The sequence below is a fragment of the Magnolia sinica genome, chromosome 8 (assembly GCF_029962835.1).
Source record: "Magnolia sinica isolate HGM2019 chromosome 8, MsV1, whole genome shotgun sequence".
Lineage (NCBI taxonomy): Eukaryota > Viridiplantae > Streptophyta > Magnoliopsida > Magnoliales > Magnoliaceae > Magnolia > Magnolia sinica.
The window spans coordinates 48,654,576-48,726,664 of record NC_080580.1 but is presented as its reverse complement, the minus strand read 5'-3'; the positions used below and the strand labels follow the sequence as shown (position 1 = coordinate 48,726,664).

The following is a 72,089-nucleotide window of genomic DNA, read 5'->3' as shown; positions in this document are numbered from 1 at the left end:
AATCGGGTTACTTGACGAACTCGACTAGCACGAGCGCACGTTGAGTTGAGCGACATAGAGTGCGCAAACACTCCACGTAGCCAAACCACTGTTGACAACTCTAATACGACTCGGGTTCGTCTAATACATCCTACGTGGCGAAAGCAACCTCAGCCACGACCATGAAGCAGATTACCGATTTCCTGGACTAATGCATAGTCCCAAACACATTACACTACAACAGATATATGAATTGTATGTAGAACAGTAAAGGAAACAACAACTCAAACCATGGTACATAAGCACTTGAGGAATATCAACTTAACATAATTGTAAGCATAAGTAATGCTTGAATTTAAATAACATGGAATGTAACTTGCATAAAGGAAATCATGCACATCAATAGGAATGTTGAGAATCACTTCTCAACGCCCGCAATTAGTGTAATAAGTTACACTTTAGCTCATTCAGGCATTTCTACAAACACTTAGTATACATGATACAACATACATGACGTATGTTGAAAAACAAGCATTTGGACAATTCCTTTTACCAAGGAGTCGTCACACATACATCTAACATACATACATGGCAAATAATCATGGCAAACACAGGTGCATATTTTATACGTATACGGTACTTTATACATACACATAGAATACACAAATCTCAATATAACACATGCATATCAGGAAGGCAACGTAAACACAACATTTGGCATGTGAAATCTCATCCATAACAAGAATAAATTATTAACTGGCATTAAAAGCCTTGAAAACCATAACCTATACACTTAAAGTCCGCACCTTAAGCAAGGAAAGAACACCGAACTGATTTCAGACGAGTTGTCTTCGTCAACGGCGCTAGAATACCCTAAAACAAGGATAGAAATGAGATACAACAGCACCAAGACTAATCTAAGCTCTAACACAAATTAGGGTTAGGTTAACTTACCCCAAGATGAACTCAAAATCGTCAGAATAACGATTCAAAGTGAAGGTTCAAGGATGTAGAAGAATAGGAAAGAATCCAAGATGATTCACCAACTTATCTCTCACTTTCTCTCTCTTTTCCACTCTCTTTCCAAGCTAGGGTTAGAGAAAATTCGTATGGAAAAGAGAGCTAGGGTTTAAGGACTATAAATAGGCCTATTATTGATGAAAATAACCCTAGGGCCAAGGTATACTTAGGGTATAACCAAAACCTGACTCTCGCGATCCAACGAAGCACTTCTGGTGGGCCTATAACCACGAAAGGTCGGACTTAAGCTCATTGACCATGGATCTAGGTCAAGCTAAGTTTTCGTACTGACCGGCTCTTCAGATCAGCCGTGGCGGACCACACATAATTCAACGGTCACAGAATCTCGATCAGGTCCACAAGCACAAGGATATGCCTGGGCCACCTTCCCTGATCAGAGGGTAAAATTGGGTCAGAATCCAACGGTCAGATAGTTTAAAATCGTCGCGTAAGCGACACTACTCAGATTTCATAAAAGCTTATTAAATATCCAACCGTTCTCACACTCTTCACTCCGAACTCAAACAAATCAACCTAGAACATCACATGGACTTGATTTTCAAGGTGATGGTCAAGCCCAACATGGTGACAGCAACAGCCTAAGATCATCGCTAACGGACTTTCGATGCGCGGTCCAGGTCCAATCCAGATATTCCAAAAATTCCCCAGAACAACTGGATTTAACGATGGATCCCAGATTTCAGAGTAACATAGCGCTAACTAATCTACAAGTTTTGAGCCATGCAGATACAATTTAAAGTGACTGATGCGAATTTCACAAGCAATCGAGTATAGCGCTAATTACCCCAAAAACAACTACTTAAGGAAAGATTAGCACAAAATTTCCATGGTCGTTACAATCTACCCCCCTTAAAGAAAATTTCGTCCTCGAAATTCATACCTTCATATAATCCTCAAGGATCAGAGGGTAGGTCTTCCTGACCTCAGCTTCAGATTCCCAAGTAGCCTCTTCCACACCATGATGTGTCCATAGCACCTTCACAAGAGGGATAACCTTGCTACGCAATACCTGCTCCTTCCTGTTGAGAATACGCGTCGGTCGCAGTACATAAGTGACATCCTCACTCAACTGCACTTGCTCCCAATTGATAATATGCGAAGGATCAGGAACGTACTTCTTCAGCATAGAAACATGAAATACGTTATGCACGCCCGCAAGAGGTGTGGGCAAAGCAAGGCGGTATGCTACCGCTCCCACTCGATCCAGAACTTGAAATGGACCAATAAATCTCGGCGTCAGCTTCCCCTTCTTACCGAACCGTAAATCTCCCTTCATAGGAGAGACCTTCAGAAAAACATGGTCTCCAACCTCAAACTCAAGCGGTCGACGCCTCGTATCAACATAACTCTTCTCGCTCTCAGAAGTCGACATCGAATGATGTCAACCTTCTCTGAAGTCACCCGCACCAACTCCGGCCAAGCAAACTACGCTCACCAATTTCGTCCAAAGAATGTGGTGCTCGCACCGGCGACCATACAACGCCTCATAGGGAGCCATGCCGATACTATTGAAACTATTATTATACGCGAACTCGGCATGAAGACAATCATCCCAACTGTCTTTGAAATCCAAAACACAAACTCGCAACATATCTTCCAGGACTTGATTCACGCGCTCCGTCTACCCATCTGTTTGCGGATGAAACGCAGTGCTGAACTTCAGTTTCACACCCATCGCTTCCTGGATACGAGTCCAGAAGATAGATGTAAAACGCGTGTCTCTATCAGACACAATCTCTAGGGGAACTCCATGCAGACGCACTATCTCCTTGATATACAACCTAGCCAACTCGTCTGCAGAGTAAGTGACTCTGATCGGTAAGAAATGCGCCGACTTCGTTAATCGATCGACGATCACCCAAATAGAATCAAATCCCTTTCTCGTCCTCGACAACCCAGAAATAAAATCCATTTTCGGATCCCGGCACCCATTCACCAGGTTCCGATCCTGGGATATTACAAGGAGGATTTCAAATCATCAGTCTGATTCATAATGAGCATAACAAAAGCATAACCCACAAATAATAACCACAAGAACACCACCACAAAATCCACTATGATCAAAAACTTTTGAGTACAATGCGACTGAAAGGGAAAATACAGTGTAACAAGAGAAACAAAACTCCAGAAGCTCGGCTGCACGCTCCAACTATAGTGAGACTATGGCTGCGACTGCGTCCTGGCGTCACCTGCACGCATCAATCGTGCATAAGCTTATAGAAAGCTTAGAGGGTGGTGTAAGTATGTGTGCAATATAAGCGTGCTCAAATGCAAGGTCAAAGTAATGCGGAATCATGGTGATGAACACATGAATGCAATCAGCCATACCAAGGCTATGCGGTGCAAGATATGAATGCTATCGGCCATAACACAGCCATGCGATGTGAGATGCAACTCAAGCATGCCAAACCTCATCATATATCAGTACAGTTCTCATTCTGGATAATCACCGGAGTTCAATACACTCCAAATGGCACTATCGCTTTTCTAGTCGCACAGTCCAAGTGAGCGTAAGAAACCTCACTATCCGCCTGGCCAATAGTCTGCCAATACCTATCCGGCACGTCGATAGCGGACCCATTCGCGAGCTGGTCAAACTCAGCCTAGTATTGCCCCCTACCCTCGGGCGAGTAAGGCCACACTCCTTTCCAACCGACCACGACACAGTGGGAGACGCGGCCTCCTGGTATTCGGCCCTCGTGCGCTCACATATCCACTCGGTCTCGACGTTGGAGTCATCCTCTGGTACCATCGGGTTTAGGGATTTTCACCCAGGGACATCTATGGCGCCCGTATGCTAGAACCAAACATTTTCGGTATCCAACCCAGCCATCCACGATGTGTCTGTGAAGGCTATGGCCCTGATGTCGCTAGGGCATATAGTAACTACAATCACACAAATGCAAGTGCATGAATCATACTATCAGTCATGCAACAGTCCTGTGTGTACCATGCATTTATATGGGGCAACTCCGCCTATTAAGGAGCCCATAGACAGTCCACCCGAAGGCATATGATATGATCGGTCACTCCTCACATCAGGCATACATATGATGCGGATGATCATGAATCATGGATCTATACTAAACATGTATAAAGAGATGAGCTCTGTGCATAACGGAGATGGGCCTAGATGGCCTACTTACCACAAGTATGGGCCTATCAGTGCGCCTTAGGGAGAGTTATAATGCGGACATTTAACCAACATTATCCATTCAATGTGGACGTCAAACCAGCATTGCTCCCAAGGCGTGGCCCGTTACAAAATCAATACATATACCATGGTGGAATTACACCATATTGGGCCTTATGTATGTTCTATTGGGCCTTGACCCGTGGGCCTCCAGTACATCAAATGGGCCTCATAATATGGGCCTAATATAAATCAAGGTAGGCCTCAACAAAGACCACCAATACATGAAGATGGGCCTCCACCATGGACCTTAAATTATTTCCAAAACAGTTGGACAGTTGGATGAAACACATACATTATAATGGAGCCCACACTAATAGAGGGTGTGGTTTACAATACTTACATAAGTGGGGCCCACCAAAATGCTCATTTTCCACCCAGCCTAAGGCCCAATATAATGTTTATTTTCCACCCAACTTAAGGCCCAACATAATGTTTAATTTCCACCTAACTATTCATAGGGTCATGTGGACCAGGGTAGAGCCCACTGTAGTTTTTATTTATCATCCAATCTATCCATAAGGTCACGTGGGCCTGGATAGGGCCCACTAATATTTATTTTTCATACAAAATGGGCCCACTGTAATGTTTCGTGTGGACCAGGGGCCCACTGAAATGTTTATTTGTGCCCAACCCGTTCACAGGGCCATGCAGCTAGGGAGGGGCCCACTGTAATGTTTGTTTGCCAACCAACCTACGTGGGTAGAGAGCCCACCGTGATGTTCGTTTGACGTCCAACCTGTTTATAAGGTCGCCAGGACCTAGGGTGGATGTGGGGCCCACCGAAATGTGGTTCACAAATCCAGCCCATTCATTGAGTGAGTCCCACCTGACTGACGGTCCATACCAAGTTTCAGTGACATCCAAAACTTAGGTAGGCCCCACCAAGTGATTTTATATGTTTTGGCATGTCTTCACATGATTTTAAATGGTATGTACCACATGAGTTCTGTATAAGGCTGATTTTTGGGATGGACGGCTAGTCCGTGGGGACCCATCAAATGCACGGTCTGGATGGTCGAAAGGCATCAAGGTGGGGCCCACAACTGGGGCCGTGAGCCCAGCCCATCCGTCCGTCGTCAGGCGCAGGCAGCGCCTGTGGCGCTCTGACAGCAGTAGCAGCGCCGCTGCATGCTACTTCTTCCTCTTTTTTTTTGAAAAAAATGATTTTCTGTGGTTTTCCACAGACGGGGCCCACATCAGCCAGATCCACACCATTCATTGGCCCCTATGGCTCGATACAAATCTATCGAGACCAATATCGAATAGTTTTCTGATGTACAGCAGCATCGGGGTGTATTTCAATGGTAGGTAACTGGTTTGCTATGCTATGGCCCACCATAAGTTCAGATTGAGATCATTTTTCGGCTCAACGCCTAAAATGATCTGGGGAACGAAATGGACGGCTTGGATTATGCATATACATCAAGGTGGGGCCTGCATGAGAGGCCCACCACTTCATTCCCCCTTTTTTTTTAAGTACACACCCATGCCAGTACAGGGCTCGCCCGTCCAGCGTCCAGTGACACTGGACGATGTGGATAAACACATGTCTTGTGGTGGGTCCCACATGGACGTGGCCCACCAAATATATACATATTATATATATATTATATTATATATATAATACATATTATGTTATATATTATATATATATATATATATATATTATACAAAATATAACATATATATATATAAAGCATTGGATCCATCCAAACCGTGGATGGTGTGGATCATCACCTGTAATAGAGTGGGCCACACCGTCTGATGTAGATGGACGGGGTAGATGTAACACATATTGGTGGGATCCACACCATTACAAAGAAAGAGAGAAAGAGAGAGATAGAGAGAGACATACGGTGAGATAAAGGAACCCCGCCACTATGGGCCCTCTTGATTAAATCACATACATCCAAATGGGTCCCACCAACAAGTGGGCCCTAAAATTTAAAAAAATGGCAAATCACCCACCTTATCTTCCTTCTTCTTGGTCCCTTAGACTCCAATGATCCTTAGTTTCAACTTTGATGGAGGTTGATGGACTTTTGATGGTGGGGATGAGAGATGAGAGGGTGGACCACACTTGGGAGGGAGAGAAGGGTTGGACGTGTGGGGGTTGAGTTACTTGGGAGAGATTTATTTTTTTTTTTGGAGAAATGAGGGAGAGAGAGAGAGGGGATATGGATGGGTGAGGTGTGATGGGGGATGGGTTGGGTTGAAATCTTGTAAAGGTGGTATGGTTATGGTTGAAATTTGGAAAAAGAGGAGTGGTGAAGTGGAAAGAGGGTAGACTTTTGAAAAAGGAGGAGATGGGTTGTTGTACTTGAGGTAAGGCTTGCATTAATGGTTGATTGATGGGACTAATTGTAGAGATTCCCTCGAAATCCGCAACGCGCGGTGTTTCTTCGGAATAAACGCAGATCGGCATCTTCTTGTCTGGGTATCGGTTCGATGCGCAAGTCACGGCATTGGAACCGCGGCGACGATGCGATTGCTATGATGCAACTTTCGGATCAAGCCGATGTCAGTGCGTGGGACCTGGCTTAAGATCGTGCGCAAACACCGGATACGGTGCGAAGGTTGCCGGAATTTGACCGGAAGAACCGTGGAAGCCAACGGAATAGTACGGACTAGGACACGGGTCTTACATCGTTAATCGGTCGACGATCACCCAAATAGAGTCATATCCCTTCCTCGTCCTCGGCAACCTAGAAATAAAATCCATAGAGATGAAATCCCACTTCCATTCAGCTATGGGCATGGGCTGCAGCAACCCAGGAGGTCGGCGATGCTCTACCTTGACCTGCTGGCACGTGAGACAACGAGAAACAAATTCAGCAATCAAGACCTTCATATTGTCCCACCAATAACTTCTCCTCATATCCTGATACATCTTCGTGCTACATGGATGCATCGCAAGTTTAGAACTATGGGCTAACTCGAGAACCTCCCGTCTCAAGTCAGAGATGTCAGGAACACATAACCGGCCACGAAAACGTAGGCCCCCATCAGAACTAACACTCCAATCGGAGTTCTCATCTGTACCAACCCGCTGCCTCATCTTCACCAAAAGCTCATCATCTGCCTGAGCTGCAACGATCCTCTCGTCGATAAGGGGCTGTACACGAATGTGTGCGATAACCTCATACGGCTCAACCACCGTAAGCTTCTGCTCAAAATCGCGCACGAACTCCAACATATCTCACTCTGCTATCATCAGCGGAGCCCAAACTCAATAGCCTTCTTGCGACTCAACGCATCTGCCACAAGGTTCGCCTTGCCCGGATGGTAAGAAACATCGAACTTGAAGTCCTTTAATGTTTCCATCCATCGGCGCTGCCTCATATTCAAATCACGCTGCGTGAAAATATACTTAAGGCTCTTGTGGTCGCAAAAGAGCTCGAACTCCTCACCATAGAGGTAATGTCTCCAAAGCTTTAATGCGAATATGACAACTGCTAATTCCAGGTCGTGCGTAGGGTAATTCTCTTCGTGTTTCCTCAACTGAGGTGAAGCATAAGCAATCACCCTGTCCTTCTGCATAAGGACACAACCCAGGCCAACGTGAGAGGCGTCAGTATATATAATATACTTAACCCCTTGCTCTGGCAATACTAGCACAGGGGCAGACGTCAACTTGTCCTTCAGCTCCTGAAAAGCTAACTCCGCCTGCTCATTCCAAGCAAACTTCAAATCTTTCCGTGTCAACTGCGACAACGGTCTGGCAATCTTCGAGAAGTCTTGAATAAAGTGTCGATAATAGCCTGCAAGACCCAGAAAACTCCTTACCTCAGTAACCGAACCAGGCTGCTTCTAGTCCTGTACTGCAGCTACCTTGGCAAGATCGACGGCTATTCTTTCCTTGGACACCACATGTCCTAGGAACTTGACTTCCTCTTTTCAGAAATCACACTTCTTGAACTACGCGAAAAGCTGATGCTTCCTAAGAGTATCCAAAACCGCTCTTAAGTGCTCCTCGTGCTCTGCCCGACTCGTTGAATATATTAAAATGTCATCGATAAAAACAATGACGAATCGGAACAGGAATGGCCGAAACACCCTGTTCATCAGATCCATGAACACGGCCAGTGCGTTCGTCAAACCGAACGACATCACAAGGAACTCATAATGACCGAAGCTAGTCCTGAAAGCGGTCTTCTGCATGTCCCCATCCTTGACGCGCAACTGATGATACCCTTACTGCAGATCAACCTTTGAAAAGTACCGTGCCCCCTTCAACTGATCAAACAGATCATCAATCCTGGGCAAAGGGTACTTATTCTTCACAGTTACCAAATTCAGCCTGCGATAATCAATACACAATCGCAAGGAACCATCATTCTTCTTCACAAACAGAACAGGTGCTCCCCAAGGAGACACACTAGGCCGAATAAAATTCAAGTCCAGCAAGCCATCTATCTGCTTCCTCAACTCCTCCATTTCACTCGGAGGCATACGATAGGTGGGTAAAGATATGGGCGCCGCACCAGGCATAAGATCGATAGCAAAATCAATCTCACGCTGAGGAGGTAATCTAGGAATCGACTCAAACACATCTTCAAATTCCCGAACTACCGGTGTGCTAACTAACGCCGATTCAGCCGAACTCTCTAACAGAGAAGAATAATAATCAATACGAAGAGGGTAACTAACCTGAACTGGGAAAGTAACAGTCTTGCCCTCAGGTCCGTGGATCGTCATTGATCTAGCTTCACAATCAATCTCGGCCCGCATCCTCGTGAGCCAATCCATACCCATAATAACATCGTAGTGATAAAGCGGTGCAACTAACAAATCAACACGGATCGATCCACTTCCCAGATCGACCAAACAATCCATACAACGCTTGCCCAAAGCAGAGGAAATCCCCGTAGCGGTAGTAAGTGTCACTCCTTGCATAGGAATAGATCTCAAACCCAAACGCCTAACTGCCGCATAAGATATAAGAGAAGTAGTGGACCCTGTATCCACCAACACAGAAACGGAAATACCTTCAATGTGCGCTGTCACCTCGAAGGACCTCGGCACTAAGTCAGACATAGGCGCTTCAGCTGAAAGCGCATGAACTCGAGCCTACTGCTGACGATTCGGCGGAGGAACCATGGGCCACTGAGGTGGCCTGAAGCTAGGAATTGCAAGTCTGAAGGATGGATAAGCTAGCACTGATCGAAGAGGTGGAGGAGAGATCACCTGAGGCATCGGACGGCTAATCCTCTGCGGTGGAGTAAATCCACTAGCTCGCATACGGGAGAAGCAAAAACCGTCCAAGTGCCCTGTCTTCCCACAATAGGAACATCGAAGATCAGCTCTCATCTGCTGAGCGGGCGGCGCTGAACGCCTCGGAGGAGAATCTGCTAGCGGCCTCTTGTCGAGGAAAGGTGCACCCTGAAAGTCCAGTCGCGGCCTAGGAACCATCGGTGCTCGCATACGGGACGCTCTATCCCCGTCCTGCTCTGCTCGCAAGGACATGCTCACCAGCTCCGCATAAGAAGAAATGCTAGCACAGCAAATCTTCGATCGGATCTCAGGTCTCAATCCCTCAGAGAAACGCCGCATCCTCATCGGCTGATCACCCAGGATCAAAGGAACATACCGCCCCAACTCAGTAAACCGGTTCTCATACTCCGTCACTGACAACCCTCCCTGGCGGAGGCGAAGGAACTCACTCTCCTTCTCATATCTGTACGTAACCGGGAAATACTTCTCGTGGAAGCGTGCCTCAAATGCCTGCCACGAGCACACAAAATCCTCCTCGACAGTGCGAAGAACACCGTCCCACCACAGACTGGACTCCTTCTCAAACATAAAGGAGGCAAGCTCAACCTGCTCAACCTCAGAGCAGTGCAGCGGTCTCAGCATCTTAGAGATGCGGTCTATCCAATACTCGGCCTCCTCGGGTTTATGAGAACCCGTAAAAGTAGGAGGTCGCAAGCACTGGAATCACTCGAAAGTGCCACTGGCACTGGCGCTCCCAGATGGAGGCATAAGTGAAACAGGTGGAGTCGCCCCCACTGACTGAGCAAAGATGCCAGCCATGGAAGAGAGGAACTGTAACGACCTTGGAATTTTTGTGCTAATCTTTCCTTAAGTAGTTGTTTTTGGGGTAATTAGCGCTTTACTTGATTGCTTGTGAAATTCGCATCAATCACTTTAAATTGTATCTGCATGGCTCTAAACGTGTAGATTAGTGAGCGCTACGTTACTCTGAAATCTGGGATCCATCGCTAAATCCAGTTGTTCTGGGATTTTTTTGGAAGATCTGGATCGGACCTAGATCGCGCGTCGAAAGTCCGATGGCGATGATCTTAGGCTGTTGCGGTCACTGAGTTGGGCTTGGTCTTCACCTCGAAAATCAAGTCGATCTGATGTTCTGGGTCGATTTGGTTGAGCTCGGAGTGAAGAGTGTGAGAACGGTTGGAATTTATTAAGCTTTTTATGAAATCTGAGTCGCTTTTGCGACGATTTTAAGCTATCTCACCGTTGGATTTGACCCAATTTCACCCTCCGATCGGGATGGTTGGCCCAGGCATATCCTAGTGCTTGTGGACCTGATCGAGATTCCGTGACCGTTGAATTGAGTATGGTCCGCCACGGCTGATCTGAAGAGCCGGTCGGTACGAAAACTCAGCCTGACCTAGATCCATGGTCAGTGAGCTTAAGTCCGACCTTTCGTGGTTATAGGCTCACCAGAAGTGCTTCGTTGGATCGAGAAAGGCGTACTTTGGTTATAACCTAAGTATACCTTGACCCTGGGGTTATTTCCATCATTTTAAGGCCTATATATAGTCCTTAAACCCTAGCTCTCATTTCCATACGAATTTTCTCTAACCCTAGCTTGGAAAGAGAGTGGAAAAGAGAGAGTTAGTGAGAGAGATTGGTTGGTGAATCATCTTGATTCTTCCTTGTTCTTCTTCACCTTTGAATCTTCACTTTGAATCGTTCCCTTAGCGATTTTGAGTTCTTTTGGGGTAAGTTAACCTAACCCTAACCTGTGTTAGAGCTTAGATTAGACTTGGTGTTGTTGTATCTCATTTCTATCCTTATTTTAGGGTATTCTAGCGCCGTTGACGAAGACAACTCGTCTAAATCAGTTCGGCGGTTCTTTCTTTGCTTAAGGTGCGGACTTTAAGTGTATAGGTTATGGTTTTCAAGGCTTTCAATCCCAGTTAGTGATTTATTCTTGTTATGGATGAGATTTCACATGTCAAATGTTATGTTTACATTGCTTTCCTGATATGCATGTGCTATATTGAGATTTGTGTATTCTAAGTGTATTTATAAAGTACCGTATACGTATAAAATACGCACTTGTGCTTGCCATGATTATTGGTCATGTATGTATGCTAGATGCATGTATGACAACTCCTTGGTAAAGGGAATTGTCTAAGTGCATGTATTCCAACATACGTCATGTATGTTATTCCTTGTATGCTAAGTGTTTGTAGAAATGCACGAATGACCTAAGTGTAACTGATTACACTAAGTGCAGGTGTTGAGAAGTGGTTCTCAATACTTCTATGGATGCGCATGATTTCCTTTATGCATTTACATTCCAAGTTATTTAAATTCAAGCATTCCTATGCTTACATTTATGTTAAGTTGATATTCTTCAGATGTGTATGCACCATGATTTGAGTGGTTGTTCCATTACTGTTTTACATTCCATATAAATATCTGTAGTAGTGTAGGATATTTGGGACTATGCCTTAGTCCAGGAGATCGGTAATTGACCCTATATTCGTGGTCGAGATTACTTTCGCCACGTAGGACGTATTAGACGACCCCGAGCCGTATTAGAGTTGGCGGCAGTGGTTTGGCCACGCGGAGTGTTTGCGCACTCTATGTCGTTCAATTCAACGTGCGCTCGTGCTAGTCGAGTTCGTCAAGTAACCCGATTGTCCGATGTATGTTAACCATGTATGGACGCTACTGCTTGAATCTAGGGTACCGAACTTACCAGTGAAATCCTAATAACCATGGTACCTGATCCGCTAAGACTCATGAGCCGGACATGGTGGTATGGGACACCGTGGTCGAGCTGTCGGCCTACGCTGGGGTGACGAGCCTCCCCGTAGTGACCAGTGAGCAACTTAATCTCGTGAGCCGATTATGGTGGTATGGGACACTATATTCGTGCTGTCGGCCTACATTGATTGGTGACGAGCCCTTTGTAGTGACCTCGAGCATACCTGGATACCGCAAGGAGGTGACGAGCCGATCTGTGGTAGTAAGGGCATGAAAGGCGTGCATTGATTGGTGACGAGCCCTTTGCTACGACCTCAACTATATGACCGTATGAGATATCTAGGATTGACGACCCTAGTATGGATCACTGTTTGGATGGTGATATGAGGAAGGTATCTTAGCTTCACAATCCTGTTGTGTGAAACGGACTAATAACAACTTGGTAATCATATCCATGCACCGCATTTGCATGTGCTTTGTAGATGTGGCGCACTTTGAGGCGATGTCATGCGTAACGTAAGATGAAGACGCTGAGGGTGTACGCGTGAGGGCACGCATCATACCGCATTCATACTTGCATTAATAAGAGTACTTAGGATTTATTTAATTGTCCTGCTTTATCATTACTGTTTGATTGAACTGATAACATGTTAACCAGTACAGTGCCTTATTGTTCCACCGAGTTGATCACTCACTCCCACGTTTCGGCGGTGTTACACACCCACCGGACTCTGTCTTAGGCCCTGAAATGCAAATGATGATGCGACGCCCGAGGCAGAGCAGGAGCTGGATGACGACGAGGCCGCCTTCTCCTATATTTTCTGACGGGTTCTAGCGAGCCTCGGTCTATTGCGCGGGATCTATGGGATTACTATTTTGGGAACTGAAATGATGTAACTTGTACTTATAATTTTGATGAATAACACTTTTACACGATCTGGTTGTATATGTAATTCAAGGGCTTACACTTGTACACATATTTTACTATAAGTCTTCCGCTTGCTTTATTCACTTACCCCTGAATCATATCTGCGTTTTGGCTTAATCTATCCCATGTTTATGTGCTAATACATTCAACATACAGCATTCATTAATTATGTTGCATAAGTGATGTTTTGGAACTCGGGAGCTGAGTTATGCTCGACCCCCGAATTTCAGGGCGTTACAAGTTGGTATCAGAGCATGATCTGGATTAAACCGGACCTGGGTTATGGTCACACACCGCACGTTGTCGCCACTATAGTGTAATTGGGTGCGGGTCTATCATCGCTTTGTGTTTGTGCTCCGTAGTTTCTATCGGCGAAAGTTTCTTGAAAACCGTTGCCGAGATCGAGTCTGTACTCTTACCTGATCACACACAGCGACCCGAAATCTTTCCTAGACCCTCTATTAATGAGTGTAGATGGTCTATCTTCCCATTATTCATTTTTAAACCTTCCAGAAATCGCCGGTTGAACCAGATTTCTGTCAGAATGACCCGATAGGCTTCAAACTACACAAGGGGCCAATCGGGGCATTTTCTGTGGGACCCAGGGGGGGACCACATCATTTGGACCAAGGAGGACCAGGAGGACCTCGCCAAATCGGTGAGGCATCGCCGATATGTCCAGAGACCGGCGATGCCATCGCCGGTCGGCGGGCCAGGCGGGCCGGGCCGACGCGGGCCGATCGTCCCTAGGCTCAATGTGGCCCACCCCTCCACGGTTTTCATTTTAAAACCCTTCCTTTCATCTATTTCCTTCACAACACCCACCTCCAAGCTTTCCTTTTCTTCCAAAACCTCTCCAAACTCTCTCAAATCTCTCCCAAATCTTCATCTTCCTTCCATTTTCGTGCAAACCCATCACTCCATTCTCAAATCTTCCATTCCATTGCTGATTTCTCCATCTTTCCCTCTCATTTGAGCCCTTTCATTCCCTTTTTGGCTCATAGTTGTGTGGAAGCTTCACCATCTTCCTATTTCTCTCTTTCTCTCATTTCTCATGGCCCTCTTTGAGATTGTGACGGCCATCTTTTCCTTTTCTTCCCTTCTTTCCTTGATGGGGAAGAAGAGAGCGCCCGTGGATGAAGCCGGGCCGAGCCGCCCAACCCGTGCACGGAGGCCGAGAGGTGCCGCCGCTAGCACGTCCGCCACGCGCGAGTTCCAGACGAAGCGGGACCTCGATCCTCGAGCTCCTGTCAGTAGGACCTTGTTGGCGAAATTGTCGCATGGAGTCTATGAGGGGCGTAGAGTCCTTTTTGAGGCTCATGTTGATCCGTGGCTCTTTGGAGAGTTCTTTTTGTTGGAGCGCCTAGAAGGGGCCGGTTGGGGTCCCTTGTTCGAAGGCGAGTATCGCGCGAATGCTAGCACTGTTCGGGCCTTCTATGCCAACATTCTGGAGCCTTCGCTGGATCCTCTGCAGTTCAAGATTCCCTGTGGTAGCGGTCGAGTTGGAATTGTCAATGTTGCTTTGATATCCCGACTCTTGAAGGTGCCACTTGGGGAAGTGCATGCCAGCGAGAAGAATGTGGACAGTGTGCGCGAGAGGGATCGTCGCACCCGATCCTTGTGTGGTCGTCTGGTCGAATGGCAGCAGAATAGGAGTCTTCTGGCTTCTTTCATGACGGACGACTTCCGTTTGCTTCACCACATCTTTACGTTCAATGTATATCCAAGGTGGAGCAACCGCAACGAGTGTACGCGCCTGATGGTAGATTTTCTATATCAGGTGGGGCAGGATGCGAAGTTGTGTGTGCCAACGTACGTCCTGCGTCAGATTATTCTCATCGCTCGTTCGAGTAGACGGACCGAGTCTCTTCCCTTTGGCCGCCTCATTTGCAAGATCGCACATGAGTTTGGCTATAGGCTTGGAGCTGAGAAGCCGGTTCCTGTTCGTTATATCAACTTGAGGACCCTTAAGCTGATGGAGGTTGGTTCTGGTCGGCTTGCCTCTGAGGGTGAGGCCGGGTCTGAGAGTGGTGATGATGAGAGTTATGCTGAAGGTGGTGCGGAGTCTGAGGAAGAAGCAGAGCAAGACGAGGAAGAGATTGAGGCACAGGATTCGAGTGATCGCTCTCCTGTGGTGTCAGAGCAGGGCGCAGAGCAGGTTGCCAGAGATGCCCGTCTTACACGGCTTGAAGAAGGGCAAGCTGCTTTACGCCAGGAGATGGTTGATCTTCGAGGCTTGGTTAAGCACAAGTTTAAGAAGATGTCCCGGACTTTGAAGTCTATCCTGTGTTGCTTGCAGGATAAGGGTGCTCCGCCTCCATCTCCTGACTCCGACGAGTAGCATCGTCGTGGCCGTCTTTGCTTTGTTTGTGTTTTTCTTTCTGTGTGTAGCCGTTGTTGGCTTGTAGTTGGTGTTGTTGTAGTGTTGTAGCTGTTAGTGGTTGTAGTAGTTGTGGTTGTTTGAAGTGTTAGATGTTGTTGTTTTCATGCTTTCCTAGTCGTGATTCATGTATTTTGTTGCACTACTTGTATTGCGACGATTTTGGTTAATGGAATGCATGTTGTTTGTTTTTGGAGTTGTGCTGTTGTGTTGTTGTTGTGTGGATGGATTATGTGACTTAGAATTTGAGGTTGCATCCTTTGATTTAATGTAGGGATGCCTCCTAAGGGTTCGAAGACTTCGGCCGTCTCTCTTTAGTCGCTTGTCGGGGTTCCTCCCTTGAGCGATAGCGAGTCAGATCCACAGGCGGGTCCATCTCGTGTTGGTGTTGGGTCGACACCTATGGCTCCTCCATCACACCCTCGGTTCCCGAGCCGAGCCATGCACCTTCTTCCGCTCCACTGTTGATAGGTTTGAGCAGATGATGTTGTTGATGCGGCAGCAATTTGCAGCGGCGGCAGCAGCAGCAGCAGGAGTTCCTCTCCTCCATGGCCGGCATCTTTGCTCAGTCGGTAGGGGCGACTCCACTGTTTCACCTATGCCTCCATCCGAGAGCGCCAGTGCGAGCGACAGTACCAGCGGCACATTCGAGCGATTCCAGCGCTTGCGACCTCCTACTTTTGCGGGTTCTCATCGAGGAGGCCGAGTATTGGATTGACCGCATCTCTAAGATGCCGAGGCCGTTGCACTGCTCTGAGGTCGAGCAGGTTGAGCTTGCCACCTTCATGTTTGAGAAGGAGGCCGGTTTGTGGTGGGACAGTGTGCTTCGCCTGTCGAGGAGGACTTCGTGTGGTCGTGGCGGGCGTTTGAGGCGCGCTTCCACGAGAAGTATTTCCGGTTACGGACCGACATGAGAAGGAGAGTGAGTTCCTTCGCCTCCGCCAGGAGGGTTGTCGGTTACGGAGTATGAGAACCGGTTTCTTGAGTTGGGGCGGTATGTTCCTTTGATCTGGGTGATCGGCCGATGAGGATGCGGCGTTTTTCGAGGGGTGCGACACGAGATCCGATCGAAGATTTCTTGTGCGCATTTCTTCATATGCGGAGCTAGTGAGCATGTCCTTGCGAGCAGAGCAGACGGAGATAGAGCGTCCCGCATGCGAGCACCGATGCCTCCTAGGCCGAGACCGGATTTCCAAGGTGCACCTTTCCTTGGCAAGAGGCCGCGTGTTGATTCTCCTCCGAGGCGTTCGGCGCCGCCCGCTCAGCAGATGAGAGCTGATCTGAGATGTTCTTATTGTGGGAAGGTTGGGCACTTGGACCGTTTCGCTTTTCCCGTATGCGAGCGGTGGTTTTACTCCACCGCAGGGTTAGCCGTCCGATGCCTCCGGTTATTTCTCCTCCTCCCCTTCGATCGGCGCCACTCATCCATCCTTCGACTGCAGTTCTGGTTTCGTGCCACCTCGGCCCATGGTTCCTCCGCCGAATCGTCGGCAGCAGCTCGTGTTCATGCGCTTTCAGCAGGAGCGCCATGTCTGACTTGGTGCCGAGGTCTTTTGAGGTGACAGCGCATATTGAAGGTATTCCCTTTTTGTGTTAGTGGATACAGGTCCACTACTTCTCTTATTTCTTATGCGGCTTAGGCGTTTGGGTTTGAGATCTGTTCCTATGCATGGAGTGACGCTTACTACCGCTACGGGGATGTCCTCTGCCTTGGGCAAGCGTTGTATGGATTGTTTGGTCGATCTGGGAAGTGGATCGATCCGTGTTGATTTGCTAGTCGCACCGCTTTATCACTACGATGTTATTATGGGTATGGATTGGCTCACGAGGATGCGAGCGGAGATTGATTGTGAAGCGAGATCAGTGACGATCCATGGACCTGAGGGCGAGACTGTTACTTTCCCAGTTCAGGTCAGTTACCCTATTCGTATTGATTTTTATTCTTCTCTGTTGGAGAGTTCGGCTGAGTCGGCGTTGGTTAGTACGCCGGTAGTTCAGGAGTTTGAAGATGTGTTTGAGTCGATTCCTGGATTACCTCCTCAGCGTGAGATTGATTTTGCTATCGATCTTATGCCTGGTGCGGCGCCCATTTCTTTACCCACCTATCGGATGCCTCCGAGTGAAATGGAGGAGTTGAGGAAGCAGATAGATGGTTTGCTGGAATTGGGTTTTATTCGGCCCAGTGTGTCTCCTTGGGGAGCACCTGTTTTGTTTGTGAAGAAGAAGGATGGTTCCTTGCGATTGTGTATTGATTATCGCAGGTTGAATTTGGTAACTGTGAAGAATAAGTACCCCTTGCCCAGGATTGATGATCTGTTTGATCAGTTGAAGGGGGCACGGTACTTCTCGAAGGTTGATCTGCAGTCAGGGTATCATCAGTTGCGCGTCAAGGATGGGGACGTGCAGAAGACCGCTTTCAGGACCAGCTTCGGTCATTATGAGTTCCTTGTGATGTCGTTCGGTCTGACGAACGCACCGGCCGTGTTCATGGATCTGATGAACAGGGTGTTTCGGCCATTCCTGTTTCGATTCGTCATTGTATTTATTGATGACATTTTGATTTATTCGACGAGCCGGGCAGAGCACGAGGAGCACTTAAGAGCGGTTTTGGGTACTCTTAGGGAGCATCAGCTTTTCGCACAGTTCAAGAAGTGTGATTTCTGGAAAGAGGAAGTCAAGTTCCTGGGACATGTGGTGTCCAAGGAAGGTATAGCCGTCGACCTTGCCAAGGTAGCTGCAGTGCAGGCCCGGTTCAGTTACTGAGGTGAGGAGTTTTCTTGGCCTTGCAGGATATTATCGACGCTTTATTCGGGACTTCTCGAAGATAGACCGTTGTCGCAGATGACACGGAAGGATTTGAAGTTTGCTTGGAGTGAGCGGGCGGAGTTTGCAGGAGGTGAAGGACAAGTTGACGTCTGCCCCTGTGCTAGTATTGCCAGAGCAAGGGGTTAAGTATATTATATATACTGACGCCTCTCGCGTTGGTCTGGGTTGTGTCCTTATGCAGAAAGACAGGGTGATTGCTTATGCTTCACGTCAGTTGAGGAAACACGAAGAGAATTACCATACGCACGACTTGGAATTGGCAGCTGTCATCTTCGCATTAAAGCTTTGGAGACATTACCTCTATGGTGAGGAGTTCGAGCTCTTTTGCGACCACAAGAGCCTTAAGTATATTTTCACGCAGCGCGATTTGAATATGAGGCAGCGCAGGTGGATGGAAACATTGAAGGACTTCAAGTTCGATGTTTCTTACCATCCTGGTAAGGCGAACCTTGTGGCAGATGCGTTGAGTCGCAAGAAGGCTATTGAGTTTGTGGCTTCGCTGATGATAGCAGAGTGGGATATGTTGGAGTTCGTACGTGATTTTGAGCAGAAGCTTACAGTGGTTGAGCCGTATGAGGTTATCGCACATATTCGTGTACAGCCCGTTATCGACGAGAGGATCGTTGCAGCTCAGGCAGATGATGAGCTTTTGGTGAAGATGAGGCGGCGGGTTGGTACAGATGAGAACTCTGACTGGAGTGTTAGTTCTGATGGGGGCCTACGTTTTCGTGGCCGGTTATGTGTTCCTGACATCCCTGACTTGAGACGTGAGGTTCTCGAGTTAGCCCATAGTTCTAAGCTTGCGATGCATCCAGGTAGCACGAAGATGTATCAAGATATGAAGAGGTCTTATTGGTGGGACAATATGAAGGTCCAGATTGCTGAATTTGTTTCTCGTTGTCTCACGTGCCGGCAGGTCAAGGCAGAGCATCGCCGACCTCTGGGTTGCCCATGCCCATAGCCGAATGGAAGTGGGATTTCATCTCTATGGATTTTATTTCGGGTTACTAACGAGAAAGGGATTTGACTCTATTTGGGTGATCGTCGATCGATTAACGAAGTCGGCGCATTTCTTACCGATCGAGTCACTTACTCTGCAGACGAGTTGGCTAGGTTGTATATCAAGGAGATAGTGCGTGTGCATGAGTTCCCCTGGAGATTGTGTCCGATAGAGACACGCGTTTTACATCTATCTTCTGGACTCGTATCCAGGAAGCAATGGGTGTGAAACTGAAGTTCAGCACTGCGTTTCATCCGCAAACAGATGGGCAGACGGAGCGCGTGAATCAAGTCCTGGAAGATATGTTGCGAGCTTGTGTTTTGGATTTCAAAGACAGTTGGGATGTGTCTTCAGGATGCAGAGTTCGCGTATAATAATAGTTTCCGCGAGTATCGGCATGGCTCCCTTCGAGGCGTTGTATGGTCGCCGTGCGAGCACCACATTGTTGGGCGTAAATTGGTGAGCGTAGTTTGCTTGGCCCGAAGTTGGTGCAGTGACTTCAGATAAGGTTGACATCATTCGACGTCGACTTCTAGCAGCACAGAGCAGAGAAGAGTTATGCCGATACGAGGCGTCGACCGCTTGAGTTCGTAGTGGGAGATCATGTTTTTCAAGGTCTCTCCTATGAAGGGAGTTCTGCGGTTCGGTAAGAAGGGGAAGCTGACGCCGAGATTTATTGGTCCATTTCAAGTTCTGGATCGAGTGGGAGCGGTAGCATACCGCCTTGCTTTGCCCACACCTCTTGCGGGCGTGCATAGCGTATTTCATGTTTCTATGCTGAAGAAGTACGTTCCTGATCCTTCGCATATTATCAGTTGGGAGCAAGTGCAGTTAAGTGAGGATGCCACTTATGTACTGCAACCGACGCGTATTCTGGATAGAAAGGAGCAGGTGCTGCGTAGCAAGGTTATCCCTCTCGTGAAGGTGCTATGGACGCATCATGGCGTAGAAGAGGCTACTTGGGAATCTGAAGCTGAGGTCAAGAAGACCTACCCTCTGATCCTCGAGGATTATACGAAGGTATGAATTTCGAGGACGAAATTTTCTTTAAGGGGGGTAGATTGTAACGACCTTGGATTTTTTTGTGCTTATCTTTCCTTAAGTAGTTGTTTTTGGGGTAATTAGCGCTTTACTTGATTGCTTGTGAAATTCGCATCAATCACTTTAAATTGTATCTGCATGGCTCTAAACGTGTAGATTAGTGAGCGCTACGTTACTCGAAATTTGGGATCCATCGCTAAATCCAGCTGTTGGGGAATTTTGGAAGATCTGGATCGGACTGACCGCGCTTGAAAGTCCGATGGCGATGATCTTAGGCATTGCGGTCACCGAGTTGGGCTTGGTCTTCACCTCGAAAATCAAGTCGATCCGATGTTCGGGTCGATTTGGTTGAGCTCGGAGTGAAGAGTGTGAGAACGGTTGGAATTTATTAAGCTTTTATGAAATTGAGTCGTGCGCTTGCGCGACGATTTTAAGCTATCTCACCGTTGGATTTGACCCAATTTCACCCTCCGATCAGGATGTGGCCCATGCATATCCTAGTGCTTGTGGACTGATCGAGATTCCGTGACCATTGAATTGAGTGTGGTCCGCCACTACTGATCTGAAGAGCGTACGAAAACTCAGGCTGACCTAGATCCATGGTCGGTGAGCTTAAGTCCGACCTTTCGTGGTTATAGGCCCACCAAGTGCTTCGTTGGATCGAGAAAGGCGTACTTTGGTTATAACCTAAGTATACCTTGACCCTGGGGTTATTTCCATCATTTTAAGGCCTATATATAGTCCTTAAACCCTAGCTCTCATTTCCATACGAATTTTCTCTAACCCTAGCTTGGAAAGAGAGTGGAAAAGAGAGAGTTAGTGAGAGAGATTGGTTGGTGAATCGTCTTGTTTCTTCCTTATTCTTCTTCACCTTTGAATCTTCACTTTGAATCGTTCCCTTAGCGATTTTGAGTTCTTTTGGGGTAAGTTAACCTAACCCTAACCCGTGTTAGAGCTTAGATTAGACAAGGTGTTCTTGTATCTCAAATCTATACTAATTAAAGGGTATACTAGCTCCATTGACAAATACAACTCGTCTAAATCATTTCGGCGGTTCTTTCTTTGCTTAAGGTGCGGACTTTAAGTGTATAGGTTATGGTTTTCAAGGCTTTCAATCCCAGTTAGTGATTTATTCTTGTTATGGATGAGATTTCACATGTCAAATGTTATGTTTACATTGCTTTCCTGATATGCATGTGCTATATTGAGATTTGTGTATTCTAAGTGTATTTATAAAGTACCGTATACGTATAAAATACGCACTTGTGCTTGCCATGATTATTGGTCATGTATGTATGCTAGATGCATGTATGACAACTCCTTGGTAAAGGGAATTGTCTAAGTGCATGTATTCCAACATACGTCATGTATGTTATTCCTTGTATGCTTTGTGTTTGTAGAAATGCATGAATGACCTAAGTGTAACTGATTACACTAAATGCAGGCGTTGAGAAGTGGTTCTCAATACTTCTATGGATGCGCATGATTTCCTTTATGCATTTACATTCCAAGTTATTTAAATTCAAGCATTCCTATGCTTACATTTATGTTAAGTTGATATTCTTCAGATGTGTATGCACCATGATTTGAGTGGTTGTTCCATTACTGTTTTACATTCCATATAAATATCTGTAGTAGTGTAGGATATTTGGGACTATGCCTTAGTGCAGGAGATCGGTAATTGACCCTATATTCGTGGTCGAGATTACTTTCGCCACGTAGGACGTATTAGACGACCCCGAGCCGTATTAGAGTTGGCGGCAGTGGTTTGGCCACGCGGAGTGTTTGCGCACTCTATGTCGTTCAATTCAACGTGCGCTCGTGCTAGTCGAGTTCGTCAAGTAACCCGATTGTCCGATGTATGTTAACCATGTATGGACGCTACTGCTTGAATCTAGAGTACCGAACTTACCAGTGAAATCCTAATAACCATGGTACCTGATTCGCTAAGACTCATGAGCCGGACATGGTGGTATGGGACACCGTGGTCGAGCTGTCGGCCTACGCTGGGGTGACGAGCCTCCCCGTAGTGACCAAAGTGAGCAACTTAATCTCGTGAGCCGATTATGGTGGTATGGGACACTATATTCGTCTTTGTCGGCCTACATTGATTGGTGACGAGCCCTTTGTAGTGACCTCGAGCATACCGGATACCGCAAGGAGGTGACGAGCCGATCTGTGGTAGTAAGGGCATGAAAGGCGTGCATTGATTGGTGACGAGCCCTTTGCTACGACCTCAACTATATGACCGTATGAGATATCTAGGATTGACGACCCTAGTATGGATCACTGTTTGGATGGTGATATGAGGAAGGTATCTTAGCTTCACAATCCTGTTGTGTGAAACGGACTAATAACAACTTGGTAATCATATCCATGCACCGCATTTGCATGTGCTTTGTAGATGTGGCGCACTTTGAGGCGATGTCATGCGTAACGTAAGATGAAGACGCTGAGGGTGTACGCGTGAGGGCACGCATCATACCGCATTCATACTTGAATAAAAAAGATTACTTAGGATTTATTAAATTGTCCCGCTTTATCATTACCTGTTTGATTGAATCGATAACATGTTAACCAGTGCCTTATTGTTCCACTGAGTTGATCACTCACTCCCACGTTTCTGGGGCGGTGTTACACACCCACCAGACTCTGTCTTAGGCCCTGATGTTGCAGATGTGGATGCGACGTCTGAGGCAGAGCGGGAGCTGGATGACGACGAGGCTGCCTTCTCCTTTATGCAGTTTTCAGACGGGTTCTAGCGAGCCTCGGTCTGTTGCGCGGGATCTATGGGATTACTATTTTGGGAACTGAAATGATGTAACTTGTACTTATAATTTTGATGAATAACACTTTTACACGATCTGGTTGTATATGTAATTCAGGGGCTTACACTTGTACACATATTTTACTATAAGTCTTCCGCTTGCTTTATTCACTTACCCCTGAATCATATCTGCGTTTTGGCTTAATCTATCCCATGTTTATGTGCTAATACAGTCAACATACATCATTCATTAATTATGTTGCATAAGTGATGTTTTGGAACTCGGGAGCTGAGTTATGCTCGACCCCCGAATTTCAGGGCGTTACAGGAACTCCTGCTGCTGTTGCTGAATCTGCTGCTGCTGCATCAACAGCATCATCTGCTCAAACCTATCAATAGGTGAAGCAGACGAAGGTGCACGGCTCGGCTCAGGAACCGAGGGTGTGACTGGAGGAGCCATAGGTGTCGACCCAACACCGGCACGAGATGGACCCGCCTGTGGATCTGACTAGCTATCGCTCAAGGGAGGAACCCCAGCAAGCGACTCAATCAAAGAGAGACGGGCCGAAGACTTCGAACCCTTATGAGGCATCCCTACATTCAACAGAGGATGCAACCTGTCAGATTCTACATCACATAATCCATCCACACAGCAACACAGCACAACTCCAAAGGCAAATAACATGCATTCCATTAATCAAAATCATCGCAATACAAGTAGTGCAGCAATACATGAATCACGACTAGGAAAGCATGAAAACAACAACATCTAACACTTCAAACAACCACAACAACTACAAACAACCACAAACAACTCCAACTACAAAGCCAACAACGGCTACACATAGAAAGAAAATAATAAACAAAGCAAAGGACGGCCACAACGATGCTACTCGTCGGAATCAGGAGATAGAGGCGGGGCACCCTTATCCTACAAGCAACACAGGATAGACTTCAGAGTTCAAGTCACCTTCTTAAACTTATGTTTAACAAGGCCTCGAAGATCAACAATATCCTGGCGTAAAACAGCCTGCCCTTCTTCAAGCCGTGTAAGACGGGCATCTCTGGCAGTCTGCTCTGCGCTATGCTCTGGCGCCACAGGAGGAGAGCTATCACTCGAATCCTGTGCCTCATCCTCTTCCTCGTCCTGCTCTGTTTCTTCCTCAATCTCCGCACCACCTTCAGCATAACTCTCTTCACCACCGCTCTCAGACTCAGCCTCACTCTCTTAGGCATGTCGACCAGAACCGATCTCCATCTACTTAAGAGTCCTCAGATTGATATGATGAAAAGGAACCGGCTTCTCAGCTCCAAGCCTATAGCCAAACTCATGAGCAAGCTTGTAAATGAGGCGGCTAAATGGAAGCGACTCGGTCCTCCTACTCGAACGAACGATGAGAATAATCTGGCGCAGGACATACGTCGGCACACACAACTTCGCTTCCTGCCCCACCTGATATAGGAAATCCACCATCAGGCGCGTACACTCGCTGCGGTTGCTCCACCTTGGATATACATTGAACGTAAAGATGTGGTGAAGCAAACGGAAGTTGTCCGTCATGTAGGTAGCCAAAAGACTCCTATTTGGCTGCCATTCAACCAGACGACCACACAAGGATCGGGTGCGACGATCCCTCTCGCGCACACTGTTCACATTCTTCTCGCTGGCATGCACTTCACCAAGTGGCACTTTCAGGAGTTGGGATATCAAGGCAACATTGACAATACCCACTCGACTGCTACCACAAGGAATCTTGAACTGCACAGGCTCCAGCGAAGGATCAAGAATATTTGCATAAAAGGCTCGAACAGTGCTAGCATTCGCGCGATACTCGCCTTCGAACAAGGGACCCCAACCAGCCCATTCTAGGCGCTCCAACAACATAAACTCACCAAAGAGCCGCGGATCAACATGAGCCTCAAAAAGGACTCTACGGCCTTCATAGATTCCATGCGACAACTCCGCCAACAAAGTTCTACCAATGAGAGCTCGAGGATCGAGGTCTCACTTGGTCTGGAATTCACAAGTGGCGGACGTGCTCGCGGCGGCTCCTCTCAGCCTGCGTGCACGGGTTGGACGACTCGACCCGACTTCATCCACGGGCACTCTCTTCTTCCCCATCAAGGAAAGAAGGGAAGAAATGAAAAAGATGGCCGTCATAATCTCAAAGAGGGCCATGAGAAATGAGAGAAAGAGAGAAATAGGAAGATGGTGAAGCTTCCACACACCTAATAGCCAAAAAGGGGAAGTAGGAGCTCAAATGAAAAGGAAAGAAAGAGAAATCAGCAATGGGAATGAAGGTTTTGAGATGGGGTGATGGGTTTGCACGAAAAATGGAAGAAGAAGAAGATTTGGGAGAGATTTGGAAGGATTTGGAGAAGGTTTTCAAGAAAGGGAGAGCTTGGGAGGGGAGCTTGTGAAGGAAGTAGATGAAAGAAAGGGTTTTAAGGTGAAAACCGTGGAGGGGTGGGCCACACAAGGCCTAGGATTCATCGGCCCATGCCGGCCCGGCTCGCTAATCGGCGAGCCCTCGCCGAACCGGTGATGGCATCGCCGGTCTCTGGACTGACCGGCGATGCCTCACCGTTTGGGCGAGGTCCTCCTGGTCCCCCAAGGTCACAAATATGTGGTTCCCCCCTGGGCCCCACAGGAAATGCCCCGATCGCCCCCTTGCATGATTTGATGCCTATCGGGCCATTCTGGCAGAAATCTGATTCAAATAAAGATTTTTTGAAGGTTTAAGGGTTAAAAAAAGGAAAATAGACCATCTATACCCATTAATAGATGGTCTAGGAAAGGTTTCGGGTCGCTGTGTGTGAGTAGGAGAGAGCACAGACTCGATCTTGGCGAAGGTTTTCAGGAAACTTTCGCCGATAGAAGCTACGGAGCACAAACACAAAATCTACGATAGACCCACACCCAAATACACTAAAGTGGCGACAACGTGCGGTGTGTGACCATAACCCAGGTCCGATTTAATCCAGATCATGCTCTGATACCAACTTGTAACGCCCTGAAATTCGGGGATCGAGCATAACTTAGCTCCCGAGTTCCAAAACATCACTTATGCAACATGTTTAATGATGGATGTATGTTGACTGTATTAGTGCATAAAACATAGAATAGATTAAGCCAAAGCACAGATATAATTCAGGGATAAGTGAATAAAGCAAGCGGAAGACTTATAGAAAAATATGTGTATAAGTGTAAATCCCTGAAGTACATATACAAATCGGGTCGTATGAAAGTGTTACTTATCAAAATTATAAGTATCAAGTTACATCATTTAAAATCCCAAAAATAATCCTAGCATCCCACGCATCAGACCAAGGCTCGCTAGAACCCGTCTGAAAACTGCATATAAGATAAAGCAGCCTCATCATCATCCATCTCCCGCTCTGCCTCAGAAGTCGCATCAACATCTGCAACATCAGAACCTAAGACAGAGTCTGGTGGGTGTTTAACACTGCCCCAGAACGTGGGAGTGAGTGATCAACTCAGTGGAACAATAAGGCACTGGTTAACATGTTACCAGTTCAATCAAACAATAATGATAAAACAGAATAATTAAATGAATCCTAAGTACTCTTGTTAATGCAGAGATGTATACAAAATGATGCGTGCCCTCACGCGTACACCCTCAGCGTCTTCATCTTACGTTACGCATGACACCACCTCAAAGTGCGCCACATCTACAAAGCACATGCAAATGCGGTGCATGGATATGATTACCGAGTTGTTATTAGTCCATTTCATACAGCAGGATTGGGAAGCTAAGATACCTTCCTCATGTCACCATCCAAACAGTGATCCATTCTAGGGTCGTCAATCCTAGTCGTCTCATACGATCATATGGTTTCAAGTTGTAGCAAAGGGCTCATCACCAATCAATGCATGCCTTTCATACCTTTGCTACTACACTAAGGCTCATCACCTCAATGCGGCATCCAGGCATGCTCGAGGTCACTACAAAGGGCTCGTCACCAATCAATGTAGGCCGACAGCACGAATATAGTGTCCCATACCACCATAATCGGCTCACGAGTTTAGTTGCTCACTGATCACTACGGGGAGGCTCATCACCCTAGCGTAGGCCGACAGCTCGACCACGATATCCCATACCACCATGTCCGGTTCATGAGTCTTAGCGGATCAAGGTACCATGGTTATTAGGATTTCACTGGTAAGTTCGGTACCCTAGATTCAAGCAATAGCATCCATACATAGTGAACATACAACGGACAATCGGGTTACTTGACGAACTCGACTAGCACGAGCGCACGTTGAGTTGAGCAACATAGAGTGCGCAAACACTCCGCGTGGCCAAACCACTGCCGACAACTCTAATACGACTCGGGTTCGTCTAATACGTCCTACGTGGCGAAAGCAACCTCAGCCACGACCATGAAGCAGATTACCGATTTCCTGGACTAATGCATAGTCCCAAACACATTACACCACAACAGATATATGAATTGTATGTAGAACAGTAAAGGAAACAACAACTCAAACCATGGTACATAAGCACTTGAGGAATATCAACTTAACATAATTGTAAGCATAAGTAATGCTTGAATTTAAATAACATGGAATGTAACTTGCATAAAGGAAATCATGCACATCAATAGGAGTGTTGAGAATCACTTCCCAACGCCCGCAATTAGTGTAATAAGTTACACTTTAGATCATTCAGGCATTTCTACAAACACTTAGAATACATGATACAACATACATGACGTATGTTGAAAAACAAGCATTTGGACAATTCCTTTTACCAAGGAGTCGTCACACATACATCTAACATACATACACGGCAAATAATCATGGCAAACACAGGTGCATATTTTATACGTATACGGTACTTTATACATACACATAGAATACATAAATCTCAATATAACACATGCATATCAGGAAGGCAACGTAAACACAACATTTGGCTTGTGAAATCTCATCCATAACAAGAATAAATCATTAATTGGCATTGAAAGCCTTGAAAACCATAACCTATACACTTAAAGTCCGCACCTTAAGCAAGGAAAGAACACCGAACTGATTTCAGACGAGTTGTCTTCATCAACGGTGCTAGAATACCCTAAAACAAGGATAAAAATGAGATACAACAACACCAAGACTAATCTAAGCTCTAACACAGATTAGGGTTAGGTTAACTTACCCCAAGATGAACTCAGAATCGTCAGAATAACGATTCAAAGTGAAGGTTTAAGGATGTAGAAGAATAGGAAAGAATCCAAGATGATAAACCAACTTATCTCTCACTTTCTCTCTCTTTTCCACTCTCTTTCCAAGCTAGGGTTAGAGAAAATTCGTATGGAAAAGAGAGCTAGGGTTTAAGGACTATAAATAGGCTTATTATTGATGAAAATAACCCTAGGGCCAAGGTATACTTAGGGTATAACCAAAACCTGACTCTCGCGATCCAACGAAGCACTTCTGGTGGGCTTATAACCATGAAAGGTCGGACTTAAGCTCATTGACCATGGATCTAGGTCAGGCTGAGTTTTCATACTGACTGGCTCTTCAGATCAGCCGTGGCAGACCACACACAATTCAACGGTCACAGAATCTCGATCAGGTCCACAAGCACAAGGATATGCCCGGGCCACCTTCCCTGATCAGAGGGTAAAATTGGATCAGAATCCAACGGTCAGATAGCTTAAAATCGTCGCGCAAGTGACACGACTCAGATTTCATAAAAGCTTATTAAATATCCAACCGTTCTCACACTCTTCACTCCGAACTCAAACAAATCGACCTAGAACATCACATGGACTTGATTTTCGAGGTGATGGTCAAGCCCAACATGGTGACCGCAACAGCCTAAGATCATCGCTAGCGGACTTTCGACGTGCGGTTCATGTCCAATCAAGATCTTCTAAAAATTCTCTAGAACAACTGGATTTAGCGATGGATCTTAGATTTCAGAGTAACATAGCGCTAACTAATCTACAAGTTTTGAGCCATGCAGATACAATTTAAAGTGACTGATGTGAATTTCACAAGCAATCGAGTATAGCGCTAATTACCCCAAAAACAACTACTTAAGGAAAGATTAGCACAAAATTTCCAAGGTCGTTACAGTCACTCTCTCCACTTTTTTATGTAGTGGGGTCTACTCGAGCTTTGGATCTGAATCATTCTTTTGTTCATGCCCTAAAATGGTCTCTCCAAATAGATGGATAGTGTGGATACAAAACATAGATCATGGTGGGACCCACGGAACTTGGTGACGTCACTTCAGTGGCAAGTCTGGCTACTCAACCTGTCAGTAGCGAATCCATGCCATACTAAGCTGCACCCACATACATGCGGCATGTTAGCGTTCATCCACTGCGGAATGGGTTTCGTATCAAGTACGTGTCAAGCGCGGACGCAGTTTCCCTACGATGTGGATTGCGTACTATCCCCGCTCGTCCCTAGCTCGGAACGGGCAATTCTATGGGCGGGTCCACCATGATGTATCTATACATCCAAACTGTCTATCCTTTTTCTCAGATTATTTTAAGGCATCAAAACAAAAATGAGGCAGATCCAACGATCAAGAGGACCACACCAAATAATAAGCTTGGTTGCATTAAAATTCACAAAGTAATAAATGTCAGTTGCATTAAATGTAAGAGTCATCTGTGGTGTGTTCCATTTGATCGTTGGATCTGCCTCATTTTTGTTTTGATGCTTTAAAATAATCTGAGAAAAGGGATAGACAGTTTGGATGTACAGATACATCACGGTGGGCCCACCCACAAAACTGCCCGTTCCGAGCTAGGGACGAGCGGGGGTAGTACGCAATCCTCATCCGTTTCCCTAGTGATGCTGCTACCAACGGAAGTGGATTGGCTACTCCCTCGCCACTAGCCCGATGGCTGGTGGTCAGTGCTCTGTGGGCCCTACCATGATGTATGTGTTTCATCCATTTTGTTCATCCATATTTATAAATCATTTTAGGGCTTGATCCCAAAAATGAGAGGGATATAAATCTCAGGTGGACCACAACATAGGAAAACAATAGTGATTAGATATCCACCATTAAAATCCTCCAAAGGCCCATTGTATTGTTTATTTGAAATCCAATATGTTGATTAGGTCATACAGACCCAAATGAAGGAAAAAAACAAATATCAGCTTGATCCAAAACTTTTATGGTCCCAAAAAGGTTTTTAATGGTCGAAGCTCATTCAACACTGTTTCCTATAATGTGATCCACTTGGGATTAGGATATACCTTATTTTTGGTCTCATACCATAAAATGATCGTGGAAAAATATATGGACAGCATGGATGAAACACATACATCATGGTTGGGCTCATAGAGCACCGACCATCAGCCCTTGTCTGTCTGGTGGCAAGGGGAGTACACAATCCCTTTCCGCTACCAACCAGGTGGTTAGTGGCCAGTGATACGTGGATTCACCGTTCTGTATATGTTTTATCCCCACGGTACATTCATTTTGAAAGATAATTTTAAAGCATAATTCCGGGAACGACGCATATTTAAAATTTAGGGCTTGGTTCTAAAAATGAGGTAGATCTAAATCTCAGGTGGACCATATCATGAGAAAACAGTAGTGATCCCTGTTAAAAACCTCCTAAGCCCACTGTAATAGTTATTTGACATCTAACCTGTTAATTAGATCATATGTACTGGGATGAAAGCTAAAAATAAAAATAAAAAATCAGCAGGAAGTTTTCACCGATGAGTTTTCAACCAACCCCCTGTGGCGCACGAGATTTAGATCAATCTTATTTTTCAGCTCATACCTCAAAATGATATGGAAGGATGGGTCTCATTTTTCGGTTCATACCGTAAAATGACCTGGAATAATGGGTGGATGGCATATATGAAACACATACATGATCGCGAGGCCCCACGGAGCACAGACCACTGGCTGTTGGCTAGGGGCAGGTTCAATAGCCAATCCATTTCCGTCAAGTGCGTGCACCGCGCTTCACCTCTTCAACCTCTCCTCGGGCGAATCGCGACTGAATATCTGAAAACAAAGTCAGGAATCACGACGGAGGAAACGAGGGGCCCGTTCGTACGATTTCAGCCGGTAACCGAAACGGCAACCGGTTAGGGGTAGGAATTCGAGAATCTGTGATTACTGGGTGTCGACTGGACAATTACCGGATCTGAGTACGCGCTCTTCACTCTTCTCTCAGGTCATGTGCCCCCCCGCCCACACGCACCCCTCTTTTTAGTAGACTTGCCTGGAGCAACTCTCTCTCTCTCTCTCTCACAGCATAAGGATCGGCAGCTGACCAAAGGCGAAATCCCATCCGTCCATCCATGTATGCGAAGGACGAAGGAAATCAGGATATCTTCTCCTCTTCACAGAGAGATGTTACCTACAGGTTATTGCTCCATCCTCTCTCTCTCTCTCTCTATTTTATTTGGTGTGTTTTGTTTTGTCTTGAAAAAGGGGATTTCATCAGTTTTAGATGGAAAGCCTGCCCTAACTTTTCTTCTTCCCATCCATTACATACCCACCCCCCCCCCCCCCCCCCCCCCCCCAGTCTCTGTACCGAAGATGAATTTGTTGGGAGGAATTGCAGAATACGCTTCCACGGCTTTGCTTGTTGGACTTCCGTTTTTTTAATTATTATAAATGTTTGGTAATCCAGACCTCTCATCTGTGGGGTCGCCATGGATGGATAATTCCCCACCCCCAACACAGATTGATTTGTGGCTTTCAAATAAACGGTTAAGTAGGTAAATACATCAACGGTCCCCATCCCGCTAAGGATATTCCAATCTGGGAAATTTTTGGGATGTGGTCTACCCACCAAATAGTCTGATATGGAGGAAGAATGCATGGGCTTCACTTGTCTAGTGCTGTGCAAAAGCCTCTTTCCATCTCTGTTGCTGTTGTTTTTGTTGTTGATCCTGTTGTTGCTGCTGCTGTTACTGTTGTTGTTGTTGTTGTGGTTGCAATTTCCTTTTCAAGCTGATTGATGGAATTATAATCCTTTAACTGTTATTCAATGAGATTTCATCTTGCTGGGAGGTCAAGGATCATAGTGGATTCAGAATTAACTATTCAATTCTTCCATTGAATGCACAATTCCAACGAGAGTTAGGACACTAGTTTGGGTTAGCCACCATCTGCTAAATTGTGCCAACCAATGTTGTTAAATGGGATCGCATATTCGCATAATGCGAATTCCCATATGCATATCGCATATGCTGTCATGGCATATGTGATTGCAGTGCATATGCGATTGCGTATGCTAAATGTGCGAGGATATGCAATCGCATACAGCACATGCGATCATATCTGCCAACCGTTGGCACATTATTATTATTATTATTATTATTATTTGCAAAAAAAAAAAAAAAACTTTAGTAAGTAGTGTAACTTGTAACGGTAAGTTGTGTGACTATATTGTTGAATGTAATTTAGTGTTAGTGTAACGAAGTTGTAACTTATTGTGGTGTAACTTAGTGTTAGTGTAACTAAGTTGTAACTTGTAAGTAGTGTTAGTGTTATAGTGTATAAATAATAAACATTAGGATGTAACTTTAAAATTGTATTTGTACAATAAATAGCTTATTGATTGTTTTATTACTTAACTATGTTGTTGAATGTTGAATTTGATGTACTTCATTCATTTTTCTCACAAGTCACAAATTAATTTTATAAATGTAAAATTATTATATTGGTTATCTATTAACTCAGGGAAGTTTTTCCTTAAAGTTCTTATATTTTTCTACATTTTAAAATTTTAAAAATATGCCACCGCATATGCGATTGCGCGATTGCATGTGCGCACAGGCATATGTGATCGCACAAAACCGCATATGCGGTTTGACAACATTGGTGCCAACTCATCCACCACACACATGCTATACTTGGTACTTGCATGCCAATGAGTGTCTTTTTTTTTTTTTTTTTTGGAGCAAAGCCCAAAATTGAATTCATCAGACAATACGGACCATTTAATTGGCAGCCATCAAATGACTGGTTGAGAGGAAAATGTTCAGCTATCCAGTTTTTCAACAAAATTAATCAATGGTTAGTGATTTTCAAGCTATGCTTTGTTTCCATTGGGGCCCATGATTTAGATGGTCTGGATTGATAGGCATGTTTGCCACATCTACAATGAATGAGTTGCCACAGTTTGGTAAACAAGTGCGCACGCTCCGATGAAAGCCATTTTAACTTAAAAACTTGATCTTTCTATCAGATTTTCTTCTATGATCATGTAGATACCCCACCGACGCCGATTGATCGATTGCACTGGAGTCGGATTGCGACTTGAAAACCAAAACCCTAAACCTAACACCCAAAACATCGGGAAACTTGTGGCTCTAAAATCCTATCTAGGTCCATATTAGCCTCTAAAAGTCCCCCAGACACTCCCTTAGCCTAATCTAGATGGATCTAGGGCCTCATCGTAGTTGTTCGAACACCAAAATAAGGTTATGCCAATGGAAATCCAAATTCCACTAGCACCTTTTTGCCAGATTGAATTTGTCACGTGGCACTCAAGATAGCAATGGGGTAGTGGTGCATTGAAGTTCGGCTCAAACTAGGTAGCGGAAGCCATGCACAAAGATGGGCCGGTTAAGAAGATAAGAAAGTGGTTCTCACTTCGACAAAGAGTCGTGGTTTTTTATGTGGGGGATTCCATTAGAATTGTGGTTCCAGGACTTTTTCTTCGAGGCCAACTCCTGCTTAGGTGAGGTGGTGGCCATTGATCAAGCAATGGAAGGAGAGGAGGTAGCAAGGATCCGTGTCATAAGAAGGAGGGCTTTGGGGGATCCTAGTGCGATATCAGTGGTGGTGGGAGAGGATCGCCTGGAGCCAATGTATTCTATATCGATAACAGTGGCCATAATGGTCACCACCATTATCGATACGGGTATCAGCCGTAACGGCCAATACAGGGGCGTATCAATCGTTACGACCCCCTGGAACGGTTGAAAATTTTCTTTTGCCCTGAAAAATTCTGAATATATATATATATATATATATATATATATATATATATAAAACCCAGAATAATATAAATATTCCAAATATATATTCAATTTTTATTTATTTATTTATTTTTAATATGTTTATGGTAGTGTAATAGTCCACTCTTTGGTGAGAGTGTTGTATTGGCTGTCTAGCGAATTTGTGACCATGATGATATGTCTCTAATGTTTAAACATCACAATCAAGCACTAGAACTAGAAATAAGAAAAATGCATAAATACTACTTTTTCAATTTAAAAAAAGGCACTTGGAGCTTCTATTCGCTCAAATCACTTCAAAAAAGAGGTGGGGACACCTTGTGTCTTCAAAAAAATATATTAAAAACTATAGTAAGAGTGGTCAAAATCTGTTGTAAAATGACCTAAGAGAGTTTTTGTAGTGAGAAAAGTGACAAAATGAGGAGAAAAAAGTGATAATTTTTCGACCATTATGGCAGTAACGGTTGTTGTGCCCCGTAATGGCCTTTACGGCCAATATAACGACCAATACGGTCCTAAAATACCTAACATATCGACCTTTATAGGTGTATCATAACGGATACAGAATACCTTGCCTGGAACTCATGGTACAAAGGGAGGTGAAATGGGGTCTACCTCTTTGTTGGGGTGACGTCTGGAGAAGGAGAGGTAGCATCTATGTTGGGCAGCCATGGCAGTCGAGTTGTGCAAGAGAAAGGTGCACAACTTCTGTGCTCCATTAATGTTTCGGATCCCAATGGGTGTGTGTGGATGGATGGGATTGGTGGAGACATGTTATGTGAGTAGAGATTGTACCCCATCGTGACGCGGAAGGATAAGTGTGTTGTGGGAGTAGTAGGGCCTTAGTGTTCTCTCCCGAACCTTGTTTTAGTTCGAGGCTCAGATATTGAACCTTGTCTAAGGGAGAATACTGGCCCACTGGCCACATCGAAAAGTTTCGGAGCTAGGTTTGGGAGTTGGGACACATGTCATGCAAGGACTTTGGATAAGTAACCGACGGCATTTATTTTGAGACTCGTCATCAAGGTGGGGAGCGAAAGCTTCTCTCAAGTTGACACCTAGGCGTCTAAGTTATGTGTGCCATCTAATGAGCAGTTGGAGTTTTGAGGCATGTGTGGAAGATGGGTCACTTGCTATTGTCCTGTTGCCCACATGTGCTAATTCTTATTTTCCTCTGGCATGGTTGCTTAAGTGTTGCACATAGGAGACTCAACTGCTACTTATTTTTCGAAGTCAGTCCTAATGGGGACATCACGCGTACGCACACCGCCTCCTACGCACGTACGGAAGGAGAGGGAGGGCCCCACCGTCGATCTGGCTCGATGACGACGTCCAAAGAGGGCTTTCTAGTTAGAAGACGAAGTTTTGATTTTAGTCAAGAAAAACTCATCATGGAATCTCATGATCGTGGCCCACTAGTCGGATTGATTTCATATTTTAGGTTTTGCTTATTGTTATTATTTAGAACATCATGAATGCTTTAGATTTCTTTGTTTGATTTTTATTTTAGTTTACTTCATCGCCAAGTAATAAGTTGCGCACATGGCGCGAGTTTAGGGGTATAGGGTTTTCCCTATAAATAGGCACCCCTTGTAATTCTTTTGATTCAATGAAGATGAATAAAAAATTGCTGTGTTTTCCTGCTCCTTGCCGCGTTATGGAAACCTAATTGGGTACGAAGCCCTCCCTTCTTCGAAGGGCTAACTACTATGGTGCGAAGCCACATCTATCCTGATTCGCCCCCACCTTCTTCCATCCATATTTTTCTAATTCCTACAAGCATTCCATCAATAGTTGCAGCCGTTTTTCTCTCTACAGCAGATTTTCAGAATCTGGCTCTACAGGAGGGTTGAAACTTCGGCGGAGCACCACGCACAAACCATGCATCGGATCGAGCTGAGATTTGGGGGTTTTGGAGTCCATCCCTGGTCAACCAGGGCTAAGGTAGCCTTTTTCTGAATAGTGGGCCCCACACACGTGCGGCCGTGATTACATGCACGTGCATCTGGGCCATTGTTGCTGTCCGCACGCGGGAACTGTCTTCCGATTCAGGTTTTCTTCTTATTTTACTCTCTCATACCAGTTTTTCATAACCCCAATCCTAGATTGCATTGTCCTTAATTTATTTGCCCATTTTCTCACCCCAGGGTTCATTGAATTGAAATTGGTGAATCACTTGGATTAGGGACTGATTGCTGTGCATGTGTGGATGATTACTGCTTATCTTTAAGCATCGTTTGGTTTATAATTTTAACAGATCCAGCCCTAACATGTGTAGGCCTGGACCCGCATAGATTCCCCTTAATTGAATGGTTTGGACTTTCATGTGGGATATGGAATTTGTGTAATTGTTTCTGAACTAACGTGATCTTAAGCCTGAAATCTCGCACATCATATTTAAATTTCATGTCCTGCATCAAATTTGGTATCAGAGATTAGGGTTCTTATAGGGGAATGCATTACATGTTTAGGGTTTAGTTGTTTGTGTCTATTACGCATCAATTCTCATCATATATGGCTGTTTAGAGGTCCATAAACCTTGACAAAAGCTGCTGAAATTTTCTGTTATCCCCTTATTTGAATTATTTTAGAAATTAACTTAGCTTTCTATTTCTAGGTTTAGAAACTTTCCTTTTCTGTTTTTAGAAACTTTCTTAATCTGTTTTTGGAAACTAATTTCCTTTCCTTTTTCTTTTTTAGAAACTAGTTTACTTTCCCTTTTCTTTTTAGAAACTAACTTACTTTCTATTCTTAGAAACTTTCCTTTTTCTTTTTTTATTGTTTTTTTTTTAAAACTTTCCTAATTTGTTTTTTTTTTTTGAAACTTTCCTAATTTGTTTTTAGAAACTTTCCTTTTTTTTCGTTTTTAGAAATTAGGTTGCTTTTTTAGAAACTTTCCTTTTTTCGTTTTTAGAAAATAGGTTGCTTTTTTAGAAACTTTCCTAATTTGTTTTCAGTAACTTTTCTTTTTCGTTTTTAGAAAATAGTTTGTTTCTTAAAAAAAAAAAAAATATTTTGACAACTAATTACTGAATTTTGGTTTGCACCCTACACTAAACATGGAACAACTGCTAGAGTCACTAAACAAGCTATCCCAGCAGATCGAGTCTTTGGATAAGCACTTGGAAATGGACTAATGCTTTGAACAACTTGATGTGCGCATTATCCGACTAAAGACCATGGCTAGGACAAACCCCACCATTGGGGTAGATGTCCAATCTCAAGCAGGTGGCTTGGAGGATAGACCAATGAATAGAGTTGGTCAATGAATCAATTATGGGCGTGCACCCATGCATCCACCCCATCACCCCATGAGGGACATCAAGACCACTATTTTGAGGGGTACAACATGTGCGGCCTTGTGGTTAGAGAGAGTGCACTAGAGGATAGTGTAGAGTTACCCATTGAGGTCATTCCGGTAATGGATGTGTTACGTGATGTCTTTCCTGATGATTTACGGGATGAGTCTCCCCCTAGGAGGGATATAAGCACACCAGAACATGGGACACCGTTATACCTATAGCCGAGTTTGCGTTTAATAGTTCTGTCGATAGGTCCATAAGTCTCAGTCCTTATGAAATCATTACTGGTTATAAACCTAGAAAACTTATTGATCTTATCCATATGTCACTGTCCCATAGGCCGTCAGAGCCTGCAGAGTCTTTGCGTATCACATTCATTTATGACATCAAGAAATCAGGCAGAAGATCACTACTAGTAATTAACATTACAAATTTTCTGTAGACCAGCATGAACGTTTCAAAGAATTCAATATTGGGGACTTTGTGATAGTCCGCATCAGGCCCGAGCTTTATCCTCCGAAGGCCATTCATAAGTTACACGCGCTTAGCGCTGGATCCTTCAAAATTATAAAACGAAACGGTTTCGATGCATATGAGGTAGATCTTCCACATTCCATGGGAATTAGTTCCGCATTCAATGTGGAGGATCTAGTTACTTTTCAGAGGACCACTGATACTTTGTCCGGCCCTTCGCCCACCCATCCTGCTTCCCCAGATTTATCCCTTGATCCATGACCCCCTCTCGACCCATATTCCCAGCCTCTAACTCTCATACCTACCCTTCTCGACCCATTTTAACAGCTTCTATGTCCCATACTTACCCGTCCTAACCCATGTTTTCAGCCTCTACCTCCCATACCTACCCTTCTCGACCAATTTTTTCAGCTTCTACGTCCCATACCTACCCGACCCAACCCATTTTTCCAGCCTTTATCTACTCTTTCTGACCTTTTTTCCTAGCCTATACCTCCCATACCTAACCTTCACACACACAGAGAGGAAATAGAGGATATCATGGACCAACAGATAGTTTCAATGTCGGACAGCAGGATTCAGAAATACTTGGTTAAATGGAAGTCACGCCCAGCTTCAGACAGTACGTGGCTTACTAAGGAGGAGCTTCAGAGACTTAATCCTGACATCCTGGAGTGGTTCAGGAGTTTTATTTCGCTAGTGGCGAAATCTTTGCAACTGGAGAGAATTGATGGGGACATTACGTGCACACGCGCACGCATTCTACCCCCTATGCACGTACGAAAGGAGAGGGAGGGCCCCACCATCGATCTGACTCGATGATGACGTCCAGGGAGGGCTTCCTAGTTAGAAGATGAAGTTTTGATTCAAAGAGTGGGCCCAATAGTCAAGGAAAGCCCATCATAGGTCTCGTGATCGTGACCCACTAGTTGGATTGATTTCATATTTTAGGTTTTGCTTATTGTTATTATTTAGAACATCATGAACGCGCTAGATTTCTTTATTTGATTTTTATTTTAGTTTACCTCATTGCCAAGTAATAGGTTGCGCACATGGCGCGAGTTTAGGGGCATAGGGTTTTCCCTATAAATAGGCATCCCTCGTAGTTCTTTTGATTCAATGAAATTGAATAAAAATTGCTGCGTTTTCCTGCTCCTTGCCGAGTTATGAAAACCTAATTGGGTGCAAAGCCCTCCCTTCTTCGAAGGGCTAACGACCGTAGTGCGAAGCCACATCTATCCCGATTCGCCCCCACCTTCTCCCATCCATATTTCTCCTCCTACAAGCATTTCATCTGTAAATCCATCAATAGTTGCAGCCATTTTTCTTTTTACAGCAGATTTCTAGAATCTGGCCCTGCAGGAGGGCTGAAACTTCGACGGAGCACCACGTACAAACCGTGCATCGGATTGAGCTGAGATTTGGAGTTTTTGGAGTCCATCCTTAGTCGACTAGGGCCAATGTGGCCTTTTTCTGAATAGTGGGCCCCACACACGTACGACCGTGATTACACGCACGTGCGTCTGGGCCATTGTTGTTGTCCGCATGCGGGAACTGTCTTCCGGTTCAAGTTTTCTTCTTATTTTACCCACTCATACCAGTTTTTCATAAACCCTAATCCTAGATTGGATTATCCTTAATTTATTTGCCCATTTTTTCACCCTAGGGTTCCTTGAATTGAAATTGGTGAATCCCTTGGATTAGGGATTGATTGCTGTGCATGTGTGGATGATTACTGCTTATCTTTGAGCATCGTTTGGTTTATAATTTTAACAGATCCAGCCCTAACATGTGTAGGCCTGGACCCGCATAGATTCCCCTTAATTGAATGGTTTGGACTTTCATGTGGGATATAGAATTTGTGTAATTGTTTCTGAACTAACGTGATCTTAAGCCTGAAATCTCGCACATCATATTTAAATTTCATGTCCTGCATAAAGTCCGCTCCTTGCTAAAGGGAGCTTCAATCGAGTTGAGAGAGTCTTTTTTTACAAGGATGTTGGAGGTGCATTGTCATCGTCAGAGGTAGCTTCTCACGGTTTGAGGTCAGCGGTTGAAGGAAGGTCATATTGGGTGCCTTTCTATAGATAATATTTGGGCTATGACGAATAGCTGCAACAAAGTCTAGTTGCTCAGTGTGCTTACGGTGGCAGGAGACTGGAAGGGGAGCTGATTCCGGATGAAGCTAAAGATGAGGTGGAGATGGAAGAGGCTTTGATAATCACTCCTTTGTGTAGAAAAACAAGAGGGTGCCCACTCGATTCGCACAACGGACTCAAATAAGTTGGCTAAGTTCAAGAGGTTGATGAGGAAACATGCTCGATGCAACAGAGCAATTCTAGTGGGCAAATGATGTGCTCTAGTAAGGGTGGAAGGCTTGGAGGGTTTGTCGTACGACGTTTAGGATGTGGACATTTACAATTTTATTTTTATTTTTATTTTTTAAAATTTATGCAAAGTAAATGATGCAGGACAATTAACTACTTGCTCTAAAAGCTTGAACTGATAGAACATGGCGAATTAATCCCTTTATCTCATAGCCCAAGCCCCACATCCCATGGGTTAGGACTTCGGCCGAACCCCCCTCGTGGGCCCCACTTCACATGGGTTCCGCTTTACACGAGCCACCCGCTTCACACGAGCTACTCGCCTCAAATGGGCCGCCCACCTCGAGTGTGTCCCTGCATCCCACAATCCACCCCACTCGAGCCCGGTGTGAAAATGCTCCTGCATTAGTAAATATGCGCAACTTCAGCTAGAGATTCAGGCGCTGAAGACCAAGAAGTCAAAGGTTAGAGGGAAGTGCTTAGTCTTAAGTGCTCCATTAACTATGACTTGGTAGGCGGAGCAAGTGGATGAAAGAGCATGAGATTAAGTAAAGCAGGTTTTCAATAATTATTGTCCTAGAATGTTAGAGGGCTGGGCTGCAAGGTGAAAAGGTCTAGGTCAGGAAAGTTAGTAGGAAGTCGAAGGTGGATATCATTGCTTTGCAGGGATCTAAGCTCCAAGTAGTGGACAAAAGTGTGCTTGACTCTATGTGGGAGTTAAGATAAGGGGTGGGTTTCTGTTTATGCTTCTAGGGTTGCGAGGTGGATTACAATGTTGATCTTTGGTTGAAAGTGGATTCTTTTTTACGTAAATTTTCTCTTTTTATTGTTGTTGCGGGAGATTTCTTTCGGCTTCCAATGGGTGTTTTCAGCATATACGGGCCTTGTTCGTACAGTATGAGAGATCACTTATGGCCAAAGTTAGACACTGTCAGATAGGAATGGGTTGAGCCATGGTGTGCTAGAGGTGATTATAATGTGCTTTGTTTCAGTCATGATAAGTCAAAAGGGGGTCATATCACTCGAAGTATGTCAAACTTTGCAAATTGGGTGGCCCGACATGATTTGGTGAATCTCCTCTTACAAGGGGCTAAATTCATGTCGTCTAATGGTTTAAAAAAAAAAGCTTCTTCATCGTGCCTGGACAAATTTTTGGTTTCCACAGAGTGGTTAGAAAAGTTTCTATTGGTTAGTCAACGTGGCATGCCAAGGATTGTGTCTGATCATAGGCCCATAGTTCTCGAAGTGGTTGTGGAAAATTAGGGTCCAAGACCTTTTAGGTTTAAGAGTGCTTGACTTGAAATTGACGGTTTTAAAAATCTTGTCACTGATTGGTGGAATTTGTGTTGATGGGTTTGCAGGCTTCATGTTAAGCAGGAAGCTAAAGCTCTTAAAACACAATATTAATTTGTGAAAAAGGAAGTGCTAGAGGTGCATGATGCAGATTTTGATAGAATACCCAGGGAAATTAATGAGCTAGATTTATTGGAGGATAGTTGCTTAATGGTGGAAGACAGAGATAAGAGGGCACCTTTATCTTTGAGTTATGCGAACCAATCTAGAAGAGGAAATTAAATGGCGTTAGAGATCTAGAGCAGTGCGGCTCAAAGAAGGAGACACAAATACTCACTTCTTTCTCAACATTACTAGTGCCTAGGCCCAAGCAAATAGAATATCCAATTTAGTAGTGGATGGAATTCAGACTTTGAATAAGGATCAAATTTGTGACACAATAGTGCATTTTTTTCAGAAATTTATTATCTTGTGATCAGTGGGAAAGACTGTGATTGGATAATTTAGAGTTTTAGAGTTTGTTTACTAAGGATGCCTAATCGCTTGAGGGGCCGATATTGGAAGAAGAGGTTAAAGCCGCTTTAGATTCGATGTGTGGGGACTAGGCCAGGTCTTGATGGATTTCCCATACTTTTCTTTCATAAAATTTGGCTATTGATTAAAAAAAGGAAAAAATGAAAAAAAGAGAGGATGCAATGGTTTTTTTTTTCGAAATTATATGATCGAAGCTGTCTATCAAGTGACATGGGAGCTACTTTCATTGCTCTTGTTCCCAAAGCGGAGGTGGTGGAGCTGTTAAAAGATTTTCGGCCTATCGGTTTGATAGTGGGGCCTTATAAGATTTTAGCCAAGGTTTTTTCTTCAAGATTTAGGGAGTTCTTTCAAAGGTTATTTATGAAAATCAGGGAGCTTTTTCCTTGTGAAGGCAGATTCTAGATAGTTCTCTTATCCTCCATAAATGTATTGACTCCAAAAATAGGGAGAGAAAAGTGGGATTGTGTGTAAGTTGGACATTGAAAAGGTGTATAACCACTTGGATTTGGAGCTTACTATATGGTTGATAGATTGGGGTGTGGCTAGAAGTGGAGAAGGTGGATGTGATTCTGTGTGCAATCCACCTCATTCTCTATCTTAATTAATGGGTAGCCCAATGGTTACTTCAAAGCATCCAGAGGTCTCAAGCATGAGGATCCATTGTCCTTGTCTTTATTTGTTGTCATTGTGGAGGCACTTAACAAGGTGCTTAGCAAAGGGGAGGAGAATGGTATAATTAGTAGGTTCAAGGTGACGAACGATGGAGTGACCTTTTCTCATATTCAGTATGTGGATGATTTTGGCGCAGATGTGGTTTCAGTGGATAATCGTTGAAAAATTATTGTTTGTTTTGAGGCAGTGTTGGGTTTGAAGATTAATTTGGTCAAGTTTGAAATGTTCGGAGTTCATATCAAACGGGAGGACCTTTGTATATTTACTAGAACTTTTGGCTACAAGATGGGAGAATTTTTGTGGACATATTTATAGTTGCCTCTTTGCATTAGGAAGCTGGCAAAGCACCTTTGGGATAAGATTATTGAAAGAAATGAGAGGAAGCTTACAATTTGGCAATGTGATTATCTTTCCTTGCGAGGGCGTTCGACTCTTATCAGAGTGGCTTTTTCTAACATGATGGTTTATTTCATGTCCCTTCTCAAATGCCCAAAATAAGTTTTGGATAGACATATACTAGAAAAATTAATGAGAGACTTTTTTTTGGAAAGGTGCTAAGGATGATAGAAAGTTTCATCTCCTTAGATGGGAGGATGTGTGTAAGCCTATTGAATTGGGTGGAGTAGGCCTTAAAAATTTGGGTGCTATGAATCTAGCTTTACTTGGGAAATGATTTGGAGATTTGGATTCAAAGTGGGGAGACTTTGGAGGATCTTATTGCTAGCGAGTATGGTACGCAAGATGGTGGGGGGTTTATTAGGAGCTCCTCTCTTTATAGAGCTTCTGGTATTTGGAAAGCGATAACAACGACAGAGCATCTAGTTCGTAGGGGGATTGGTTTCTCTCTTGGGAATGGTCATCGCATTTGGTTTTGGGTGTATTTGTGGTGCGGTGATAGTGCATTACAAGATCTATTTCCTAGAGTGGTCTGACTCACTCTAGATTGTTTCATTTCGGTTGTAGATTGCTTCTCTTAATGTGACAAATCTGTGGTGTGGAATCCTCGCTGAACGAATATGACGGATAAAGAGATTGATGAGTTTGCAGGATTACTTGATTGCCTCAAAGATATAGTTCCTTCAAGTCAAGAGTTGGATTCATTGGTTTGGAAGGGCACATCCATTGGAAAGTTCTTAGTTCATTCGCTTTTTAGTTTGCTGAGTGAGCCCCCTCGTCTGAGTGAGCCCCCTCGTACACACAGACAGAGGATGGATGGCAGCAAAGGCATCCATCCTTCTCATCCCACTCATCGGAGCCATCCATCGTGTCTAGGCCAATCCAGAGCCATCCATCCTTCTCATTCGAGTTATCCATCGTGTCTAGGCCAATCCAGAGCCATCCATCGTTCTTATCCAAGCCATCCATCGTGTCTAGGCTAATCCAACCTATCCCGAATACGCACATGATCTATTCAACTCATCACAGCAGTCCAGATCCAACGGAGTAGGGTCGGGTCTAAGATATCCAACCTTGTTTTCCATGAAGAGTCTTAGGTCTCTTTCTTTCCCCTCTCAGATCTGCCACGTGCACTATTTCTCTGAGTGCGCTTGTACTGTTTACATTCCTTGCTCATTTACATACTGCAATAGTTTCCCACTCATACACCCCCTTGTTGTATCTCCTCATAAATTCTGTCTGACGTATGCTTTGTGTCTTGCTGAGCGATCAGATTCTGACTCATGCCCACATCCACAGATAGTTTTCTAAAAGCTCCATCTTTCTAGTTGCTGCACTTAACAGAGGTAGATCAACTCCAAATCGTCTGGTTGCCATGCGTTGGCAATGTAGTTGACATCAAGCTTGATGTTTCAGCATAAAAGCTGAATTCAATTACTTCTGTTTATACAGAGAAGCTAAACTTTATGCTGCATTTGTATTTATCATCTAATGTGATATTTGAAGATGGATTTACACCTTATCATGTTATGAGTTTTGGGGTTTGTTTAGTCTCATTCGATTTGGGACTAGAAATGTAGAAATGGTTTGTGTTGTAGTAAAGGTGGGATTTTGTGGGATCCAATATTCCACCAAGCAGACACTTGGGAAAGATTTATTCCTATGCTATTTGGTTATTGTCGATATTGTCCTTGTCATCGTCCTCACTGTTGTTTGTGGGGGGTTTTTGTAATTGGGTTGCTCAAGTTGTAAACTACCTTGTCTATGTTAACCTTATTCAGTATATACAGGGGAGGTTTATTTACACCATTGCTCATGTGTGATGCAGCTGTGGTGCTTGTGGATATGCCCTAAATTTAAGCTCCTCCAATCGAAATACATCCAAGATTGACTCTAAATATGGAAAGGCTATAAGGAAGGGAATCATATCATTCTTCTCCATTGATGAGAGCCGATTCACTCAGATTGATGAGTTCGTATGCCTACCTTATTTCATCGTCAAGCATTCGTGGGGCCTCTTGCAGCCAAGAACCAAGCTCCTCTGCCGGAAGTGTGGGAACTACATTGGCCATGCTTATGAAGAGACCACCTCCCCCTTTGGATTGGACAAATCGGACTCAAGCTCCGGGAATGGGATATCTGTTTGCAGGAAATACAATGTCAAGATCCGTGCTGTACAGCCCTCCGATGAATCAGGTACTCCTCTTGTCATATAATGTGAATATTCTTGGTGTCACATAAATCCACAGACTGTCTGGAGAAGCATATAAACATAGCTGGATTCAAATGTTGAACTCCAGCCTTTATCTCGTGTTGCTGTTTCACGATCATCACTGTACAAAGGAAGGGTTGATTGATCATTTTAGGTGATTGGGTGCTTCAGAGAGGTCTGGTTCTTTTTTATTGGTGTGGTCTTTTTGTGCATGATCCTTTCATTGTTTGCTATTGAATCCTATAATTATGTATAATATTTGAGACCTATAGGTGTATGCATACAATTGTTTTCCTAGTTAGTATGCTGTCAATATGCTTTGGAGAGGATGGGCATTCAACAAGAGTAAGGTTTTCTCCGAGTATGCTAACAAATGATGGACTAACCTGACAAATAATAGCTAAACAGATCTGGTAAGTTTTTATTTTGCCAGAAGGTATTATTATGGGCATTTGGAATAAGCAAGCATCCACTTTATTATAAGCAATAAGAGCCTAGTTGTCCATGATTTTTTATTTTTTAATCCACTGTCTTTCTGGACCTATTCGGGCACAAGAATCGAGACAAATAAAATAGAGACTCTTGTGCTACAGGCCTGAGTATTATTGAGAGAATCATGCCAAGTTTTGGGGGGCTAGGATCTTCCAATCTAGTACATATTTGGCGCATGGCCCAACCACTTTCTTGTGACTAACAGTATACATTCAATAATAACAAGCTTTGACTTCTCTTTCATTTCATATAAGCTGTCCAGAACTTTTGTAAAACTATTAAATGAAAATTTGATTCCTTCATGCACTTTTCCTATCTCATGGGCTTCTTGGTGTATGTAAATTAAGGGTCTGTTTAGTAAGAAAGAAAATAAAGCAAAATCATGGAAATTGTAAATAATTATTTCTATGGGCACGATTGAGAAATGAATTTCAATTTTCATGGGCACTATTGAGATATGAATTTCAATTTTATGAAAATTGAAAATCACTGATTCATTAGTTAACAGTCACCTTGTATTTTTTGCTAGAGAGTTGTAATAGTGGAAAATGCAAATGATTACTTCTAGGAGTTTGATGATTTTCTTTAAAAATCAAACATGTCTAATAGATACACCTTTTTATTAAATCTAAAATCAAGAAAAATAGAAAAGAGGGGGTGCCTACACTAATATAATTTCACTTTGTAAATTACATTCTTCAAATATGGGAAGAAAAGATTTCTTTTTATAAGTATCTCAAGCTTAGGGAGAGAGACGGGCATTTTCCCTTTATAAAAAAAAATTGACTTGTCACATCATTCCTTGTGAATGAAGCCAAACGACATTGGCATGGAAGGCATCATCCAAACGCGGCTTAATTACTGCTATGAGCAAGAAATGATTCCAATGGTGTTGAGCAAAACATCCAAACAGGCCCTTGGATTTCATGTGGGAAACAGGAGTTTTGATAATTCTGCTTGCACACGCTACCAACATCAGTCGCCAACATGTGTACGAGATCTAACTACTCATTAATATTAGATAAGGAAACTACCTTCATGGCAAACGTGTATGAGATCTAAAACTACCTTCATGTATGGATGATTAAGAAATGATAGCCAGTCTCTATTTGGCTAGCGTGCATGTGATGACTTGATGTCTGGGTCACAACATGATGATTTCGGCTCTTGTTGAATGGCTAGGATCCTGCACACGTGTCATGTTAGTAAATGTTTGACCAGCATGAAGAATTAGTAAAGTTGAGGTGATGATATATATGATCCAATTGGCCTTGTTTAATGAGGGCCAACTGGGGTTCGACACGGGTCAGGCCAAGCCCAGTGGGGCCCAACATCAAGAGGAGTCGCTGAGGCCTAATGCCAACTCAAACTGCCGTATCAAATGCTCAAGTCCTAAGGCTACTCATGCTAATTGGGTTGGATCGAATTAATACCTGCAACTAGTAAATACTTGGCTTTCTTTAAAGAATAAATCACTCCAAGGAGCATATTTCCAACAACTGTCCATTTTGAAGTTTCCAAACCTGACGGCATGCAATTGATTAAGAGATTTAGTGCTTCTCACATACGTTGGCTTTCGGTTTGGTTCGGTCACATGTGACCTGTGAGGGCGTGTGAGAATTGATTCTGCTGCTCGATTCAAATCCAATAATTTGACCCCAAGCACTAAGATAGATAAATACGTTAAACGTTAGCCCATATATATATATATGACCAAGGCCTGAGAAGATCAGTTTACTATTCAACCACTCACAATATGATTGTAAAATCATCAGGTGATTATAAGAGGGTGTGGTTCTTTCTCCGAAGATGGGTTGCACCTTGCCTTCTATACGAAATGATTTTTATAAATGGAAATAGTCAAACAAAAAGGAAATACTTATGGTCGATTGCGGGGAGTAACAATAAGATGCCTTTCTGAAAGATGAAGTGATTATATTGATATCAGGAATAATCTAACTCAAAAGCATAGACTTGGAGTATAACTAAAGATTACTGCTACTGTATTATGACTAAGGATTACAACTACTCCTAGGATAGAGTTAAGATATGATAAGGAAAGATAATTTGAATTGATTGTTGGGTTGATATGAAACGATTCGCTTTGCTGAACTACTTGCTATTTATAGATCTCTATTGTAGTTTCTTTTTTATGCGTTTCTCTTCTTTATTTCAACGATTATGATAGTTGAATCTTTGCCAGATCGGTCTTCTGGATCCTTCCGTCTCTTCGTATCCCTTTAACTGTTCTTTTCGGCTCGACTGTTTTCCGCCTCTTAGACTTCTCGGTCGTGTATCATCCAGCTTAGCACCAGTTGTACTTATGTGAAAAGTGCTATAAATATCTCTAAAGATCTTTCGCATGCTATTTCTTTCCCATGCAATGATACGTGTCCCTTCCTTATTGGCTATTTTAAGAACAATTAGAAATAGGGTACAACATTGCCCCCCATGTCGCTTCGCCTTTGGCCAAGAAGGTAAAAGCGACGATGGCTCGTTGTTTGGTACAATAAATGCAATCAGCCATCTTTCCACATGTCATCTTTATTAGTGTAAATCACGTGAGTTCGTATGTCATGTAGTCGGTTAAGCCCTAAAGACCAAAGACATAAGATGACATGAAGTAGCAATGAGTGAAGAACAGGTTAATGAGGTGACTTGGTAACCCTAACCTTACAACCTTTAGCCTCTAGATGATATGAACCCTTATGAGTAAACCTTGGTTGATCATCACATAGCCTTAGGAGACAAATTGCAACATGATAAGTAAGGCTAAAAGAAGTACAAAATTGCTGTAAAAACATATACCCAAAACAACAATTTTTGAGTGAAGCTTGATGCCATCTACAGGCCGATGATGCCTCTCGAGCGAACCTTTGATCAATCGAAGGTTTGGGTTCGAGCAATCAAACTCGAGGCTTGATCGATTAAAGGTCGCCAAAAATGCCTAGCAACAAATTTACTAAATAGTTGGAGTTTCTTGATCCATTGAAGGACCCTTCGATGCCATCGAATGAGAGTTTGATTGATTGAAGGCATCGCTTAATCGATAGAGAGGCCCATTTTCTATCAATTTTTTTACTATTGGAACTCAGTTCTTTTATATAGGGCATTCGGTTCTTGGGCATTTTAATGAGATTTTAGTGTAATTAGAGGCTATGTGTTTTCCCACTCATACCACATATCTTAGTCTTTATTTCAAAGAGTTTTCATGCCAATCTTCTTATGATCATTCACTCTAATGAGCATTTCATACTCCTATTCGAAGTATTAGATAAATTATCATATTTCCAGAGATTAGACACTATGCTTATAGTAAAATCCATGTCTAAACTCTTTAGACTACCCATTTAGGTGAATCCTTTAAGTTCACATCATTCCCATAAGACGTAGGAGATTCCATCACTTCCCTTGCCTTGGTCACCTCATTGGCATATTACATGCAAGGTGAACATTCATAAGAGTTGAAGCATTGACATCAACGATAAGGGGAGCAATTAAGGAGCGAATTCAAGCACGTGAGAGGTTAGAAGAAGCAATTCAAGTAAGCCGCTACAAAAGGGACTCAATCCGCCATAAAAGTTGTCAAATTGTAAGAGTCCACATACTCATTCATTGTGTAGGATTGAGTATAGAGTCTGTGACCCAAACTCGCGTAAGTTCTTATGTAGGACCGTATCGCCACCAACACGGGTGAGTACGTATAAATCCTTGTGTATGCCTCTGGTAGGAGTACGCTTGATAAGTCCTTATGTAGGCCTCTAACGAGAATGTATGTTTACAAGTCCTTGTATAGGCCTTTGGTGGGAGTATATGCTTGTATAGGTTAGAGGTAAAACTGATTCAAGGAGAGTGTGTCTGCCAAAAGTGGAGTAAGGAAACTGAACCACTATACATGCTTGCGTTTGTGATTGTGATTTGAGCACGTTGTTAATTATACATGTGAATTTAATTTGTTGAATTATGTATGCATAATTAGATGTATGTTAAGTGTTGAATAGTTAGCACATCCCACACACAAGATTATTATCTTGTTTATAAACTAGCTATGTTATTGGCATATGATTTGTAGTATATGTGATTGGACTCACTTTGGCTCGAAAGCCTTAGTGTTAATTACCTTCATATTAGTTTAAGTAGGCAATTGTGTTTTAATTGTAAAATTTTTAATTGGTTCTAATCCTTATTCTAGGGCTTAGCCATAATTTTCTAGCTTCGTCAAGCTCCCGCATGTGCTGTGATAGACTATCCCATATAATTTCAATTGGTATCAGAACGGGTTGCTCTTCAAGGACTTAACCATCTAGAGTAAGATGTGAAAATGAGCATTTGAATTATGTTTACCCAAGTGGGTGATGCTGTCACATGGCCGCCTTATTTTGATGGGTCTAATTACGTCTATTAGAAGGCTTGGACGAAGGTCTTTTTAAGATCCCTTGACCTTATGCTTTAGGCTATTATCAAACAAGGATGGAATATGCCTATGGAACAAGTTGTGGTTGATGTTAGAACCATTAGCGCTTCCAAATAAAAATCCAAATGGAGTGCCGAGGAGAGAACACAGTATATCTATGATGATAAATCTCTCAATGTTATTTATTGTGTCGTTTATCTCCATGAATTCAAATGTATTTATACTTGTGAAACGGGAAAGGAAGTGTTGGACATATTGGAAATCACCCATGAAGGCACGGGCACCATAAAAAGATCGAATGTTCAGCTCTTAATGACCCAATTTGAAATTATAAAGATGTAATATTGAAACTTTTATGAAGTTTTATTCTAAACTTAATAATATTTGCAACTCCATATGAGGTTTATGAAAGATGATCCCGGATGGTCGTATATTCAAGAAAATACTTAGATCCTTTTTGGATAGGTTTACTCCCAAGATAACCTCAATAGAATAGTGTAGAAATGTAGACGAGATGAATGTAGAAGAATTCTTAGGTTTCTTACAAACATATAAACTACAATTTAAGACTCTCTCTAGTAAGAAAAAACTAGTCGTCCTTAGAACTTCACATACGCAAAAGATTGTTAAATATGAAAGTAAAAGTGATAATGATAGTGCTTTCTTCTAGGGTTTTTAATCCAATCATGTCCATGGTTGGCTAGATCCCTTAGCTAGGGCTGAGGGGTGAAGCTTGTAGCATGATTGAGATGGTTTTCTTGTTTGATTCTTGTTATTATTGAACTCCTTTGATTCTAGTTTGATATTTAAAGAATACTTTTAGTTTTTAATAGTTTGTTGTGACTTCAATTACAATAGATCTGCAATAGCTTGAAGTATCTTCTTTTTCTATTTGGAGTTTGTGAAAATAGAAATCCTGTTGTTCTCTATTGTCCCTTGGGCATGACTGAGTGATGGAATCCCTTATATTCTTCACAATTCTCCCATGTTGGTTGTTGGATCGGTATATCCTGTTGTCTATCATTGTTTCCTGGACATGGTTAGGTGATGAAATCACTTCTAATCCTCACGACTTTCATTCGTTGAGAATTAGGTCAATGAAAGTTCAGATATGAGTTTGTTGAATATCTTCCAATTGGATAGGATAGGACTCTAATTCCAATTGAGTGCCTTGAATCAAATAAGGAAACATTCAAATAGCTGTAAGTGGATCCCTGGAAACCTTAGTTCCCACCTTTAAATTCTTAAGTTTCTAAACTCATTATCTCAAAATTACTCACTACTTAATTTAGGTTAGATCTTCTTCTATTTTTTATTCTAATTACTTTCAGAATAGACACATAAGATTAGTCCTTATGGATTCGACCTTGGTCTCACCGAGATTATTACTACATCGCGACCCTATACTTGGGGTTATGAATAAGTTTTTTGGCGCCGTTGCCGAGGATTAACAGTTGTGTTTTTCTGAGATTGATTAGTTTAGAATTAGGTTAAGATTATGATTTATTTACTTTCTATTTATAGGATTTAAGGTTTCTTTAGAATTTTTAGAAACTAACTTATCTTTCTATTTTTGTAGGATCTTAATTTAGGAACTTCTAATTCGGTAACCTTTTTCTAACTTCTCTCTCCCTTTCCATTTTTAGATTAGGGATTGTTTTCTAGTTTGTTTTTAGAAACTTTCTAATTCTAGAATTTTATTTTTTTAGAAAACTAACTCATCTTTCTATTTTTGTTTTTAGAAAACTTCTAATTTTAGAATTTCTGTTTTTAGAAACTGACTAGTTTTATTTTGTTCTGCAGGATCTTAATTTAGGAACTTCTAATTTGTTAACTTCTTTCTAATTTTCTCCCTTTCTATTTCTAGATTTCTATTTTCTTCTTTCTTTTAGGTTTAGGTTAGATTCTGAAATTGAGGGCTGAGAGTGTTTCATGCCCAAGTGGGTCCGTGACGACACTCGACGTCTCTTGAGTGAAGGAGGATTAGTTAAGGGGTTATCTATCCATCACTGGATTAGACACCACTTGAGATCCTCAGGGTTAATTGAGGTTATGACTACAAATCAATCTATAAATCAACCAATGAACCAGCTGCAACCTCAAGTTGCAGAAGTCCAGGATGAGAATGAGGTGCACCATGCACCCCCGCCTCATACTTTATGAGATTATTTACAACCGGCGGGGGCGAGCACACCTTCCTATATGGTTTTTCTAGAAAATACAGAAAACATGGATATCAAGCCAGGAGTGATCCAATTCCTTCCAAAGTTTTTTGGACTTGAATATGAAAGTCCATATATACACTTGAAAGAGTTTGATGAGATTATAGCCACTTTATATTTTCCTAACGTGTTTGAGGACACAGTCAGGTTGAAACTCTTTCCTTTCTCCTTGAAAGAGAAAGTTAAGACGTGGTTGCATTCACTATGTGTCACACCCCGAACTCGGAAACTGGGCTCACAAAATTCTCGATCGCCGTATCTGGCGCCGACAACCTCCGTAGAACCCCATTCTCGGCTCCTAGCGCCCACATGCCGGATTCTGATCTAGGGATCCTACATGGAGGATTTTAAAATAAAATTTCATGAAGAAAAGCATAACCACGAGCATAACCCACAACAATAACAAGAAACATCACCACATATCCACTATAATAAAAAACTTTGAATACAAGGTATGAAGGGAAATACATAATAGAGATATTAAAAACTCTAGAAGCTCAGCCGCACGTCCTTGCCTCAATTTGATTGTGTCTAATGTCACCTGCACGCATTTATCGTGCATAAGCTTATAAAAAGCTTAAAGGGTGGTGTTAGTGTGCGTAATATAAGCGTGCTCAGAATGCAAATATCAGAGCAATAAAGAAACATGCTGGCAAGTCCATAAATACCAATAGTCTTATTCAGGCTATGCAATACAAAAACATAATAGGCTAATGACATGTCTAGGCCATGTAATGCAGAATCATAGTAACCTAAATGTCATATACCGAGGGTGCAATGCAATATGTAATGCAAAGGAATGATGAAGCTAGAGTTTATAGTCGAGATGATAATACGTGGTATCGCAAGCTGTGGGGTTCATCACAGGTGACTTCTATCCAAACCAGTCCTATACCTAAATTTGGATAGCTAGACTCAATATGGTAAACTCCTGATCTCAGGTTGGTCGCGCACCCCAACAGAAATCCTGGCCATTGCGAAGGTACACATAATGATTTGGTTACGCACCATCAGCTCGAGTGGATAATGGATGAATGAATGAATGAGTCAAATGCTGAGTACGCAACCCTCGCACAGTAGCTTGGTAGCACAATAGCCTGCAAATCACTGGTAGCTCACCCAGGCCCTTAGGCCCTTACCACATTAGTGTCCACCCACGTGTGCAACAGTAATGGGGTGTCATCATATCAGTACCATGCATCTCTGGATCATCATCGGGGTCTAGTACAATGCTGTCAGCCATACCAAGGCTATGCGGTGCAAGGCCTACGTGGCTAATGTCATATGCAAGATGCAATCATATATCATGCCAGTCCTCATTTGAATCCACTTATCAGTACGGTCCTTCTTTAGACAATCACCGGGGTCTAGTACACTCCAAATGGCACTGCTCCTCCCCCATGCGCGCAGTCTAAGTGAGCGTAAGAGACCTCACTATTCGCCTAACCAATACCTATCGGGCACGTCGATAGCAGACCCATTTATGAGCTGATCAGACTCAACCGGCATTGGCTCTACCCTCGGGCGGGCCCACTTTCAACTGACCATGACACAGTGGGAGACGCGGCCTAATGATATTTGGCACTCATACACTCATACATCTACTCGGTCTCGACGTCGAAGCATCCTCTTGGTACCATAAGGGTTTAGGGACTTTCACCCAGGGACATTTATGACGCCCCATGTAGAACCAAAACATTTTCGGTGTCCAATCCTGCTATCCACGATATGCCTGTGGAGGCTACGGCCTCGATGTTGCTATAGCGTACAATAATCATATCACACAAATGCAGGACGCATGAGTCACACTATCCAGTCATGCAGCAATCCTGCGTGTACCGCGCGCTCATATGGGGCAACTCCATCTCTCATGGAGTCCCAAAAATAACCAGCCCAATGGCATATGTTATGGTCAATCAGTCCTCATAACAAGCATGAAGATGATGCCTATGGCATGTGTCATGATGCATGATTATTAAACATAACAATGATCGGCGTCACACAATCACAATGGGTCTCACACATCGTAATGGCCTCATACAATCACAATGGGCCTCATACCATCACAATGAGCCTCACACAATCACAATGGGCTTCACATATCGCAATGGGCCTCACACAATCACAATGGGTCTCACACATCGTAATGGGCCTCATACCATCACAATGGGCCTCATACCATCACAATGGGCGTCATACAATCACAATGGGCCTCACATATTGCAATGGGCCTCATACAATCACAATGGGCCCCATACCATCACAATGGACCCCATACAATTACAATGGGCCTCATACCATCACAATGGGTCTCATACAATCACAATGGGCCTCATGCCATCACAATGGGCCTCATACAATCATAATGTGCCCCATGCCATCACAATGGTTCTCATCATGGCCACAAGATGGGTTCCAAGGTTTGAGTAGTACTACAGGGTATGGTGGAAAGCATTATTCTCAGAGGGCCCAATAAGAGAAAATGGAAATGAGCTTAACAATGGGCCTTAGGGAGTTTGCAACGTGGACAATTAACCATCATTGCTCCTAAGGTACGGCCCGCCTTAGATTCTAACTTATGATGGGGAATGGGCTTAGCAATGGGCCCTAGGGAGTTTGCAATGTGGACATTTAACCACCATTGTCTCCTAGAATGCGGCCCGTTATAGAGATTATCTCACAATGAGACCCATGGCCCTTAACTAGCCAGAAAAATTGATGGGCATCATAAACATTATCATATACTTCATGGTAGAGTCAACATCACAATTAGACCTCATACCAAGGTCTCATATATATCACAGTGGACCTCACCACATAGGCCTCAAATACATTGTAATGGGCCTCACCACATAGGTCTTATATACATCACAATGGCCTCATCATATGGGCCCCACATACATTACATTGGGCTACATCCCATGGTCCTCACATACATCTCATTGGGCCACATCCCATGGGCTTCACATACATCACATTGGGCCTCATACAAGGGTCTCATAAAACAGCCCATGGCCCATACAATAGCTAGAAAATAAAAGGGCACCATCTACAATATTCCACACATCATGTTGAGCCTCAAGCAATGACCCAAAGCCTAAATACATCAAAATGGGCTACACGATGGGGCAGCCCATGGCCCAAAAACATCATGGCCAAAGAGAACATCTTACTTATGTATTATGTTGGGCCTCATGGGCAACCCATATGCCTCAATTAAATGGCCAAGGTATAACCAACGTCCACCAATGTGGGCTTTACAAATTGGCCCAAAATTAGGCAAGTTGGATGGGCAGCAAAGATTCAATCACATACATCATATTGGACTTACAATCATCCCACAAGGCCTAGCACAATGGATGGGCAGCACTAGCATGCGGAGAGACACTAAAGCTGGATGTCCAGACCCATTTGGGCCTGCCTGGACGTCCAAAAATTTGGACAGAAAGGTCCTTGTACAATGAGATGGTTAGTGGGCAACACAAGGCATAAACGGGGCCCACAATCACATAGAAACACAGGCATAGAGAGTACTCAAAACACCCTCAATCTGGTGGGCCATACTACTCCAAAAAAATCAACTAGATGCAGAATTATCTAGGCCTTTGCTGGACATCTAGCCACCCAACTTCCTGGGCCTACTGGGTTCCAACAATTACATTATTTGGGCAAAACAATTAATTCATGGTAGCCCATAAATATCGCAGTGGGCCCCACCAGATGGAAACATGGATAGAACTCATAAAAACAAGGCGGACCTGCTGCTGGACTGCAGGTCCAGCAACACCCCAATCAATCTGGGCATCCAAAGGCCTGGACGGCTAGCCCATAACAAGCACATGGTGGGCCCTAACACTGGATGTCCCACTACGGATGGGCCACGTCCAAGTGGGCCACACAAAATGGGGGAAACGGCTAAGCACAACACGTCATCAAAGTGGGCTATATGGGACAACCCTTAACCTAGAAAATAAATGGGCAGCAAGGTAAATATACACATCAAGGTGGGCCTCACCGATCAGCCCTATGGTCCAGAAAAATAACTGGACAGAGTGCCTACAATACATGCATCAAAGTGGGCCTGTTGCAACACGAAATGGGCCTCACACAAGGGCCTAATGAAGCAGCCCATAGCCCTCACAATGGATGGAAAATAAATGGGTTCCACTCATATTATCTCGTACATCAATATTGGGCCTCTTGGGTCATCCCATAGCCCACATACATCAAGGTGGGCCACATGGGGCAGCCCAAAGCCCAGAAAAATGCTAAGTTAGGCTATGTCTAGTACATCCAACATGGCAGGCCTCTTTGGGTAGCCCATAGGCTCCAAAAATATAGCTGGGCCAAGTGTACAATATACCCAATATAGTGGTTTAAAACTCAGCCCATGAAGTTCACCATAATGGATGGATAGCACCTCACCAATAGGAAATTCTAAGGCTGGATATTCAGTATCTGGCCCACTAAACATCCAGAAAATCTGGGCAATCTGGCCCATATACAATTAGGTGAAAGGTGGGCCTAACAAGGCATCAAAAGGCCCAAGTCTTGCTCAATAAAGTGGTGGATATCATACAAAGAGATGGGCCTGTTGTTGGACTTTTGGGCCATTAGCACTCCAGTCAATTTGGAGGTCCAAGGGCTGGATGGCTGAGATTAAAACACACATCAAATGGGTCCCACGTCTAGGGGGATGGACGGCATAGATACAACACATCAAGGTGTGCCTGTTGCACCACAAAATGGGCCTCACTCAAAGGCCTAACATATATCATATTGGGCCTAATGGGAGAGCCCATGATCTAACCAAATAAATACACCATGGTGGCCCTGCACATGCCAGATGGTCCCCACCAGATGGACCAAAAATACATCATAATGGGGTGGGTCCTGCACATTTCAAATGGGCCCCACCAGATGGATATACAACGCTTACATCATTGTGGGGTCCACGGGCTGCACGACACTGATAAAACACGTACATCATGCCAGGGCCCACCGTCCATCAAGCTGGATGGTGTGGATATAATACATAAATCATGGTGGGCCACGTGGATGGGCGATGTGAATATACAACACATCACAAGGTGGGCCCTGCCAGTCCAGCAAACGGACAGGTAGCGTGGCTAAAACACATACATCATGGTGGTCCCCATGGACAGTGTGGATATAGAATACATAAATCAAAGGTGGGCCCCACCCCCCACACGTGTAGCACGTGTGGGGTGGGTCCCACGTCCTGAAAAAAAGGACGGACAGTTGGGATATAACCCATACCAGAATTTGCTGACGTCAATGCAGCAACATTGCTGCGTGGGACCCATCGTCCCACGTGGATGGATAATTATATATATATATATATATATATATATATATATATATATATATATATATATATATATATATATATATATATATATATATATATATAAATGGTGGGTCCCACCGTCCAGCAGCTGGATGGTGGACCACACATTCATCACAGTAGGCCCCACGTCTTTTGGACGACCTGAATGAAAAAACATACATCAGGTGGGTCCACTCGTGTGGCCCACCATAACTTTGCAACAAAGCTGATATTTGTGTTCTCCTTCATCTAGGGGCTAGACATCAGCAAGGTGGGCCCCATGGGCCGTCGGCACGGATGAAACATATACATCATGCAAGGAGTCCATGTGGGTGGGCCACCCATCTAGAAAATTAGGTTGATCTATGTGTTCTCCCTCATCCAGATTGGCCCAAAAATTTGGATGTGTGACCATCCCATGTATGGACATCAACATACATTATGAAGTGGACCATTATGCAAGGATCAAAAGAGAGAGAGAGAGAGAGGCACCCACGTAGGATCTTGATCTCCTTCTTCCACCACTATGTCCTAGAGCTCCAAGGGATGAGATTCAATGGTTGAGATGGGGTCTTGATGGTTAGATAGTAAGGGCTTAAGGTTGGAAGTGGCTGGATTTTGGGAGTTTTCATGGACGGTTGAAGGTTGCTATGAATGGAAATGAAGAAGAAGAGAGGGAGGGAGAGAGAGATAAGAGAGAGAGAGAGAGAGGTGTAGCTTCTTAGGTAATGAGTGGTTGTAAGATAATAATTAGTTTGTAAGAGGTGTAAGAGTTTACTTATGGGAAAAAGAGAGAAATCATTACCTAGCATGGGGTGATGACATCACCCCATGATGGCCTAGGGAATGGTGCCATTGTGGCCTAGGGAATGGTGCCATTGTGCGGTCCACGGCCATAATAATGCGCAGTCTACATCTTATGATCTAAGCATCGGATTCGCGCATGAAACGCGGAGTCAGAACCGCAGTGACGACGTGGTCGCAATGGCATTGGTCTTAAGTTGAGTCGGCTCAGGTTTAAAGGATGCGACTCAGGGTTGCTCGGTAATGAAATCTATGGGTCATGGGTTGCCGGAATTTGACCGAGAGGACCGCAGGATCATACGGAACGGAATGGTCATTAGGACATCGGTCTGACACTACGTCCGCGATCTATTGACACATGGAATGACATGATGGAGTTCATAAAAAATTCTTTCTATACCATAAGAGGAACACCATCAGGAAGTCGATCATGAACTTCGTCCAAAAGGAAGATGAAACATTCTTCCAATGTTGGGAGCGGTTCAAGGATCTCGTCAGTTCATGCCCATAACACGATTTTGAAACATGGCGCATAACAAGTTTCTTTCATAACGGACTGACATCTTCCATGTGCTAATTCGTTGAGATGATGTGCAATGGGGAATTCATGAATAAAAACGTCGATGAGGTGTGAGATTACTTTGACAAACTCGCTGAAACTGCACAATCATGGGACATCACCCCAAGACCTAAAACCACATCTAAGCCTACTTAATCAAAGGAGCGGGGCAGATTATACCTTCTGAAAGAGGATAATGATGTCAATGCTAAAGTGGCTAAATCTCATAAGGAAATTCGAGGCCATGGAACTGAAGAAGGATAAGGCTAAGGAAACTATTTGTGGTATTTGTACTTGCAACATTCACACAACCGAAAATTATCCAACAATACCTGCCTTTCAAGAGGTATTGAATGAGCAATCCAATGCCGTGAATAATTACTAAAGACCTTTCAATGGACCTACCTCCAATACATATAATCCTAGCTGGAGAAATCGTCCAAACTTCAGTTGGAGGAATGATAAACTGCTATCCCTCAAGGTTTCTTTAATCAAATTCCAAATCAAGGGAAACCTCAAGAGGATCTGGTTCTAAAACATCTTCAAAATCAAGAGCTTTTCAATCAAGGGATGCTACAAGCCTTCTAAGACCTTACAAAGGCCATACAAGGGCTTGACACAAGGAATATGATTTGGAATAAGGGGAGTCTTCTAGCTCAACCTCTTCCTAATCCAAAACCACAATATAAAGTTAGCGACCCGAGCTCTTCAAATTAGATGGAGCAAGCTAAATCTATCACCACTCTTAGGAGTGAGAAGGCCATTAACAAAACCATTCCAGTTATGGGTGAAATGGCTAAGGACCCGCAAGAGGATAACAATGATAGACCTAGCACTGCTCCTTAAGAATTAGAACTGGAACTTCAAAGCAAGTCGATTGCCCCATGTTCCCAACGGTTGATAGCACCAAAGCCTCTTTCTAACTCTCGGGATATTCTAGAGGTGCGTAAGCAAGTGAAGGTCAATATTCCTCTACTGAATGCCGTTAAGCAAATACCTTCATATGCTAAATTTCTGAAAGACTTGTGTACGACCAAAAGACGACAAAGTATCTAAAAGAAAATCTTTTTAACTGAAAAAGTGAGTGCCATCCTAAAGCAAGATGTGCCACAAAAGTACAAGGATCCTAGTAGCCCAACCATCGCTTGCGTAATTGGGAACTACCAGATTGAGCACGCACTTCTTGACTTAGGAGCGAGCATGACTCTAATCCCGTACTCGGTCTACGAGCAATTGGGTCTAGGTGAATTAAAACCCACCCGGACCATGTTACAACTTGCCGATCGCTCAGTCCATGTACCGAGAGGGATAATCGAGGATGTGTTGGTCTAGGTTGACAAAATTCTACTATCCGGTAGATTTTATCATCTTGGATACTTAACCCATCATGGACATGAGCACTTAAATTTTCATCATTCTTGGTCGCCCATTCCTTGCCACTTCAAACGCAATCATCAATTGCAGGAATGGAGTCATGAGTATGTCTTTCGGGAATATGACATTGGAGTTGAATATCTTTTTCAACACAGGTAAACAGTTAGAGGATGAGGACGATTCCCACGATATTAACCTGATTGATTCTTTCATGGAAGATAGAGCACTCTGACCTTATCCTCTAACCCTCTAGAGATGTACCGGGTCCACTCCCATGATTTTGATGATGATATGATTAGGGAGATGGGGACCATGCTGGATATCATGCCGGTACTTGAAGTTAATTGGTGGAGGGCACAGTTCGAAGTATTGCCCCAAACTAATGTAGTGCCTCTACCGTTTAACCTCAAGGCACCGAAGCTTGACATAAAACCTTTTTCCTCTGATTTGAAATATGTCTATTTAGGTCAAGATGAGACATACCCGGTGGTGATTTCTTCCCATCTTGAGTAAGAATAGTAGAGTATGCTCATTTCTACTCTCATTGAGCATAAGGGAGCCTTTGGATGGATGATTGCAGACCTCAAGGGAATTAACTCTTTGATTTGTACTTATCGCATTTATCTAGAGGATAATGCGAAGACCTCCCAATAACCACAACGTAGATTAAATCCAAACATGAAGGAAGTGATTAAGGCTGAGGTTCTTAAGCTATTGGATGTGGGTATCATATACCCAATATCCAATAGTTAATGGGTAAGTCCAACTCAGGTGGTTCCTAAGAAGTCCGGAATCACCATTGTAGCCAATGCCAATAATGAACTCGTGCCAACTAGAGTTACTACTGGTTGGAGAATGTGCATTGACTACTGGAAGTTGAATACCATCACGAGGAAGGACCACTTTCATTTGCCCTTTATTGATCAAATCTTGGAAAGGCTAGCTAGTCACTCATACCATTGCTTCCTTGACGGCTATTTAGGCTACAACCAGATAGAGATAGCCCTTGAAGATCAGGAAAAGACCACGTTCACATGTCCCTTTGACACCTTTGCTTATCGAAGGATGCCATTCGGACGGTGTAATGCCCTCGCCACTCTTTAGCGATGCATGTTGAGTATTTTTTATGACATGGTAGGGCAATATCTAGAGGTCTCTATGAAAGACTTTTCTATCTTTAGTCCATCTTTTAGCGATTGCTTAGAAAATCTTAAATGTATGTTGAAAAGATGTGAAGGAAAGAATTTGGTACTGAATTGGGAGAAGTGCCATTTCATGGTTCGTAAGGAAATAATCATTGGACATATCATTTCGTCTAAGGGAATTGAGGTAGATAAAGCTAAAATTGATCTTATCTTTACCCTACACCCAACCAAAAGCATACGAGATGTGCGATCATTCTTCGGACACGCTGAATTTTACAAAAGATTCATAAAAGACTTCAGTCACATCTCTCATTCTTTATGCAATCTACTTCAAAAGGATATTCCATATGAGTGGACTGGGTAATGCCAAGAAGTTTTTTTAAAGCTTAAGGGCATGTTGACTACCGCACCTATTATACAACCACCCGATTGGAATATTCCTTTTGAACTTATGTGTGATGTGTTTGACTATGCTATTGGGGTAGTGTTAGGCCAGAGAAAAGAAAAGAAGCTCTATGTTATTCATTACGTAAGTAAAACGCTAAATTCAGCCCAAGTGAATTACTCTACTACAGAAAAAGAACTCTTGGCCGTAGTATTCGTTTTGGACAAATTTAGATCTTAGTTGATTGGATCCAAGATCATTATCTAAACCGATCATGTAGCGCTCAAGTATCTTCTTTCAAAGAATGATGCTAAGCCACAATTGATAAGATGGATCCCCCTACTTCAAGAATTTGATTTGGAAATAAAAGATAAAAAGGGAGTAGAAAACGTAGTGGCTGATCAGCTTTCGAGGCTTGACTTCCCTGATTCCCTTGAGATGGCACCCATAAACGACATGTTCTCTGATGAACAATTGTTTAAAGTCTCCCACTCACTTTGGTTCGCTAATATTGGTAATTATCTTACCACAGGTTTCACGCCGACACATTAGACTGCGCAAGATAAGAAAAAAAATTTCGCCGAGGTACGTAAATTCTTCTGGGATGATCCTTATATATTTAAATATTGCTTAGATTAGATTTCAAGGAGATGTGTTTTAGACAATGAACACCAAAGTGTCATCTCCTTCTGTCACACTCAGGCTTATGGTGGTCACTTTTCTGCTAAAAAGACCACAATCAAAATCCTATAGTGCGGCTTTTATTGGCCCACTATGTTCAAGGACACTCACGAGTTTTGCAAAGCTTGTGAGCGTTGTTAAAAGTTGGGAGCATTGTCCTGTTGAAATATGATGCCTTTAAACTCCATTGTCATAATCGAAGCATTTGATTGCTGGGGCATCGATGTCATGGGACCATTCCCCCAATTTTATGAAAATTTATACATCCTATTAGCTGTAGATGATGTCACTAAATGGGTCGAAGTGATCCTGTGCCGGAACAATGACCATTAGACGATCCTTAATTTCTTAAAAGAAAACATTTTTTCTCGGTTCGGAACGCCTCAGGCCATCATTAGTTATGAAGGCTCACAATTTTGTAATAGACCATTCGCAAACTTAATGAAAAAATATGACATCTCTCATAAGGTGAGCACTCCATACCACCCACAGACAAGTGGGCAAGCTGAGATTTCTAATAGAGAGATTAAACAAAATTTAGAGAAAAAGGTTAACCCTGACCGCAAGGATTGGTCAATCCGATCGACCATGCTCTATGGGCATATTGTACCGTATTTAAAACTCCTATTGGAATGTCTCCCTTTAGACTTGTCTATGGGAAAGCTTGTTACTTACCTATGGAGTTGGAATATAAAGCCTACTTAGTTATTAAGAACCTAAATTTCGATTTGGACAACTTTGGCTCACTGCGCAAGCTACAATTGAACAAACTAGAGGAGATCCGGAATGACGCATACGAGAACTCGAGAATTTACAAGGACATGATGAAGGTGTTCCATGATAAGAACATCCTTCAAAAATCGTTCTTGCCCGCCAGAAAGTCCTTTTGTACAATTATCGGTTACATCTTTTTTCGGGAAAGCTTTGATCTCATTGGTCCAGCCCTTTCACTATTACGAATATCTATCCTCATGGGGCTGTTGAGATAGAGAATCCGAATAATGATAATAGGTTTAAAGTGAATGAACATCGTTTAAAGCCATTTGTGGAGAAATTCGATTTATAGGGCATGTCCATACCTTTGACTAATCCCGTGTACCAGGATTGATCTCCTAGTCTGATGGAGGTATTGTTAGGTTTATTGCTTTCATGTTATGTTTAGGATAGTTTGATTTATGTTGTTTAGGATAGTTTGCTTTATGCTGTTTAGGATAGTTTGCTTATACTCTATTGAGTTCTGTTTTATACTAACCCATTTTATGCTGAGACTCGTAGAAATGCTTCAAATTCCTTCCTCTAAGTATTATCTTTCCATCACCATTCCCTTCTTTTTGTTGCCTTATATGCATTATATGCTTATTTCTTTTACATTGAGGACAATGTAGAGTTTTTGTGGGGGGTGAGGGGGATTAGGTAAACTAATCAGTATTTCCTAAGTTTTGAGCAAAATGTTTGGGGGATTAAGTAAACTAATCAATGTTTCCTAAGTTTTGAGCAAAATTTTTGAAAAATTTTCAAGTTTTTGAGTTTAAATCTGTTTGGAAAACAAGAAATTGTGTATTTAAGAATGCTTTGAGTATGGTGAGAAGTGAGATTGGATTTTAAATTGTTGGAGCTTGATCATCTAAGTAAAATATCACTCATAGTTCTTACATTCGAATTGATTAAAAAAAAGTTTGAATATCATGTTAATCTAAACCACAAGACATGTTCAATTTGCTTTCTTGGAGTGTGCTTGAGTTTCTAATAGTTAGTATGTGGATCATTGTTAGATATTGAGAATTCAGTTTGGAGAATTTTGTCCACCTTAAAAGATGAAAAACTAGTTAAAAAATAGGAGATCGACAAAAACGTTATAAAGAATGAAGAATGACAACATCTCTGAGGGTAATGAAAAATATTTTTGAAAAGGATGTAATGTCTAAAAAAAAGGAATAAATAATGGTGACCGTCGATATAAAATAAAAAACTGGAAAAAGAATGAAAAAGGGGATAGGCTTAGAATCTGTACTTAAGCTTTCAACTAATCTTAATATGATGAACATGGCTAACATTACGAAACAAAAGTAGTCTTTCGAGAAGTAAATTGATTTTCACCAAGCACATTGGAAAACTTGATATTTGAACTTCCATTCTGATTTAATTGATAAAGAACCTACTTGATTAATTGCATAGTTGATTTGGCTCTAAGTTTTAAAGATCCCACTATCTCACTTAACTCTACTCATTGATACTTGATTACACAAAAGATTATTTTCTGAAAAAGGATTTTGAACTAAGATTGAAGATTATTTTTCGCATATTTTGCTCAGAACTAGCAAAAGATTGGTTGGGAGTTGTGTTGAGGGTCAAATATTGCATATTATCCCCCATTTATCTCTTGGTTTTACAAACGTAATATGACTTAATGGTATATTTTACATGTGTTTGTGCTGCAAGGTGAATTTAAGAGCTTGGATTGAAAAGAATGCTAAAAGCATGGATTTAGTGGTCCAGAATTGCCAAAGTAAAGAAGAGATCTTTGAAGACCAAGATTGAAGATTTCAAGACCCGTAGTATTAGCTTTGAACAAATTTAAATCCGTTAATTTGAATTGCGCTACTCTGATTGCTCGTGCGTAAAATGAGTGTGAATGTGAACGAGGTCACACATGCATTTTATTTGGTTAACACCCGGAAACTCGGGATCGGGGTCTCTTTACTCGGATGCCGATTTTCGGGGTGTTACAGGTGATATCAGAGCGGAGTATTGAGATAACCAGGACCTTGGGAATGAGGATTATACAAACCACAATGATACTAGGATGTTGGGTCATTTAGAGTTTTGGACCTAGAATTGATACTCCTAGATTTCAAAAAATCTGGCAGTATAGGAAATCCAAGAAATTAGGAAAAGTGAACCCTAGGACCAAATTCTGCAGTTTTTTTATGATTCTTAACTTAAACTTAAAAATGATGAATAATAGGATCAATTCTCCTGATATGTGATGCTTTTGAACATAAATCGATAATTTTGAACCCCCAAGATCGCCTTAGCCAGTATTGTCACATGTGAAGTGCTCAAGTGCTCGAAAATTGATGTTCAGATGGCGTGGTTCCAACCGGGCAACTTTTGACCTCAAGCGCCATAGGAATTGCTTGTATTAGAAAATAAAATCGTCCAACATATGAGCGTAGACTTTGGATTTGAGCTACTGGATTAGTGCTACTCTTAGGTTAGGAATAGGCTACTGGTTATGCAAACAAACATAAGTGACTGATTATGCTAGGATAATTGGAAGATAGACTTAGTTAGTTTGGTTGATTAGGTTGGGGCGAGACCCCTTCTATCGTTGAATTTTCTTGATATTTATAGGCTTCTTTAAGCACTCTTAGGATGATCGTTTAGACTTAGAAACTATTTAGGCTCGGTGAAAACTTAGGCATCTATTGGATTGAATGTTAGGTCCTGTCAGCATGTCCCTTGGAACGGTTTCTCCAAGGACTTATTATAATTGGGAACACGGAATGACGGAACTATAGACGAGCGAAGTATTCGAGGTTTGAATCAAATTCTAAATCTTGATAGTTATCAATAGACTTAATGCTTTACCAAGCAAAAGACTGAATTTCACCAGGATTGCGAGATGATACGATGAACCATCTGTACTGGCCAGGCAAAGGATCTATATATAAGGCTCAGACCCACCACAACCGTCCTTCCGTGTTAACCAGCCCCTGAAAACCGAGAATTTGTTACCTCACCCCTTCGGAATCCCTAATAAGGTAGTTGATAGAACTTAGAAACTATGCTTAGAATCATGGACGATAGGGCGCCCACCTAATTGTCCCTAAGTCACGATCTTAATATAACATAGGGGTTTAGGCCCAAGAAAGTGTTCTAATGGGCACTAGATAGTTAGGAAGTTAGGCCCCAAATCACGGCCCATTCTGGCATACAGATTAAGCATAGGAACTTAGAAAGATAGTTTGCCCGTCAACCTATTTTGTCCAAATTCTTTATGTACTGTACTGTATAGATTATCTTGCAGTATTAAACTAGATACGTTTAAAGAGGTTAAGTCAGAATCGTGGCAAGAGTCATTTCTTTTGGTAGAATTAGACAACTTGCCACAAACTCACACCCATCCTTGAAATCAACCACAACACCCGTCATTTTTAGCTCCTTTCTATAACCGTATATATCAATGCCATAGTACACATCATCGATGAAAGGAAGACTAATGTATTGAGAGATCATTTCCTATTTCATATCAAAGGCAGATCCTAAATTACAACTCGTTCCGATATATGGATTGAGACATAAGTTCTTAAGCCTTAAGGGTAGAATTATTTTTAAGGGGGGGGGGGGGGGGGGGGATTATGAACCCATCTTGGCTAAGCAGGTATGCATGTCTACCCGATCATAGGCGCAGTGGAAGCGTGGTAGGCCCATATCCCATTGGCATAGGATCGAAGGAAATTGATCTAGGTCATACATAAGGCTGGATCACTAAGTAGGATCTGAATCATCCCTAGGGCTTTACTAATGAACTCATTGAAGGGGAAGAGTTGTTTTAAGGGGGGTAGATTGTAACGCATTTGCACAACCCCTTCTCCCATACGAATTTTTCCAATGGTAAGGAGAGAAAGAGGAAGAGAGGAAGAGAGAGAGAAGGGGGAAATGGTGGAGCCGGTGCTAGATCCTGTCGTCTGATCCTTGTGCTCGCTGAATTTTGGAAGATCTCATCTCTATGCCTGGTTTTGTGTCTTCTACGGATGAAATCCAAAGATTTCAAGTTTGATTCTCCACTCCCTTACTAGGTAAAGGGTTTTCCTACATGTCTTTTCATCCCTTTCTTTTATTTCTTGCATTTTGAGCCAATAGGGTTAGAATTACCCTTTTTGTTTCCGTCGATTCTTGCAAACTCTAATGTTAGGGTTGTGTATGTTAGGGTTTCAAGTCACAATTATCGATTAGAGCGGTCCATACGCTTGTGGGAGCGGTAATCAGGCCCCATCCCGTTATGGTTTCAGTTGTGCGCTGATTACGAGTCCCGATTTGTTGAACCACGTTGATGGATCATTCCAATCGAGTTAGTTAAGGCATAATTCATTGTTTAACATTTAATTAGGACTAAATTCACGTCATTAATGATAGTCTTATACTTTAATTTAGGTTTGGAGTGTTTTTCTCAAATTCCCAACGTTAGGGCCGCATCCAAGTCAAGCATTTTGACTTTAAGGTGAAGATCTACCCCCAAGCTTCTACTTGACATTTTAGACTAATTAAATACATTTATTTGCTATTTGATTGATAACATGCTCGTTTAAATGCATGGATGACATGATACTCTTAATATTATAAAAATTATTGGATGTTGAATGCTTAGAAATACTAGGATGATTGAATTGTGTTGTCACGGTAGGTTGAGCTTCATAAATTATCTAAATATGTGGATAACCTGCTTTAGGGAGGCTATCCCAGGCTTATATAGCCGACTGGAGTTGAACATAGACGATCGATAGTAGTTGGAGTTATGGGGGATGCTTTACATTCAATGCTGGTTTGCTCGGGGTCCTCCGTAGTCGATCGCATCAGTTTGATGCAAGCTCGATCATTCTTGTACTTGGTGATTGTATAATATTCAATAGAATTTGGGATACCACCGTTGCCATTGATTTAGTCTACTCATAATCGTTAGTGATACGATCCTAAGACTCATGAGCCGGGCATGATGGTATGGGACACCGTGTTTGAGCTGTCAGCTTACGTTGGGGTGACAGGCCTCCCCGTAGTGACCAGTGAGCAACTAAGACTTGCGAGCCGGGCATGGTGGTATGGGACACTATGTCCGTGCTGTCAGCCTATGTTGGGGTGACGAGCCTCCTCGTAGTGACTAGCGAGTACTAATAGAGGTGATAGGTCCTTGTTCGAACGACCCCCGTTAAATTACCAGGCCGATGGTTCCGTGCCAGAGCACCATTCGAACGACATGGGCATGAATGGAAATGTACGAAGAGCCCCTTTCCTTTATATTGATTTGGTTTAATGTGATAAGCCTACATCTCTATACCGCCCCAGTCACTATTCATCCGGGCTGTGGTCCGAGCGTGGGTTGGGGTGAGCCGTTTGATTGGGACCCCCTTCGAAAATAGTGCTCCAGTCGGTCGGGGCAGCATGCGTGGGCTGTTACAACCTCGGAACTAAGTGATCATACTTGGTTTGGGTGACGACCCACATCGGGTTGATCCTTATACATTTAGGTATCATACCATACCATTGGAATTGTTAATTTGTGAGATAAATGGGTGACACCTTAATTTGGATCAAGGGACACTGGTGAGGAGCTGACACATGCCGCAACTAACCACGTGATCCGGATAATGACTCGTGATATAATGGTGGTATCCTAGCTTCGCCAACTTGCTGTTTAAACTGGTACTAATAATCATTTAGCTAATCATGCATTAGAATAAGATGTTGCAATTTGGCGTTGGAGTCGCTTGTGAGGGAGTGTTGGTCATTTGCGAAATACGCATGGAAGTCGCTTGTGAGGGAGTGTTAGAATATGAGGAGCATGCACATTTCATCATCGCATTAATATACTTACCAATTAGATTAGGAAACTATTTGTTAGTTATGCCATCATTACTTGCGCTCTGTTGTGTTGGTAACATGTGTAACTTATTTAGTAGTTGTGCGTTAAAGATAACATACTTGAATATATAATATGTATTAATATGTATTTGTTGTGAACCTGCTAATCACTAAAATGTCCCAAGTAGCAATCTTGGGGATATTTCTTTACTATGTTAGCATTTGATGTGTAGATAACTCAACAATAGGACCATTCGGTGGTGCGCCCAATAGTTCTTTAGCTTCGTCCCGCTTGGTAGTTATTCTTCCGTTCCTATTGCAATTGTTGTGATTTATATAATTCTCATTTGGGCGGACAATATATTTTAATTGTATCTTTACTGTCAACCTCATATTTATTTATTTTGTTATCTCTACCTCGATTTGGATCCGCTAATTTGAATTGTGCTACTCTGATTGCTCGTGTGTAAAATGAGTGTGAATATGAACGAGGTCACACGTGCATTTTATTTTGTTAACACCCGAAAACTCAGGATCGGGGTCTCTGTACTTGGGTGCCGATTTTCGGGGTGTTACAGTATATAATGCATAGTAAGTATAAATGGAAGAAAGAAACAAAACTGGAAGAATCACAAGTCCTAGTCTAGTACATCGAACTGCAATCGAAGGAATCTTCGATAACATCAAACATAGTTCGATAGTATCGAACGAACGCCCATTCTCTCCAGCAATAAAATGAAAGATATGTTGGAAACCTCGATCGCATCGATAGCTATTCAATATCATCGAAGTCCATGCTTCAATGACATCGAATGACATTCGCTTAATTCAACCTTGGACCTCTTCCAAAGAATCAGAAAATACTCTTAAGTGCTTAATAGCATTAAAGTCTATTCAATAGCATCGAAACTAACTCAGTTTTCTCCAGTAAGCTTTCAAAGAAAACCTATTTTCTTTGAGTTCATCGAAGACCATTCGATATCATCAAAATTCAAGCTTCGATGGATTGAATGACTCTTCGATGGAATCGAATAGGGGACAAAACTGTCCAACAACCTTTGTGTATTTTACAAAAGAAATCTCGATGAAATTGAAGTGCATGTCAATATCATCAAAAGATGTTCGATGAAAAATAGTTAGAATCTATCATACTCTCAAATGAATATCTTGAGTAGAGAGTTGATGTAATCAAAGATGGTTCGATGATATCGAAATTTAAATTTTGATATCATCGAACACCCTTCGATGGCATCGACAATGTTAGATTTCTGCCCATTTTTTGACCGTTGGGATTTCAATTTTATAAATACACTAGTGTTACTCTTTGCAAAGTGAGCTAGAATCCAAGAGAGTTTGAGCCTGTTATTCCAAGATCTACATACCCTCTTAGTCACTCTCTCTTTCCCATTAGAGTTCATCATTCAATATTTTGCACATTGAAGATCATCATTCATTGAAGATCTTCACATTGTGCAAGAACAAGATTCATCCACTTATTTGTAAGTACTCAGAGTCTACTGTGTCTAAAGCCCTTTCCTTATGTAGGATTAGGATTCAAAGTTTGAGTGTCAAACTCACCAAGTCCTATTTGTAGGCCTTCGACGGGAGAATATATTGTGTCCTTATGTAGGGCGTGTGTCATTGTGTAGGACGTATTGCCTTACGTAGGCATGGGATGCCTTGTGTAGGATCCCAAGTTGTGTCCTTGTGTAGGACATATTACCTTGCGTAGGCATGGGATGCCTTTTGTAGGATCTCAAGTTGTGTCCTTGTGTAGGACTTGTTGCCTTGTGTAGGCACTTAGGGGAACCTTGTGTAGGTTGTAAAGGTTTATGGTTAACCTGATTTAAAATCATTGGTTAGTGAAATCCGGTACACTCTAGGAGAGTGCGTCTACCGAGAGTGGAGTAGGCAAGTAGCCGAACCACTATACATGAATGTGTTTGGGATTGCCATGAGTACATTTACCTAGTTATGCTTATGTTTATTATTGGATCTTTATGATGCATGATTTAGTTAATGTATAAGTGTTGATTAGAAATCACATCCCACACACCAACACATATACTATCCCTATAGGCTTGTCCTTATTTGTAAATCTTGAGATAGCCTAAGTGAATTGGACCCTCTATAGGCTTTGAAGCCTTAGAGTTACTTTGCCTTATCCTTTTAATTAAGAGTTAGGCATTGTTTGTACTTATTGGAAAATAATATTAAAAAGTCCTATTCACTCCCCTCTAGGACATTTGGTCATACTTCACACTTCAGGATTAGCGGTTCTACCGCAATTTCAATTGGTATCAAAGCAGGTTCCTCTTGAAGGGTTTAACAACCTAGAGAGAGATCCTTAAACTGAAATTGGAATTATGGCCAACAAAGAGGGTAAAACTTTAACTGACATTGAAGAGGTAAGTGAACAAGAAACACCGGATATAGAAGAAGAAGAAAACATAAATAATGCCTATAATCAACTCTATACCCATAGCATCAATATCCTTAAAAAGCTTGGCATTACTAAAAACAAAAACAAACTATTGCAAAAAAATCTTGATAAAGCATTGGATATAAATACTCACTTAATCAATGATCTTCAACAATACCATGCCGACAATGACAAGCTTGAAAGGATAACTACACGGCAAGGTTCAGAAATTAAAGAATTAAATGAACAAATAAGGCAATTAGAATCTGAAAATAGCAAACTGAAATCGGAAAACTCTCATTTAAACACTGAAAATCATAAACTGAAAATATATATAGAGAAATCTAAAAA

At 42.9% G+C, this 72,089-nt stretch overlaps 1 protein-coding gene and 1 non-coding gene across 2 annotated transcripts; one reads left to right on the top strand and one right to left on the bottom strand.

The window, feature by feature from the left end:
* Positions 1 to 31,097: 31,097 nt before the first annotated feature.
* Positions 31,098 to 45,637, top strand: LOC131253299 (uncharacterized protein At4g08330, chloroplastic-like). Its single transcript, XM_058254249.1, has 2 exons — positions 31,098 to 31,493; positions 44,928 to 45,637. The coding sequence occupies exons 1-2, from the start codon at positions 31,429 to 31,431 to the stop codon at positions 45,313 to 45,315; spliced, it is 453 nt and encodes a 150-aa protein (XP_058110232.1). The 5' UTR covers positions 31,098 to 31,428; the 3' UTR covers positions 45,316 to 45,637.
* A 13,368-nt stretch (positions 45,638 to 59,005) lies between these two features.
* Positions 59,006 to 59,112, bottom strand: LOC131254640 (small nucleolar RNA R71). The gene has a single exon (XR_009175764.1). It is a non-coding gene; the product is annotated as a small nucleolar RNA R71 (small nucleolar RNA).
* Between the last annotated feature and the right edge of the window lie 12,977 nt (positions 59,113 to 72,089).

Bases quoted from the DNA above. Each gene is read 5' to 3' on its own strand.
- LOC131253299 (XM_058254249.1), top strand. From the start codon at position 31,429: ATGTATGCGAAGGACGAAGGAAATCAGGATATCTTCTCCTCTTCACAG. The intron at 31,494-44,927 runs GTTATTGCTCCA...TGTGTGATGCAG, and splicing joins CAGAGAGATGTTACCTACAG to CTGTGGTGCTTGTGGATATG.